Below are 72,089 nucleotides of genomic sequence, written 5' to 3'. Positions count from 1 at the left end.
AGGACTAAAGGTTGCAATAACCCTGCCGGCCTCTGATGTTCAGCCTTAATCTGCTGGCAGGTTAAACACTTGGACACATAGTCCACCACATCTCTTTTCATCCCATACCACCAGAAGTAGGGTTTCAAATCCTGATACATCTTGGTGGTTCCCGGATGCAACGAATAAGGCGTGGTGTGAGCTTCATCCAGTATTTCTTTCTTAAGCTCATCAACACTAGGAACACAAACTCGAGCTTTATATAATAACATTCCACTGCTCGAGACTGAAAAGCCTCTAGACCGACCAGCCACTACTTCATCTCGAATTTTAACTAGCTCGGGATCTTCTAGTTGTGCCTTTCTGATTCTCTCCAACAGATCAGATTGGAGTGTTAAATTATGTAATTTCCCGACCACGAACTCAATTCCTGCACTAACCATTTCCGAGGCTAGTTGAGGAACTATCATAACCGTATTACAAACTTGCCCGGGACCTTTTCTGCTTAAAGCATCGGCCACAACATTGGCCTTCCCGGGGTGATACAGTATTTCACAATCGTAGTCTTTAACTAACTCCAACCACCTTCTGTGCCTCATATTCAAATCTTTTTGGGTGAAAAAGTATTTAAGACTTTTATGATCAGTATAAATTTCACACTTTTCACCGTAAAGATAATGTCGCCATATCTTTAAAGCAAAAACCACAGCAGCGAGCTCTAAATCATGAGTTGGGTAACGCTGCTCATAATCCTTCAGTTGACGAGAGGCATAAGCTATGACTCTGTCAGCTTGCATCAGAACACATCCCAGACCCTGTCTGGATGCATCACAATACACAACAAATTTCTCTTGATCTGATGGCAAAGCTAACACCGGAGCTGTTATCAAACGCTGCTTCAACTCCTGAAAGCTTGACTCACACTTATCTGACCACACAAATCTCTGATTTTTCTTGGTCAATTCGGTTAGGGGCATAGAAAGTTTAGAAAATCCTTCGACGAAACGTCGATAATACCCTGCTAACCCGAGAAAACTTCGAATTTCTGTCACAGACTTGGGCCTCGGCCAATTCTTCACTGATTCTATCTTGTTTGGATCAACCATAATTCCATTTTTCCCAACAATATGACCCAGAAAGGACACCTCGGACAACCAGAATTCGCACTTTTTGAACTTGGCATACAGCTTGTGATCCCTAAGTCGCTGTAACACCATTCGAAGATGATGCTCGTGCTCCTCTTCTGACTGAGAGTATACAAGAATGTCATCGATAAACACTATAACGCAGTTATCGAGGAAATCCTTGAACACCCTATTCATGAGATCCATAAAGGCTGCAGGAGCATTAGTCAATCCGAACGACATTACCAGAAACTCATATTGCCCATATCTGGTTCTAAAAGCAGTCTTCGGTATGTCCTCCTCCCGAATTCTGAGTTGATGATAACCCGACCGTAAATCAATCTTTGAAAACACTGTCTTTCCCTGAAGCTGATCGAACAGATCATCGATCCTGGGCAACGGGTACTTGTTCTTAATCGTCAGCTTGTTTAGTTCCCGATAATCAATACACATTCTGAGGGAACCATCTTTCTTTTTTACAAAAAGAACCGGAGCTCCCCAGGGCGATACACTGGGTCGAATAAACCCAATATCAAGCATCCCCTGAAGTTGCAACTTAAGCTCCTTGAGTTCTGCTGGAGCCATCCTATATGGAGCTTTAGAAACAGGTTCGACTCCAGGTGCCAAATCAATTACAAAGTCAATTTCTCGCTGTGGCGGCAATCCCGGCAATTCCTCGGGAAACACATCAAGAAAATCTTTCACCACCCGGACTACCTCAGGCCCAAATGTTTCAGGTCTGCTGGAGTCAAATACTACCGCTAGAAATCCTACACAACCATTGCATAGCAAATCCCTAGCTCTCAACACAGAAATAACCGGGATCCGAGACCCCTGAACCGATCCAACATAAACAAATGGATCTTCACCTTCCGGCTGAAAAATCACCATTTTACGCCTACAATCTATACTGGCTGAATACTTGGATAAAAAATCCATTCTCAGTATAATATCAAACTCAGTTATTTTCAATTCTATAAGGTCAGTACTCAATTCCCTATCTTCGATCCTAATCGGCATAGACCTAATGCGCCTATTAGAGATAACCAATTCCCCGCTAGGCATTAGGGTTCCAAACCCTCTTTCTAAAATATCACAAGGCCTACCCAAAAGATCAATCACTCTTGTAGCCACATATGAACGTGTAGCTCCCGAGTCAAATAATACTGTAAATAACAAGTTGTTGACGAGAAGCTGACCTGTCACAACAGAAGGACTGGCTGCAGCATCAGCTTGGGTAATGGCAAACACACGAGCAGGAACCGGTTTCACCTCGGCTTTCGGCTCCTCTTTCTTTGCCTGGGGGCAATCTTTCTTGAAATGCCCCACCATGCCACACAGGAAGCATGTCTTCCGGTTACACTCTGCCAGATGATGTTTCTTGCACCTCGGACACTCAGGATAAGAGTAACCCTGGCGTCCTCCTCTGCCTTGGTTCCCACGGAACCGCTTGCTTTGCCCCGAGCCACCAGAAGCTGGAACAACTTTTCTTTTCTGCTCAGTGGTGAAGTCACCACCATCCCTACCATAAACAGGAGTAGGAACAGTGGGGGTTCCACCAACACTCGGAGTCACCCGGGGCTCCTGAAGAAATTTTACTGCACCCTCGGCTCTCAAAGCCTTCTCAACCATATCTGCATACGTGGTTGCTTCAGTAGTGGTAATAACCAGATCATGCCGGATTTTTGCACTCAAACCCGCTAAATATTTTTCTTTCTTACTGAAGTCCGTGGGCACAATTCCTGCTGCCAATTTAGCCAACCGATCAAACTTCGTTGTGTACTCAGTGACTGACATTCCCTCAGTCTGAACTAGATCAGTGAACTCTTTCCGCTTTGCACTGCGGACCGCTTCGTTGTAATACTTGGAGTTAAATAACTCCCTAAATTCTTCCCAGGTCATCAGCGTGACGTCCCGAGTGAGGGTTATCAATTCCCACCACACGAGAGCATCTTCCTGAAACTGGAAAGTGGCGCAGGTCACCCGGTCATTTCCAACCACTCCCATGAAATTAAGGATGCGTTCAATCATTGAAAGCCACTGCTCGGCCTTCATCACATCAGGGCCTCCCAGAAACACTGGAGGTGCCTGTTTTCGAAATCTTTCGTACAACGGTTCCATACGGTTGCCAACAACAGGTTGTTCTGCTGGCACCGCAGGAACTGCAACGGCCTGAAATTCTTGAGGAGGCACGGCAGGAGGACCCTGCTGCCTCAATCTTTAGATCTCTTCATCTTGCTGACGGATTCTCTCTTGCATTTCAGCAAATCTTTGCTCCCAGTCAGGGGGAGCTTGAGGTGGATTTACAGGGCGACCACCCTGAGCTCTGCCACGGCCACGGCCGCGACCACGAGGATTTTGAGGGGCGTCCATTTAATAGGACTTAGCCTGCGAATCCATAAGCCAGGCAGGTTAGACAGCGATCAAAATTAACACCGCTCTTAATAACTTAAAGGCAACACACTTTCTTTTCTTTTTAAGGAAATATATTTAATTTAAATCTAATATGCTTCCTAACATGCTTTCTCATTCACATTTATTTAAAATACTAAACAAGTACGGGCTTACTGAACCGTGAACCGAGCTTTCTCTGATGAAGATTGTACATGTCATAGCAAGCTTCGGTAGACAAACCTGGCGGCTCTGATACCAAAATTGTAACGCCCTAATGCTAAGGCACGCTACAGTGCTTTTTCAATTATTGTGCAATCTTTGCTAATCAAAGAAATTTCTCTAAAAACGTGTCAAATTAAAACTTTTGCTTTAAATATTAAACTTTGTAATATAATATAATATTTACAAATCCCGGGATCCCGATTTCGAACTTTGTAAAATTTACTTTTTAAACTTTACATTTCAAAATACAAAATTCTCAGGTCGCACGACGACTTTCAAAATACAACTCCCAGATGTCCCGAGACCGAACAATCCAGGTCGCGCCGCTTGACATGTACAATCTCATCCGAGCTCAGGTTCATTCCTGTTCAGCCTTCGCCTTTCCTTTACCTACACATGGAAGTAGAAACTTTGAGTCAACAGACTCAGTAAGAAATGCATATAACATACCATATAATTTCCGACCTGTAAATAGGCGCCCATACACCTATTTACAGAGCTTAACAGATGAGTATGAACGTTCATTACCAGGGTATAACAACTATACCACATACACATCGTACCTCACTGTACGAGTGTTGGTAGGGTTTATCCCGATCACTGAGTAACACTGAGTGATGTACCACACACCTTAGCATTTTTCCATGCTTGTGTTGGTATCACTGTATCGTACTCATAATCACAACAATCACTGTACCAATACATTCTATAACTTATTCATACAAGTGTTGGTAGTGTTTAACATAATTCAAGCATGCATATATAAACACATATACATACATTCAGATAATCACATCATACATTATACACAGTTCTTACCTGTTTTCCGAATTCAAGTGTGCTGGCCGACCTAAACGGAATTCACGTGCTAGATGGATGCCCTAATCACAGTAATAGTAATACAGATGAGTGACTCGCAAAATCACTTTCCGCGACTTAAAACTTGAAACTAAAAGTTTGCCTATCGATAAACTTCATGGCAACAACCTAAATATCTCAAAATTGGCCAAAACTAGGGTTCTAGAAATTCCCCCAACAGGTAGACCGGTTCCCAACCGGCATCCCGGTTCTGGGTCACCAACCGGTCGACCGGTTGGTACAGACCACCCAAAACCGGAATTCCGGTTCTACTGCTGGGAACCAAAAAATTATCCCCCTTGATTCAATTCAATCCCAAACTTTACCAAACTCTCCAGTATACCTATACAATGCATAGACATCCATTTCCAACCAACAAATCACAGAACAAACCAATAATTCAATTTATGCCATTAAAGCTCAAACCTTGAGTTTCAAAACTCAAGCTTGCTTAAAACCAATCTCAAGCATCAAAAACAATAGCTAGGGACTCAAATCAGCTCAACCTAACCCCAGAATTCAAACCTTAAGCAATTCAAAACCCAACAGCCACTAAACCTAAAAATTCAAAGTGAAACTAAACTAAAAGTTCAAAAACTTAAGGGGAGAAGAACTAGGGTTACCTTGCCTTGATTCCTCTTGAATCCTTTGCTGAAAACACAAGAATTCAGCTCCCAAAATCCCTTGCCCTTGCTGCCTTCGAAGAGAGAAAGAGAGAAGAAAGAACTTCTCTTGAGTTTTTGGTTTTTCCTTTGATTTTTCCCTCAAATAAAATGATTTTCCTTAATTAATTCATGGCTGAAAAGTCATGCGCTAGGTGTCAACTAGAGGGACAGCCACCTAATCCATCATTAAACCAAAAGTCTAAAATGCCCTTAGACTTAAAACTAGGGTATTTCTAAAGCTAGGGGTAAAATGGTCAATTCCATAACCCCGCTCAATCCCGATAAAATATTTTCTCTAAAATATTTCCCACTATGAAATAAGGTTCTAAACTTACCCATGTGATCAATCTAGCCATCCATCGCATTTTCCGTTGTCGCCGAGCAAAAATTACAAAATTAACATATTTCACATATAAGCTAAATAATACCCCTAGAGTTTAATAAAATCTCCGGAATTGAGAAATTATAACTCTAATATTTATTTCTAAATATTGGGGTCCACATTAAAAATTAATTCACAAATAATAATAAAATAATAAAAATTAGTGCTAATTGCCTTTTCTAATCCACATTACTAGAGCGGTCATTACGATTAGCTTCAACTTCTGCACGAGCATCACCCTCGTCTTCGTTCTAGTCCTCCTTCCTCTAGTGAAGGACATTCTTCTGGCCTTGTACCTAGCAATACGATGATGGCTCGTACAAAGAAACCCACGCGTCTGGCTGACGGAACTGATCCTCAAGTGACTTGGCTCGCCACTTTGCCCAGCCCCGAATAGGATCTGGCCGTCCAGATGGAGGAGGATCATGAAGGGATTGCTGTGTTGGAAATTATTTTACCAGGATCTAGATTTACTACCAAGTATGTTTGATTAACATCCTAATATGAATTCTAAAACAATGAAAATAAACACATATAAAATTTAGAAAAACCTTATAGTGGGTGCAGCGGAATAATATGACTCCTTCCATTCAGATCTCTAGCCCTTAATTCCTTTCTGTAGCAGAGCATAATCAAGATCTGAATTTGAATCTTCTTTTCTCCTTCTTTGATGCAGATTTTCCATTATCTTACATACTATGATTGAGATACCACTTGATGTGTGTAGGCACTACTCATCACTCAAGGAATTTCGAAATTTAGAGAGAAGAAAAGAGAGAAGGTGGCGTGTGGCCTTTTCTGAAGGAAAGAAAGTGCAAAGTTGTGTGTGTTAGTTTCCTCAAGCCAACACTTTCTATTTATAGAAAACCCTCTAGGTTTAGGTTAGAATTTGATGGGTTTTATGCTCTAAATAAAACTCATTTCAATATAATCAGATTTACTTATTAATATAGATCAGAAATAACATTTTATGTTGCATGGTTCACATGATTTATTTCATGATTATATGTACATAATGTATGAATTCATCTGAAACCCTTTTCACATACTTGATCTTGTTTATTGTGTGGTCAACACTTTGGAAAGTAAACATGACTATGTGAATAAAGTTTCCTAGATTTATCAGACACAGGGTTTTACTGATATGATAATCTACCACAGAGTTTACTTACATTTGGAGAAATGCTATGTTCTTTCCAGAGCATTGGTTAAAGTAAAGCTCAGGTTGGATGCATGGAGTATGCATCGGAAGGGACCGATATTGAACTTTGACTTAGATTTATTAAACTTACCGTAATATCTATTATATCGCCTAGTTGATCCTAGATCAAATGATCTTAATCCTGTTATGATTAGGCTCAATCTCAAGAGGCTATTCGTGTTCTTTGATTTGTTAGTTAAGCCTACTTTTTGGTCAGGGTGATACGTACATTTGGGAACACGGTAGTGCAATTGAGTGGGAGCGATTACATAAACATGGAATCTATAGCTTCTATCTGGCGAATAGTAAGTAAAGGATGATCTCCTTTGAGCTTGACCAAATGAAAGTAAATGGTGGAGTACTCATTTCACATAAGCTGAAATATCATTTATACGGGGTTAAGTATTTTAAGGATAAAATACATTGTAGGGTGTAACGGTAATCTAATCCCTTTACAGTGTAGATCATTCATATAGAGGATCATTGATCAAATTAGGATTATAACAATGGATAACTAATGACGTGTCTATATGGTGGAACATATAGAGCATTCTATACACTGAGAGTGCAATTCTAAGTTCTATGCGTGGATTCAACGAAGAATTAATAAGTTAGTGAATTTAAGTAATAAATTCTTGAGCTCCTTATTGAAGCTCGGTTATATAGACCCATGGTCCCCCGACTAGTTGAGATAATATTGCTTGTAAGACTCATGTAATTGGTTTTGATTAATCAATTATAATTCTCAAATTAGACTATGTCTATTTGTGAATTTTTCACTAAGTAAGGGCGAAATTGTAAAGAAAGAGTTTTAGGGGCATATTTGTTAATTATGATACTTTGTATGGTTCAATTAATAAATATGATAAATGAAAATATTATTTAATAATTATTTATAGTTATTAAATAGTTAGAATTGGCATTTAAATTGTTGAATTAGAAAATTCGCATTTTTGAGAAAATCAGATGCAAAAGTGATAAAACTGCAAAATTGCAAAAAGTGAGGCCCAAATCCACTTTTATAGGAATTATCCTCTGATATTTTCATTATTTTAATGCCAAATAATTAAAACCTAACCCTAGTGGAATGCTATAAATAGATAATGAAGGCTTCAGAAAATTTACACTTAACTTTCTACTTTTCATTCAGAGAAAAACCTGAGCCTTCTCTTTTCTAAACCCTAGCCGCCACTTCTCTCTCTCTCTCTTCTTCCTTAAGATTTTGAAATACTTAGTGATTAGAGTAGTGCCCACACACAGCAAGTGATACCTCAATCATAGTGAGGAAGATCGTGTAGAAAGACTTTCAACAAGAACGAGTTTCAACACTAAAGAAGTAGAGAAAGAGATCCAGGTTCAGATCTTGATAATACAAGTGTTAGAGATCTGAACGGAAGGAGTCATATTATTCCGCTGGACCCAATGTATGGTTTCTCATACTTTATATGTGTTTATTTCATAATCGTTTTAGAAAGTTCATATTTAGGGTGTTAATCAACATACTTGTGAGTAGATCTAAGATCCTGGTAAAATAATTTCCAACATAATTGTATGGCATTAAAATAATGGAAACTACAAATGGTAAATCCTAGTGCATGTGGCTGGCCATACAAAGGAATTGGGCCTCACTTTGCAACTTTCTCATTTTGTTATTTTCCATTCTCATTTTCTTAAAAATGCCAATTTTCCAATTTAACCTTTTAAATGCCAATTCTAATTATTTAATAACTTGAAAATAATTATTAAATAATATTTCCATTTAATATATTTATTAATTTAGACATATAAAGTCCCTTAATCAATAAATAAACCTAGAATCTCTTTTCTTTACAATTTCGCCCTTGCTTAGTGAAAATTCATAAAGTAGACATAGTCTAACTTTTAGAATTATAATTGATTAATCAAAATTAATTAACTAAGTCTTACAAGCAGTATGGTCTCAACTAGTATGGGGACCAAGGAGTTTCAACACTAAAGAAGGAGAGAAAGAGATCCAGGTTCAGATCTTGATAATACTCTGCGATAGAAAGGATACAAGGGCTAGAGATCTGAACGGAAGGAGTCATATTATTCCGCTGCACCCAATGTAAGGTTTCTCATACTTTATATGTGTTTATTTCATAATCGTTTTAGGAAGTTCATATTTAGAGTGTTAATCAACATACTTGTGAGTAGATCTAAGATCCTGGTAAACTAATTTCCAACCACTGGCCTCAGAGCCATGGTAATTGATTTGCTTGCAAGAAATTTGGACTTAAAACGATTTGTTTGATGTTTTGGATGGTATCATGTTGTTTTGAGTGTTGTTTGATGATTGATTGATGTTTGTGAATTTTTGTGAAACATAATTGAATATCTGTTGCTGGAATTATTTTTATTGGATAGTATGGAAAAAATTAAGCAATTTACTTTTTTACAGAACTCAATTTCGATTAAATTTGAATTAGTTATGATTTTTTGAAGTTTCGAAAAATATCAGGATGGTGTCACTGCACCACGCGCTCGCGGAAATCATGCAGCACCCTTGCTGCGCCGTGTTTCCTCGGCCAAGCACTCCCATTCGCGCCCATGGACAAGCTTGCAATTTTTTCGTTTTTCTTCGATTTTTCATGCTATTTCATGGATTTAACTTCCGATTTTTTGTGTAGTTTTGTATTTAGACATTTACTATTCCTAATTCAATTCTAAATATCATAATTAAATTAATTAATTTTTTTATAATTAATTCATGATATTAGTGTAATTTGAATTTGAAAATAGTAAATATCTGTTTTTTTGTTTAATTATTTATCTTATTTTTAAATTTGATTATATCTTATCTTATTTTTAAATTTAAGGTCAGATTTTAAATTTTAAATTAAATATTTTTTTTAAATAATTTCACCTTATTTAAATTTAAAATAAGATAACTATAATCATGTAATTTTAAATAGAAGTAAGATATTTTGCTAACTTTTAAATTTTGTTATTTTATTTATTTAAATTAAATCATAAAATCTGAAAAGATATTTATTTATCTTTTTTATTTTTATTGAATATTTAATTTATATAATAACATTAAATTTTAAAAGTAATTAGGAAATTTTGAAATGATATTTAGATTAGTTGAAACCTAATTTTTCAAAATTGTAGGTTTAATTTTAAATATTATTTTATGAATTTCGAAATATACATATTTTATTATTATTTTTTATTTTTTTTTCTTGAAAATAATTTTTTTTATTTTATTTAATTATTTTTTCGAAATTGAATTATTTAAAAATTAAATAAAATCCTACATCCAACTATCCACCTAACCTTGTTGCAGGAGTATATGTTTTAGCTTGTTTGTAAGTTTTTAAAACCTATTATTGCTTGATTGCAAATAGCCATGGTTAACTTGTTGACAGATCCAATGATCTGATTTTAACTCATGGCTCCCTTGGTCAAGTAAATAATTTGTAACAGGTAATTTTCACAATCTTCTTTCATCTGTGTATGACCTAGCAACATGATAGGATCCATCCAAATAGTGTGCCTGTGTGAGCCTATATGATTAATTTTATTGTAGATGCATATAGGTTATTGTTGCTAAATAAAATATCATAGTTTTTGATAGATTTTATTTAGGCCCATTTAGTTTTTGGGCCTACTCAATTAATAACAGTTGTTCATTTTAAGGTTAAATTCCTCTCTTTTGGGTCTTGTGTGAGAGTTGGGAGCCATAGTAGTGGGTACGACATACTGAACCCAGCCCCCCTCACATGAACCACCCCAATTGTGAAGGCCCATTTGCCTGATTTGAATAACTGTACTAGGTTAATTAAATTAGCTTAACCTAATAAAATTGATTAGCAACATAATTAATTTTATTTATTTTGAAATTAATTTAAGAAAACCATAGTTTAAAGAATTTTTTATTCTAAGCTAAACTATATGTATTTTCTTGTATTTAATTAACTATAGAATTATAACCATCTAGATTCTTTCTGAAGCTTAATTTAAATTTTTTCATTAAATATTCCTATTTAAGTTGATATTTAGTTATCTATAACTAATGAGCTTAAATCTGAATATCTTTTGGATTTAAAATTTCAAAGTTAAGTTGAGGAATTTTAGGTATTGGTTATTAAGATTCTTTAGATATTTTTTAAGTTGATATTTTTTCAAATATTAACTTAAAATGGAATATTTTCAAATTAAGTGGTGTTGCCTCTAATTTTTCCCAATATGCGTGGACTAACCGGACAGGGACACGTGGATCAAAACATCTTAATACTTGAATTATTTGCTAAGTCTTTATGAAAGAAGGCAGCATCCGGGACGTGCCTCCCGGAGAAGGCATATGGAGCCCCCTATGCTCCCGGAAGCCTAAGTAACATCAAAGCATCTTCGCGAGGTGTCAGGCTTCCCTTGAGCAGTCATTTCGCATTTAATGCCGCATGGGAGGAAACGTGTTGGGACTGCTACACGCAATAAAGTTTGACGGAACAATCCCCAATTTGCACCTGCGAAGTAATGATCATTTAAGTCTATTGACGGCTACACTGTGAAGAGTCACATCAGTCAAAAGACAATAAGGACACTCCACATAAAAGCCCTACAACACCTAGGGTTTGACCATTCATTACCCATGGTATATTCATTGGGAATATCTAACTTTATGGATATTTACAGAGACACGTGTACAATAATCCTAGGAATCACCCCACCAAAAACACTATAAATACCCCCTCAAAGCTCATTAAATGGGGTCGAGATTTTTGGTTTGCATAAGTGCAAGAAGAGTAAATACTCACCAAGAACATTCTCTGTATTTAATACACTCATAAATACACAGACTCGTGGACTAAGGCTCATTAACGTCCCAACCACGTAAAAATCCTTCTCTTAATTTCTTACAGTTCTTTAATGTTATATTATTTTATTGGTTCCCGAAAACCTTGGTCAACATTTTGGTGCTTTCATTGAGAGCTGAAGAAAGCTTCTGCAAATATACTTTACATCACAACAATGTTGGAGACTAAAACCACTCGTCAACCTCGCCCTCTAGAAGATGCTCAAGATCCAAATGAGGAAGACGTTGCCTCAAGAGCAGCTGAGGGCTCCGAGGAAGAAGAAGGAATTCTTAATGACGACTATGAGGGAAACCTCGATGAGTATGCCTACGATGAAGGTAGCTACTTAGAGTTTGTGCTTCTGAGGCAAAAATCTATCGGTCACGAAGCTGAGATCGAAGCCCAAAAAGCACAAAACCAAAAAATGCAGGAGGCAATGCTAGCCATGCAAAAAGCCATGGAGGCAGCTGGCATCCACGTGCATCCCAAGGCAGTGACGGCTGGACTTGGCAAGGAGCCAGAAGAATCCTCGCCTAGTACCCAACAGCAAAAGTCTAGGGAACCTAGCCCCATAAGATATCCTGCGGAAGGGAACCAAAAGAAAAATTCTACCTCTACCCCTAGGAGAAAGAAAAAGGTGCAGGATCCACGAAAGGTCAACTCACATTTCCCGAAAAGGAAAAGGTCCGTAGAGGGGCAAACTCCAAAAAGGGAGTCTTGGCCCTCAGGATCGAGAGGACCGAAAGAGCGTTTCCGTGCACCAGGAGCCCGGAGGTAGAGGGAGCAGCGGACAGAGATGTCCTCCCTTCGATTTGAGGAATCAAATCAATGGGAATCAAAGTGACCTCCGGGATCACCTTGATCAATAGAAATACGGACCTGCGGTCTCCATGGGAACGATAAATGAAGGGATCATGGCGGAACTCGCCATACTCCGAAAAGATATCGCCCGAGTCTCTCGGAGACAGAAAGGCGACGACTCCGACTCAGACTGTGAGGACGGAGAGCCGTGTGCTAAGCACATCCTGGAAGCAGAGGTCCCCAAGAACTTTAAGATGCCCGAAATGGCAGCTTATACTGGGAACTCCGATCCCAGCGACCACCTGTCACGGTTTAACCGTGTCATGACGGTCATGAGAGTCAGTAATGATGCAAAATGTCTGTGCTTCCCGCTTACTCTAAGTGGGTCCGCCGAGGAATGGTTCAAGAAGTTTGAACCAGGATCCGTGGGCTGTTGGAACAAATTACAGACCAACTTCCGGAGACAGTTTGTCGGCGCAAGAAAGGTCAACCTAGAGGTCAGTGCCTTGACTAACATCAAGCAGGTGCCCACAAAGACCTTGAAAAACTATATAAAGAGGTTCCGAGAGGAAGCCTCGAAGACCAAGAAAGTCGATGACAGACAACAGCTTGCCCTTCTCCAGGCAGGCATCCGTACAGGGACTCCATTCTGGAACGAACTACAACAGGAAGGAGCTGCACGCCTTCAAGACTTCCAGAAAAGAGTCCAAAAGTACATCAACCTTGAAGAGGCCCAAATAGTGGCCTATGGAGGATACTATCCCACCGGGATAGCAGGGTATATGCCCGGAGCCCCGCCGTCGGGTACTGTCCCGACCGCGGCTCCACCAATGAGCGACATACAGTTCTCTGCTACTCCCGGATATAGTCAGGGCCAGGCCTTGGCCCCCGCATCATCCCATTTTGGAAATCCCTCAGGGATTAATGGACAAGCTCCCTCGCACTCCGCTCCAACCGCCAGCCTGCCAGGTCCTTCCCAGGGCTCGAGGAGTAAACGATCCTCTAAAGGCAGCACCCGGACAGAGGAGAAACGCTAAAAAAGGGGGTACACTCCACAGTTAACCCAGTACACGGAGCTGACGGACTCCCAAGAGCGTGTGTACTTTGCTACTAGGCAAAATACGCACTACCGGAGACCACCTCCCTTGTACAAGGATAGCTCTCGGAGGGACCCCAACAAAAGATGCGAGTACCACAACGACATTGGGCACAGCACCAATGAATGCAAAAATCTCAAGGATGAGATCGAAATCCTAATCCGATTGGGGCACCTCTATGAGTGGATCAAAAATCGGCTGCCTCACCTTAATCCGGGTCAGGCGACAGGGGTTGTACCGCAGGGAGCACCAGGGGGTGCAGCAGGAGTATTGGCTCCAGTTGCTCCCGCCGGAGATGCCCAGCACATCCCCGGTCTGCCACCCAGACCCAATGGGAGAGTGGCCATGATCTCAGGAGGACCCCATATTGGAGGAACCACCCGCAAAGAATTAAAGTTGTATGTGGGGGCCGTAAAACACAATGAGGTTTGGGAGGTTACTCAACTCCCAGCTCAAAGGCCCCAGCTGATGGATTAACCCATCACGTTCACGAAAGAAGACGCCAAGACGGTGCGCTTCCCGCACCATGATCCGTTGGTCATCGACACCCCCATCGCAAATAAAGTGGTGGCCAGAGTCTTGATTGACAACGGAAGTTCCATGAATCTACTCTTCAAGGAGGCCTTCACTGCAATAGGCCTGACGGACCGAGACCTCTCACCCAGCGGTTCCCAACTCACAGGGTTTAACGGAACGACGCTTATCCCAATGGGAAAAGTGAGACTTCCCGTCACCTTGTGCCCGGACACCCCCCAAAGCACGTTCAAATACTGCACTTTCGTGGTGGTGGACTGCCCGACCGCTTACAACGCGATCCTCGGCCGACCGGCCCTGGTAGATTTTGGCGCAGTCACATCCATTCGGCACCTGTGCTTAAAGTTCCCTACCCAGGAAGCTGGAATAGGGATGGTGAGAGGAAATCAGGGGGAGGCAAGGCAATGTTACAACGTTGCAACCCACCTGCCCGTACTGATGGTCCGAGAAACCATTGAGCCAGAAATGGCTGAAGAAGATGAGTTGGATCCCCGAGTGGGGTCCGAAAAATTGTAGAACCAATGGAGGATGTCGAGGAAATATCAGTGTGCGACCTCGACTCCACCAAAGTACTCCGGCTGGGAAAGAGCCTAGATTCGGAGGAAAAAGAAAAAATAATAAAAACACTGAAGGGCACCATCGATATTTTTGCATGGCGCCAAGAGGACATGACCGGCATAAGTCCCCATGTCATCACCCACGTCCTCAACGTCAACCCGGACATGTCGCCAGTCCAACAAAAGCGACGCCCCCTCAATTCAGTAAAGGTCGAGGCCCTAGAGAAAGAGGTGGACAAGATTTTGACAAACAGCATGATCCGCGACGTATACTACTCGGAATGGCTAGCCAATCCGGTCCTGGTGCCCAAGCCGAACGAGACTTGGCGAGTTTGTATAGATTTCACTGATCTAAACAAAGCTTGTTCGAAGGACTGCTTCCCGCTACCCAGATCGACCAGATGGTCGATGCCACTTCCAGATTCAAACTACTATCCTTCATGGACGCCTATGTCGGGTACAACCAAATAAAGATGCACACGGCGGACCAAGAGTGCACTAGCTTCAGGACCGATAAGGGGGTATACTGCTACCTGGTCATGCCTTTCGGACTGAAGAACGCTGGAGCGACCTACAAAAGAATGGTAAACTGGATGTTCAAAGGCCTCTTAGGGCGTAACATGGAGGTGTACGTGGACCATATGCTCGTCAAGTCTAAAGCATGCAATAGCCATGCGGACGACTTAGAAGAGTGTTTTGAGGTAGTCCGGAAATACGGCACAACGCTCAACCCAAAGAAATGCACCTTTGGGGTCAAATCAGGAAAGTTCCTGGGCTTCATCGTTAGCCAAAGGGGGATTGAGGCAAACCCAGAAAAAATCCAAGCTCTCCTGAGCATACCATCCCCCAAAAAGCATAAAGACGTGCAGAGCCTAACCGGAAAGGTTGCTGCTCTGAGCCGTTTTATCTCCCGGTCTACAGACAAGTGCAGCCCCTTCCTCAACATATTGAAGAAGTGCCAAAAGTTCGAATGGTTGGACGAGTGCGAGGAGGCATTCAAAAAGTTAAACGAACATATGGCCAAGCCTCCGATCCTATCAAAACCCGTTCTCGGAGAAGACCTATTCCTATATTTGGCCGTCTCCGAGCACGCGGTCAGCGCTGCCCTAGTCCGGGAAGAAGAGAAAACACAGCATCCCGTGTACTATGTCAGCAAGTGCATGATAGGAGCGGAGACACGGTACCCCATCATCGAAAAGCTGGTTTTCTTTCTCCTAATGGCCTCAAGAAAATTAAGGCCATACTTCAAAAGCACACCCGATCAAGGTACTCACTAATCACCCACTCCGGCTAGTCATACAAAACCCAGAAGCGTCCGAAAGGCTCCTCAAATGGGCAATGGAGTTAAGTCAATTTGACTTACACTACATCCCCCGCATCTCCATAAAAGGCCAAGCCTTGGCGGACTTCATAACCGAATGCAATGAAGCCGAGGCAACCGCGAATGCACCGATGCCGTCGATCCCCACATGGAAAGTGTTTGTGGAGGGAGCCTCTAATGAAAATGGATCCGGAGCGAGGGTGGCAATGATATCCCCGACCGGACTTCGACTCCAGGCAGCCCTACGGTTCGACTTCTGAGCTTCAAACAACGAGGCCGAATATGAGGCCTTGATAGCAAGGCTGAGACTACCGAAGGCCGTAGGGGCCAAAAGAGTAGAAGTCTACAGCGACTCCCAACTGGTCGTAAATCAGATATCGGGAGAGTACCAAACACGCGGCGAGCGAATGGCCGCATATGTAACAATAGTCCGGGAGCTGCTCCACGAGTTCACGGACTACAAAGTAGAAAGAATCCCCCGGGAAAAGAATGCTTGCGCGGACTGTTTGGCTAAGTTAGCTTCAGATAGTGAAATCGAAGGACTGGTGTAGTACCAGTGGAACGCTTGGCAGAGCAAAGCATCAAAGTAAAAGAGGCCATAATAACGGTCGGGCAAGAACCCAGCTGGATGGTCCCCATCATAGAATAGATAACGAAAGGTGAGTTACCCCAAGAAAGGGCACTGTCTCGAAAGATTCAGTATAAGGCTCATCGTTATGTAATGATGGATCACATTCTCTACCGAAGAGGACTCAGCATGCCTTATTTACGGTGTGTATCAGACCTTGAAGCTAGACAAATTATGCTAGAGGTCCACGAAGGGTTTTGTGGAGATCATACAGGAGGACCCATTCTCTCAAAGAAAATATTGAGACAGGGATACTTCTGGCCAACAATGAAAAAAGATTGTATAGACTACGTCCAAAAGTGTGACTCGTGCCAAAGGTTCGCGAACATACCGAGAGCTCCTCCCAATGAAATTACCCTGATGACTAGTCACTGACCCTTCGTAGTTTAAGGAATAGAACTTATTGGGTCCCTGCCAACAGGAAAGGGAGGAGTAAAGTATGCAATAGTAGCAGTAGACTACTTCACCAAATGGACGGAGGCTGAGCCTATGAAGACTATAATGTTGGAAATTATTTTCCCAGGATCTTAGATCTACTCACAAGTATGTTGTTTAACACCCTAAATATGAACTTTCTAAAACGATGAAATAAACACATATAAAGTTTAGTAAACCTTACATTGGGTGCAGCAAAATAGTATGACTCCTTCCGTTCAGATATCTAGCCCTTGATTCCTTTCTGTAGCAGAGCATTATCAATATCTGAACCTGGATCTCTTTCTCTGAATCTTTGATGCTGAAACTCCTTCTTGCCGAAAGTCTTTCTTCACGATCTTCCTCACTATGGTTGAGGTATCACTTGCTGTGTGTGGGCACTACTCTTACACTAAGAATTTCGAAATTCAAGAGGGAAGAAATAGAGAGGGACTGGTCGGCCAGATAGGGAGAGAGAAGCCTCAGTTTTTTCTGAATCAGAAGTGTCAGAAGAAAAAGTGTAATTTTCCTGAACCCTTCACTATCTATTTATAGCATTCCACTAGGGATAGGTTTGAATTATTTGGCATTAAAATAATGAAAATATTAGTTTAAATTTCCTACAAAAGTGGCCGGCCCTATACAAGTGGATTTGGGCCTCACTTTTTGCAATTTTGCAGTTTTATCTTTTCTGCATCTGATTTTCTCAAAAACGCCAATTTTCTAATTCAACCATTTAAATGCCAATTCTAACTATTTAATAACTATAAATAATTATTAAATAATATTGTCATTTATCATATTTATTAATTGAACCATACAAAATATCATAATTAACAAATATGCCCCTAAAACTCTTTCTTTACAATTTTGCCCTTACTTAGTGAAAATTTCACAAATAGACATAGTCTAATTTGAGAATTATAATTGATTAATCAAAACCAATTACATGAGTCTTACAAGCAATATTATCTCAACTAGTGCGGGGACCATGGGTACGCTATGTACCGAGCTTCCAATAAGTAGATCAAGAATTTAGCACTAAAATTCACTAACTTATTAATTCTTCGTTGAATCCACGCATAGAACTTAGAATTGCACTCTCAGTATATAGAATGCTCTATATGTTCCACCATATAGACGCATCATTAGTTATCCATTATTATAATCCTAATGTGATCAATGATCCTCTATATGAATGATCTACACTGTAAAGGGATTAGATTACCGTTACACCGTACAATGTATTTTATCCTTAAAACACTTGACCCCGTATAAATGATATTTCAGCTTATGTGAAATGAGTACTCCACAATTTATGTTCGTTTGGTCAAGCTCGAAGGAGATCATCCTTTGCTTACTATTCGCCAGATAGAAGCTATAGATTCCATGTTTATGCTAGCGCTCCCACTCAATTGCACTACCGTGTTCCCAAAATGTACGTATCACCCTGACCTAAAAGTAGGCTTAACTAACAAATCAAAGAACACGAATAGCCTTTCAAGATTGAGCCTAATCATAATATGATTAAGATCATTTGATCTAGGATCAACTAGGCGATATTGACTTGAATAGATATTACGGTAAGTTTAATAAATCTAAGTCAAAGTTCAATATCGGTCCCTTCCAATGCATACTCCATGCACCCAACCTGAGCTTTACTTTAACCAATGCTCTGGAAAGAACATAACATTTCTCCAAATGGAAGTAAACTCTGTTGTAGATTATCATATCAGTAAAACCCTATGTCTGATAAATCTAGGAAACTTTATTCACATAGTCATGTTTACTTTCCAATGTGTTGACGGCATAATAAACAGGATCATGTGAAAAGGGTTTCAGATGAATTTATACATTATGTACATATAATCATGAAATAAATCATGTGAACCATGCAACATTAAATGTTATTTCTGATGTATATTAATAAGTAAATTTGATTATATTGAAATGAGTTTTATTTAGGGCATAAAACCCAACATATAAGTGCTAAAAAAGCACTAGACTTTGTTATCAAAAACATAGTGTGTCGATATGGCTTGCCTCACAAAATAGTCTCTGACAATGGAAAGCAGTTTGATTGCGAAGAATTTACTAACTTCTGCAACCAACACAGAGTAGTAAAAAGCTTCTCCGCGGTGGCAAGGCCCCAAACAAACGGACAAGCAGAAGCAGTCAATAAAATCCTAAAGGTTACCCTAAAGAAAAAGCTGTTGGCCTGTAAAAACAACTGCCCCGAAGAGTTGCCAAGAGTGTTATGGGCCTACCCGACGACCCCAGAACCACGACCGGCCACTCGCCTTTCTGAATGGCGTACGGTTGTGAAGCGATGCACCCGGTAGAAACGTTATTCCCGTCCCACAGGAGAACGACTTACGATCCAGTTACAAATCAAGGTTTACTTCAAGAAGCTCTGGATCAAGTTGAAGAGCTCCGGCACGAGTCACAAATACGGATGGCAGCTTATCAAAAGAAGGTGATTAAATATTTTAACTCCAAAGTTAAAAACAGAAAATTTGCTATTGGGGATATGGTCTTAAGAAGAGTCTTCCTAGCCACCCATGAACCAGGAGTGGGGGTCCTTGGGCCAAATTGGGAAGGACCATATGAAATCGAGGACAAAATCGGTTCAGGCACCTATAAGCTAAAAAGGAAGGACGGAACCATTGTGCCAAGGGCCTGGAATGCCGATCACCTCAAAAAATATTACCAATAGTCCAAAAGTATAACTTAGGCTTTGTTTAAAGGGTTTGTACCGTCTAAGTGTATGCCGCCTCTATATTTTAAATAAAACTGAGTGCCTTAAAAACAAAGTTTCTATGCCACTAAGGGGGGTACTAGGGCATACCACACGGACAGACAAAAGACAGGCCAAAAGTAAAACATCCTGACCCAAAGGGCAGGTCCAAAAAAGTATCCACAAAAAAGAAAAAAGCATATGTATAAACATCCTGACCCAAAGGGCTGGTCCAAAAGAAAGATATGTGCATCAAAAAAAGATCATAAATATATAAATCCTAGCCCTAAGGGTAGGTCAAAAATAATTATAAATATATACAAAGGGCCCGGGGACAGGCCTAAATCATTGTTTCCCCTTAGAAAATAAAACAACTGTAAATAAAAAAAAAAGAGATAAGGAAAATCTGGGTTGAATTCATAACGGCCTAGTCAATTCGAGGAGGAAGACGAGGACCAATGCGCGCCTCTAGCATGGCGTCAAGCTTCTTCTTCTTCTCCCAGAATTTTGCAATCATCTCCGTGGGTTTGGGGTAGAAGTCAAGCTTGATATTCTGGCCATTTGTTGACCAGGCCATGTAAACGCCATCGTCGAAGCGCTTAATGCACCAGCTGCAAGAGACGGAAGAAAGGAGCTAATCTTTCTTAGCCTTCTTCAAGGCTTGGTCTTTAAAGTCCTTGAGCTCCTTCAGCTCCACGGCCAAGTTTGCCCTAGACTCCAAGTCCGCCTGGTGCACTTCCTCTAAGGACTTCACCTTGACGGCCATTTCATCTAAGGCTTCCCTAGCCTCCCAGAGCTCGCGTTTGGCCTTGGCAACAGCCTCGCCCTCCGTTCTAAGCTCCTCCCGGTGCTTGGCCTCCAGCTTGTCCCTCCGAAGGGTCTCCTCCCGGATCATCGCCTCTGCTTGGGCTTCCCTCCGCCTGGCCTCTTCCTCGAACTTGGCCTTGGCAAGGGCCTCCCGCCGCTCAGCATCCTCTTGGAACGTCCGCCTTTCAGCAGACAGATCTTGCAGGGTCTTCATGACTTCGTCTATGCCCCCAAATTCGGACAAGACGAAGCCATGGTTGATTAGGTTCTTGGAAAGGCGGTCGGCCTCTGCAGCAAGCTGGAAAAGGATGCAAGAGTGAGTAAAGTCCTTAAGAAAAATAATGAGGAAAAAAGTAAACTACGAAATACTTACCACAGTCAAGGAGTGGCTGAGATCCTGAACTTGAAAGACGGAGTTCAAGGATGCACAAGCAGCGAACCGCTTGGGCGCGCACCGGGTTAGCTGAGACACAAACTCGCCGGTCATCTCCGCTGCAAAAGGAGCCAAGGTGGGCCCGAGGAAACGATTGAGCCAGTCTGACAGGGGGTCGAAGTTTAGATCCCACGGGTTCTGGTAGTTCTGATCGTTAAGGGTATTTTGCATTTCATCTCGCAAAACCCTCCTCAAGGCCTCCACATCGGCATGCCCCCGGGAGTACTCGTCCATCGCGTAGTTATGTTTGGCTATCCGGAGCTCCTGCCTCGCCTACCAGAAGGGATGCCGAAATCAGGGCCAGGGGCCAGAGTGTCCACTCTCCGCTGCCGTTTAGGCACCTCCTCGGCTACCATCTTGCCCTTACGCTTGCGGATCAGAGTAACCTCTTCCTCTTCTTCACCTTCTTCAACTTCCTCAGGAAGAGCCCATTGCTCTTCTTGACCTTCTTTAGCTTCCTCAGGAAGCGCCTCCTCCTCATCCACTAAGTCAATAGTGTCTGGAGGGGCATTGGAAGAAGCTTTCATGGGAGTGGCCACTTGGGAAGAAGTTAGAGAAAGGGGAGCATCAGGAGTGTGAGCTCCGACAAGGGCGGCAAAGATTGCATCCATGGAGTTAGCTGCTACAACAATAGAAAAGAGGCAAGTGTCAGAATCTGTGAAAACAGTAAACACTCAAAAAAGCAATCAAGCTAGTCCTACCCTGACTCTCTAATTCGGCCCTAGCAAAGTTTCGAATCTTAATGCTGGCTGCATCATCCCCGAGATAGCTCTCCGAGGGCCGAAACCAGCTAGAATAAAGATATGCCGAAGGGTCCAAGGGAACGGGCTCCGGAGGTCCAGAGCCCATCCGGGACCGACCTAGGAAATCTCCTAAGTTGGAAAAATAATAATCCTTGGCATGATCTCCCCACCGCGTCGAGGGCATCCTAAACCTAAGGAGACGTTCATTGAACCCTACAGTCCTAAGGAAAGCATATTCGCTAACAGAAGGGACGTAATGTATTGCTAAAGGTGACTTACCAGAGCCGGAAGTACTGGCGTCAGGAGCCCTTGTGTTCGGCATCTGGACCGTAGGCCTTGGCCTGGGGGCCCTCTTCTCAACCGGGCTCCCAATGCGAAGGGACCTCCCGGCAGCCGTTGGGCTTCTCCTCTCAACTGGGCTCCTAACGCGAAGGGGCCTCCCGGAAGCCGCTTGGGCCTTGGTATAAGCCTTCTCCTGGGCCTTCCGGTAGAGATACTCCTGGTACTTCTTCTCCACGGTGGCAATAATCTCATCCCGGAAGGTCTTCTCCGCAGCTGAAACCCTCACGTTCGGGCAGATAACCTTAGAAAGGTTAGACTCCTCCACTGACTTGTGCGCCAGGATTAGCTTGCCCTTCTGGCAGTTCTCCGTCGTAACCAAGCCCCCGACATCGAGGTCAGTCCTATCATAAGTCGCGAAGACCTGGGCCCGCTGAAGAAAAATCTGAGTAGGCGCGGTCCGTTTGTACGGAGGGATCCTGACCCACTCTGTAAGGAGCTCCGAGTGCTCCACAGCTCGGAACCCGGAGGAGAAGAAAAAGCGATGGCGATATTCCTTGACATGGGTTTGCTGATTGTAAGGGACCACGCCATCATTCGAAGGGTGGCCCTGGAAGCCATAAAAACCGTCTTTAAGTTTGTCCCCCTTTTTCGTGACAGAAACAAGTTCGTAAAAATATAAAATCTCCGCGAGATTGGGAGAGCCCCATCCCCGGGAGCAGTGAAAAATAAATAAGCCTGAAAGCAGGCGGTAAGCTTGGGGAATAAGTTGGTATGGCGCAAGGCCGACAAATACAAGAAAGTTAATAAAATAATCTTGAAGGGGAAGCATGGCCCTGGACATCAGATGCGTCTGGCTCTAAGTCCCGAAGCCTCCGTAATTATGGTTAGGCGTCTTCGCATCTCGGGAAGCCGGTGGTACGTCCCAAACGTTGCGGGCTTAATTCCAGCCACCTCCACAATGTTCTCCAACTGGTGAGGGCAAGTCAGAGTGGAGTGAAGCTCGGCCGCTTCCCATCCCGTAGCACGCGGTCTATACCCCTCCTGGGCAACGGGACCCATCATGACCTCTTCCAAGGTGGCCAGGCCCTTTCCGCTCTTCTTGGAAGATTTTGAACCGGATGCAGACATTTTTGATTTTGAAAAAGAGTTAAAATTAAGGATTTTCTAGATAGAAGTCGGGTGCAATGATCTCACAGATGGTGACATTGCGCGTAAACGAAAAAAGAAAGAGGAAGGGCATAAAATCGAGAGAGACAAAGTCTTCTCTATGCCCTTGAAGGCCATCACACAAAGAGTGTATGGTCCTTTACAAAATATAACAACAATGCGTAACAAGAGTAACCCTAACACCAGAGAAGGGAAATCTAGACCTATTACTTGAAAACTCAAGGGAATACGTTCCCAGAAACTTCAAACACTAACCCAGAAAAACAAGTAAATAGGAAAGCATGCCATGAACACAACAGTAAAGTAATGGGTGCGAGAAACTTACATGAAGTGTTGGAACTGGGGGTTTGCTGTTGATCAAACAAAGAAATGTAGACTGACAGTGATGAGCAAAGGTTAGCAAAGAAATCTGTAAAGTGTTTGAAGGTTTACTGGTCTGAGAATTTCTTTCTCTCTGGAAAACTCAAAGAAAGTTGGCGAAAAAAGGAAAGTAACCAAATGAAGGAAAGGTGGTGGCTTTTATAGGCTAAAGTGCATGAGGAACAGGCGCAATCACCTACCAATCGAACGGCTGGTGTAAAGACCGCTTAGTTTAATTTGGAAATTAGCAGTTAATCATGATTAATTATGAAAATTATTTATAGCTATTTAAATAATTATTATACTGTTATTATTGAATTCAGAGATAAATTTTTATGTCATGTAGTAGTTTTCATAATTTTGCATTCCGGTGCCCGGTATTTTGGAATTCGGTGTTTGGCTCAGTAAAATCACAACTTAGTATGTTAGTAGTTTGGGGCGGTTTATTAGACATTGGGAATGTCGGGAATGGCCAGGAATTTAGAATTTCCCAAAAATACCCCTTTAGTATTATTTACGTGGTTTTAGGGTGGAGGGGCAAAATGGTCTTTTTGCCCCATTAGTATTTTGTCTTCTAGTGATTTTATTAGTGGAAATATATGTTTATTTGGTATTATATGTTGGCTGAAATGATTAAGTAAAACCCTTTATTTTTTATTTTACAAAACTCCATTATTTCAAAGTTAGAAAATATTCAAAGGAAAAAAGCAAATTTTTCTCTCAAGCTCTCTCTCTTTTCGGCCACTTGAAGCAGCAAGCAAAGTGGTGTTTTCTCTTCATTTTCAAGTGATTTTTCAGCAAGTTAAAGTGATTCTAGTAGAGGTATTTCTTTGTTTAGTTTCTTACTTTGTTTTCTTGAAAGTTTTGATGAAAAAGATGAGTAATGCATGATGATTTTTGTGATGCTGCTGTTGTTTCCTTGATTAAAATGTTGAGTTAAGTAGGTTTAATTAGGTTGAATTGCATGCTAGTATTTCTTGCTCTAGTTGGATAGATTTTCTATGTAAAAAGCTTGAGTTTTCAAAGAAAAATTGAGGTTTTGGTGGCTGTAGTGTTTGCATGAGTTAGATTCTAGTTTCTGTAGTTGTTATATGCTTGATTATGAGTTTGAAGCATAGAATGGATGCATGTTAGTTGATTTTAACCAAGTTTGAGTTTAGAACTCAAAGCTTGGGCTTCAATGGTGATTTTCGTTTCTGTACTTTCTGGGCTGTGTTGATGCTTTAGAAATGTTCTAGGGGTTATATAGAACAGGTCTGGAAGTTTTGGTTTGGTTTGGAGTTGATTTGAGCATTGTGTGAATTTTTGAAGTGCTGCCTGCGACGAACCGGAATTCCGGTTGTACATCCGAAATTCCGGATGGGGTTCTGAAATTTCCCAGAACCGGAATTCCGGTTGGGCAACCGGTCTACCGGTTCGGGAAAATTCTAAAACCCTAGTTTTCCTCGTTTTTATGTTTTTGGGGGTATTGCCATGCTTTTTATCGATAGGGAAACTTTTAGTTCCTAGTTTAAGTCCCCGGGAAGTGATTTAGCGTGTCGCTTATAGTGTTGTGATTTTTATGGTTTAGGAGCTTGTAATCCGCCGCGCAGTTAAGTTCCAGTCAGGTTGACCGGCACACCTAAATTCGGAATCCAGGTAAGATTAGTATAACAGTATGCATATGTAGATTACATGTTTAGCGTGCATGTAGGAAGCCTGTTAGATTACATTAGTTATGTATGTTGGCTTCGAACCATCCAACCTTGTCACGTCAGTACAGGCTGGAGTATGACCAGTAGCCGGAGTATGACCGGTTCGACCGATCAGGCTGACACTTAGGTTGGTGGTTCCGTACTATTGACGTATCACGTCGGTACAGGCTGGAGTATGACCGGTTCGACCGATCAGGCTGATACTGTAACACGTCGGTACAGGCTGGAGTATGACCAGCAGCCGGAGTATGACCGGTTCGACCGATCAGGCTGTTACTTGTCAATAGTACCGTCCCTATGAACGTTCAGAACTCAGTACCGTGTTGGACACGGCAGTTAGGGGGACTCAGTACCGTGCTGGACACGGCAGTTAGGGTTATGATCAGGGGTATGGGCGTCTGATCATGACCGGGTTTTATGTATGAATATTATTATGCTTTTCTTACTGAGTCTGTCGACTCACAGAGCAACGTTTATGTGTAGGTAAAGGCAAGGCTAGAGCTGATGGACCGTGAGCGAGCCGGTGAAGATTGTACATGTCGGGGCGGTTAGGCCTGGAGCGTACGATCCTCGGGACAGCAAGGCTATTTTTGTAACTAGTCGCTAGGCGACAATTATTTTGTATAAACAGTTAACTTTTGTAAATGATTTTGTAATCGGGATCCCGAGTCTTTTGTATAATTATTTTACAAGTTTAATTAAAAAGCAAAAATTTTAATTAATCACGTTTTCCATAAAACTCGTTGATTAGCAACGAGCTGCACAGCATTAAAAATCACGTAATACGCCTATGTTAGTTAGGATGTTACAGCTGCGGAGGCGCACAATTCAACGGTTGGATTGATTCGTAATTAAGGGGGTGGAAACATTTGAGTATCCGTCTGACACCATTAATGCGTTGTATCAAACAAAGGCCATGAAACGAATCGACGTCTGCAAAAAGTGAATCACTGCATTAATGGTGATCATTAAATGCACCTTCACGCGCCCAAAGGACGTGCCAGGAAACCGAGGAGTCAACCGGAGGCACTTGAACAAGCCTTGTTTTATTTTTCAAATAAACAAGGCTTGGGGGGTAAGTGTTGCTCCTGATTTTGCCCAATATACGTGGACCAACCGGACAGGGAAACGTGGATCAAAACATCTTAATACTCGAATTATTTGCTAAGTCTTTATGAAAGAAGGCAGCATTCGGGACGTGCCTCCCGGAGAAGGCATACGGAGCCCCCTATGCTCCCAAAAGCCTAAGTAACATCAAAGCATCTCCGCGAGGTGTCAGGCTTCCCCTGACCAGTCATTTCACATTAAATGCCGCATGGGAGGAAATGTGTTGGGACTGCTACACGCAATAAAGTCTGACGGCACAATCCCCAATTTGCACTTGCAAAGTAATGATCATTTAAGTCTATTGACGGCTACACTGTGAAGAGTCACATCAGTCAAAAGACAATAAGGACACTCCACATAAAAGCCCTACAGCACCTAGGGATTTGACCATGCATTACCCATGGTATATTCATTGGGAATACCCAACTTTATGGATATTTACGAGACACATGTACAATAATCCTGGGAATCACCCCACGAAAAACACTATAAATACCCCCTCAAAGCTCATTAAATGGGGTCGAGATTTTTGGTTTGCATAAGTGCAAGAAGAGTAAACACTCACCAAGAACATGCTCTGTATTTAATACACTCATAAATACACTGACTCGTGGACTAAGGCTCATTAACACCCCAACCACGTAAAAATCCTTCTCTTAATTTCTTACAGTTCTCTAATCTTATATTATTCTATTGGTTGCCGAAAACCTTGGTCAACAAGTGGTTACAACTTAATTTTTGATATTTAGTTAAATTTAAATTTTAAAATATTTAAGTTCTAGATTTTTTCTAATACAACTTAAATTAGATATTTTTTCAAATTTTGTGGAAAAGATACTTAGTCAAATAGGATATTTTCTAGATAGTTATTTCTAGACTACTTATTATTTCTAATATTAAATAGGAAAATATTATACATTGTGAAATTAATTATTTAAATAATTAATTTTGGTACAATTTATTTTAAGTATATTTTTTTCCTAGTATTAAACTAGAGATTAATAATTAAGCCTTCTCTACACTTAATTATTTATTTCTTGAATTTAATACATTTAATTAAATTTAAAATTAAATATCTAAGTTGATTTTCATCATGATACTTAAATATTTCTTTTTCATGACACTTAATTAATTAGAAAATTATTTTTAGTTGAAATTTATTTTTTCAACTAAATTTAAATAATTTTCAACATATATATTTTTTCTTTATTTTATTAATCAATTTTCGAAATTGCATTTTATAATGCAAGATATTTTGAATTTATCTTGAAAAATAGATTAAGTTGTAAATTAATTATTTATTTTAATTAATTCTTGGACCAACTTAAATCGATGATTTTTTCATTTATTGATTAATTTAAAATAAATGAATTAAAGTATATTATTAGAAATTGAATTAATTAATCAAAGAAAAATTTAGATAGGTAATATTTTTGCTTGAAGTATTTTTCTAAGTAATTATTATTTAATTATTTCGTAAATATAAAGTTTTTATACTTTCTTTTTCAAAATACAATAAATATATTCTCATGAAAATTTATTTTGAGTTGCAAATTAATTTAAATTAATGCAACTTAAATAATTTTCTTAATATTTATATATCAAAATTACTACTGAGATGGAAATAATTCAATCACCATCTAAGTATAATTTTATAAATATTAAATTAAATTCTAATTTAGAATTTTAATTCTAAATTTGATATTTAATGAATATATTTTATTATAAATAATAATAAAAATACATTTTAAAGAATGAGCTTTATTATTAAGATATTCGATCTCTGTTGTTGGTTTTACATAGCGTTTGTTTTAGTGAGTAATCCTCCCTAATGGAGGAACGTTCATTAGCAAATTCGCACCGTTTAATCTTGAAAGATAAGTAGTTTGTAAGTGTTTTATATGGTATGGATCACCCTAATGGTGGCGACCATATTTGACTTGCAAAATATGAAACAATGGTGGAAGCTCATAAGATAGAATTTCCTTGACTCTGGCCTAAACGGGACAACGCTGAATTCCAATCTTGATCGAATAAAAGGTTGCTAGAATGTTTAACATTTTAGATGAGCTGACAACTCTATTCAATGGATGGTAGCTTTGACTCTCGCCTAAACGGGACACTAATATCAGTTTGTTGAAAACCTTGGAAATTATTTAGGATTGTATGTTTTAGTATTTTCACTTGTCATTCCTACTTGCTATATGTTTAATAATTTCTGAATTGTGTATGAATTTATATTGAACCATGTTATTTTCTATTATTAAGTTGTAGTTTAATTTCGAATCTTCACTGTTGGTCTAACTTGGTTTGTTTATCTAATGAGATAAATCCCTAGTTGATTTTCACCATTAGACATACATATTAGAGTTAGATCTCGAAAGATAAATATTGTATATGCAACATCTAGCTGTTCATCAATTGATGACACCTTAGACTAGTATTTTTACAATATTGAACAAGCAGATTGTATAAATAAGATTACTTTGACTCTCGCTAATCAAAGCATCGTTGGATTCTTATTTACAAACGAAATTATCATAATTCCTCTTAGCTTATTCATTTCGAATTAGCTCAATAACATATCAGTGGATGAATGGTCTATAAATCATTTAATGTCATTCTATTTTCTTTTAAGAAATTGAACGACACTTTTGATTATATTCCCGAAATTCTATTCCACAATGATATAAGTCCTAAATCTTAGAAATCTCCTACTTGTATGGCAAATCTAACTTAGAGTTTAAATTAGTAGTGGTGGTCCAAGAAAGAATTACTCATTATATTTGGTATAAATTTAAGTCTTTGACTTTAAATTTTAGATTCCAAATAATTTTTTTTACCATACAGTTTCACTCTCACAAGTGTTTAATAACTATTTTCTATCAATGGATTCAAACTGTATGGAATATGAGTTCAGTATTCTGTGACCAGGATCCACTTGCACTATTCTAAGAACTTTTTGATGTAACTAAATCTATGTCATCAAAAAGACACAACCACACATTTTTTTTTAATCTATGGCTTTTGTATCTTGTTCATAGTTGTTTTGACAAGATCAATCTCTGCAAAGAGTTAATATGCCTATATCCACTGAAAGTAAGTTCATCTCATTCGCAGATGGATGTACATTCAGGGGTGGATATGAGTTTTTCGTTGTATTCTTAAAACGATCACTCTAGATGATACCTTATGCAAAGAAATTTGAAATGTTTTAAAAATTTCATTAATTTCTAGCAATGGTGAAACACCATTAAGGTAAGTGAATAAAGATCTTGCGAACTGATAGGGGTGGAGAAATAGTTAGTAGATATGCAGTTCAAAGATCATTAAATTGATTTTTGAATTATATCCAAACTTACCTCCCCAGAAATTTCGATTTTCATATTGATGATTAGTTATTAGTCGTTGCCTAAGTCTTTCTATTGTAATACAATTTCAGAATGATGTAATGGTTGTATACTTAATCATTACAAGATTCATGGATGACCTAATCGAATTCTTAAGAAAAGCTAGAACTGTTAACCATGGTTTGTATGTTTGTTAGCTATTCTAAGTGATTAGGGGTGGACCATCCCATAGTCAATAGATAAGAAAGTGTTTGTTTAAACAAATACTACTTTTCTAAGATAATGACTAAGTCTGAAAATAAATTAGAAAATAAAGGAGATATTTTTCTTGATTCCAAAAGTGTTCTATCTTCTTATATGACATATGATGATCCCACTGCCTCTGTTGTCTTGTCGCAACCAAAGAGGTCAATACCATTTAGTTTTCTTAGACAGAATTCACGGTACCTTGTCGTAGTGGGAGAGTTTCTAGGAACTCACCTTCTTATGACTTGGAAGACACTAGTGATTAAAATCCATTGTGAGTTTAAACAAGTAATGGATTGTCAAGATAAGAAACTAAGAAGAAAAGCCAATAGAACTATGGTTTAATCCATTCACATGGAGTAACCTAAACTTTCTATTACAAGGACATAAAAGGAAATTTCGTGTATAAGTCTATTCAATGGACTTAACAAGACTTCCTATTCCTAGTATTATAGGTTTGAGTTTATCTAAACCTATGGCTTGTGGTATACCTGGTAATTACTTACTCTAATCCAAGCAATTTACTTTAGTAAGATGCTGAAGCATTTTCTTTCTAATGGCAATCTATAGAAGGTTCACAACTTCCTAGGCATAGATTTTATTTATCTAAGGAAAAGTCTCAACTATTCCAGAAAAGATAAAGCCATGAAAGAATTTCTTATATCAACAGTTAGAGGTCTCAGATATGCTTTAGTATGCCTTAGACCAGACACCTGTTGTTGAGTGGGAGTAATGAGTAGGTATCAGATTAATCCAGGAGAAGAACATTGGAAGACAATCAAGTAAATCTTAAGATTAAGAAGAGGAACTATATGTTAGTCAATAAGGGTGTATTTAAAACTCTTAGACTACACCACGTTAGATTTCGAGATTTGCCTTTGTGCTAGAAAATCTTTCTGATAAGATGGTGATTACTCTAGGGGGTGGAATAGTGATTTTGGAGAAGTGTAAAAACCTCTAGGTCTACCAGAAAGGGACTGAATGTTAAAGTTGCAGGAAAGGTACTTATTCAGTCTAAGGAAAGTTCTATACATTTTTGGCACCATTCAAAATTGCCTTAACTACTAGTGTTATTTCCTGATTAACCAAAAGTAGTTGCCAAAGATATAGAATCCAGTATCCCAAAAAGAGTAGACATATAGAGAGGAATTTCACATTATCAATGATTTTGTGATTAAGGAAGAGTAATGGTGGAGAAAGGGTTGTGTTTAATTCAACCTTTCAGATCCTATTACGAGGAGTTTACCACTACTACACTTGATTTGTATATCAAGGTGTTGAGATTATTTGAAATGCACTTTTTGTTTTATATTAGTGCAAGTGGGAGTTTGTTCGGTTTTCTGCCCTAAATAAAACTCATTTCAATATAATCAGATTTACTTATTAATATAGATCAGAAATAACATTTAATGTTACATGGTTCACATGATTTATTTCATGATTATATGTACATAATGTATGAATTCATCTGAAACTCTTTTCACATACTTGATCCTGTTTATTGTGTTGTCAACACTTTGAAAAGTAAACATGACTATGTGAATAAAGTTTCCTAGATTTATCAAACACAGGGTTTTACTGATATGATAATCTACAATAGAGTTTACTTGCATTTGGAGAAATGCTATGTTCTTTCCAGAGCATTGGTTAAAGTAAAGCTCAGGTTGGATGCATGGAGTATGCATCGGAAGGGACCGATATTGAACTTTGACTTAGATTTATTAAACTTACCGTAATATCTATTCAAGTCAATATCGCCTAGTTGATGCTAGATCAAATGATCTTAATCCTGTTATGATTAGGCTCAATCTCAAGAGGCTATTCGTGCTCTTTGATTTGTTAGTTAAACCAACTTTTGGGTCAGGGTGATACGTACATTTTGGGAACATGGTAGTGCAATTGAGTGGGAGCGCTAACATAAACATGTAATCTATATCTTCTATCTGGCGAATAGTAAGTAAAGGATGATCTCCTTCGAGCTTGACCAAACAAAAATAAATGGTGGAGTACTCATTTCACATAAGCTGAAATATCATTTATACGGGGTTAAGTGTTTTCAGGATAAAATACATTGTAGGGTGTAACGGTAATCTAATCCCTTTACAGTGTAGATCATTCATATAGAGGATCATTGATCAAATTAGGATTCTAACAATGGATAACTAATGATGTGTCTATATGGTGGAACATATAGAGCATTCTATATACTGAGAGTGCAATTCTATGTTCTATGCGTGGATTCAACGAAGAATTAATAAGTTAGTGAATTTAAGTAATAAATTCTTGATCTGGTTATTGGAAGCTCGGTTATATTGACCCATGGTCCCCCCACTAGTTGAGATAATATTGCTTGTAAGACTCATGTAATTGGTTTTGATTAATCAATTATAATTCTCAAAATTAGACTATGTCTATTTGTGAATTTTTCACTAAGTAAGGGCGAAATTGTAAAGAAAGAGTTTTAGGGGCATATTTGTTAATTATGATACTTTGTATGGTTCAATTAATAAATATGATAAATGACAATATTATTTATAGTTATTAAATAGTTAGAATTGGCATTTAAATGGTTGAATTAGAAAATTGGCGTTTTTGAGAAAATCAGATGCAAAAGTGATAAAACTGCAAATAATTCACTTTTATAGGAATTATCCTCTGATATTTTCATTATTTTAATGCCAAATAATTCAAACCTAACCCTAGTGGAATGCTATAAATAGATAATGAAGGCTTCAGGAAATTTACACTTAACTTTCTACTTTTCATTTAGAGAAAAAACTGAGCCTTCTCTTTTCTAAACCCTAGCCGCCACTTCTCTCTCTCTCTTCTTCCTTAAGATTTCGAAATACTTAGTGACTAGAGTAGTGCCCACACACAGCAAGTGATACCTTAACCATAGTGAGGAAGATCGTGTAGAAAGACATTCAACAAGAAGGAGTTTCAACACTAAAGAAGGAGAGAAAGAGATCCAGGTTCAGATCTTGATAATACTCTGCGATAGAAAGGATACAAGGGTTAGAGATCTGAACGGAAGGAGTCATATTATTTCGCTGCACCCAATGTAAGGTTTCTCATACTTTATATGTGTTTATTTCATAATTGTTTTAGAAAGTTCATATTTAGGGTGTTAATTAACATACTTGTGAGTAGATCTAAGATCCTGGTAAAATAATTTCCATCAGAATTGTATGGCATTAAAATAATAGAAACTAGAATGGTAAATCCTAGTGCATGTGGCCGGCCATACAAAGGAATTGGGCCTCACTTTGCAACTTTCCCATTTTGTTATTTTCCATTCTCATTTTCTCAAAAATGCCAATTTTCCAATTTAACCTTTTAAATGCGAATTCTAACTATTTAATAACTTGAAAATAATTATTAAATAATATTTCCATTTAATATATTTATTAATTTAGACATATAAAGTCCCTTAATAAATAAATAAACCTAGAATCTCTTTTCTTTACAATTTTGCCCTTGCTTAGTGAAAATTCATAAAGTAGACATAATCTAACTTTTAGAATTATAATTGATTAATCAAAATCAATTAACTGAGTCTTACAAGCAGTATGGTCTCAACTAGTATGGGGACCATAGGTCTATATAACCGAGCTTCTAATAAGTCGAACGGAATTTACCAAGTAAATTTCCTAACTTATTAATTCCTCATTTAATCCACAGTTATAACTTGAAATTGCATTGTCAGTCATATAGAACGTTCTATATGTTCCATGATATAGACACGTCATTAGTTATCCATTGTTATAACCCTAATGTGATCAATGATCCTCTATATAGATGATTTACACTGTAAAAGGATTAAATTATCGTAACACCATACAATGTATTTTATCCTTAAAACACTTAACCCTGTATAAATGATATTTCAGCTAAGTGAAATGAGATCTGCACCATTTATTTTCGTTTGGTTAAGCTCAAAGGAAATCATCCTTTACTTTCTATTCGCCAGATAGAAGATATAGATTCCATATTTATGTTAGCGCTCCCAATTAATTGCACTACCGTGTTCCCAAAATGTACGTATCACCCTGACCCAAAAGTAGGCTTAACTAACAAATCAAAGAACACGGATAACACTCTTGAGATTGAACCTAACCATATCAGGATTAAGATCATTTGATCTAGGATCAACATGTGATATTGAATTGAATAGATATTAGGGTAAGTTTTAATATATCTAATCAAAGTTCAATATCGGTCCCTTCTGATGTATACTCCATACATCCGATATTGGTAAACTTTGCCAATGTCCTGGAAAGGACATAACACTTTTCCAAGGTGTAAGAATACCTATCGCTGATTATACCATGTTAGCCTAAATCCAGTGTTCTGACAAATCAGGGAATAAACTTTTGAACATATAATTAAGATTATATTCCACTGTGCCGACAACACTATAATCTTTAACAAACTTATATGTTCTGGACTTAAAAAGAATTCATACATTATATACATATAATCATGAAATAAATGATGTGAACCATGCAACATAAAATGTTATTTTTGATCTTTATTAATAAGTAAATCTGATTATATCGAAATAATTTTTATTTAGGGCACAAAACCCAACAAACTCCCACTTGCACTAATATAAAACAAAATGTGCAAGTGGATTCTATATCTTTGGCAACTACTTTTGGTTAATCAGGAAATAACACTAGTAGTTAAGGCAATTTTGAATGGTGCCAAAAATGTATAGAACTTTCCTTAGACTGAATAAGTACCTTTCCTGCAACTTTAACATTCAGTCCCTTTCTGGTAGACCTAGAGACTTCAGATAGGTTTTTACACTTCTCCAAAATCACTATTCCACCCCCCAGAGTAATCACCATCCTATCAGAAAGATTTTCTAGCACAAAGGCAAATCTCGAAATCTGACGTGGTGTAGTCTAAGAGTTTTAAATACACCCTTATTGACTAACATATAGTTCCTCTTCTTAATCTTAAGATTTACTTGATTGTCTTCCAATGTTCCTCTCCTGGATTTATCTGATACCTACTCATTACTCCCACTCAACAGCAAGTGTCTGGTCTAAGACATACAAAAGCATATCTGAGACCACTCACTGTTGATTTAAGAAATTCTTCCATGGCTTTATGTTCTCTGGAATAGTTGAAACTTTTCCTTAAAATCTATGCTTAGAAATTGTGAAGCTTCCATAGATTGCCATTGGAAAGAAAATGCTTCATCATCTTATGCTTGCATTAGAGTAAGTAATTACCAGGTGTACCACAAGCCATAGGTTTAGAAAAACTCAAACCTATAATACTAGGAACAGGAAGTTTTGTTAAGTCCATTGAATAGACTTATGAACAAAAATTTCCTTTCATGTCCTTGTAATAGAAAACTTTAGGTTACTCCATGTGAATGGATCAAACCATAGTTCTATTTGCTTTCTTCTTAGTTTCTTATCTTGACAATCCATTACTTGTTTAAACTCACAATAAATTTTAATCACTAGTATCTTCCAAGTCATGAGAAGGTAAAGTTCCTAGAAACTCTCCCACTACGACAAGGTACCATGAATTGTGTCTAAGAAAACTACATGGTATTGACCTCTTCGGTTGTGACAAGACAACAGAGGCTGTGGGATCATCTTATGTAGAATAAGATGATGGAACACTTTTGGAATCAAGAAAATATCTCCTTTATTTTCTAATTTATTTTCAGACTTAGTCATTTTCTTAGAAAAGTAGTATTTGTTTAAACAAACACTTTCTTATCTAATGAGTATGGGATGCTCCACCCCTAATCACTTAGAATAGCTAACAAACATGCAAACCAAGGTTAGCAGTTCTAGCTTTTCTTGAGATTTAGATTAGGTCATCCATGAATCTAGTAATGATTTACATTAAGTATACAACCATTGCATCATTCTGAAATTTTACTTCCATAGAAGGATTTAGGCAACGACTAGTAACTAATCATCAATATGCAACTCGAATTTCTGGGGAGGTAAGTTTGGATATAATTCAAAAGCAAATTAATGATCTTTGAACTGCATATCTACTAACTTTTTCTCCACCCCTATCAGTTCGCAAGATCTTTAACCACTTACCATTGCTAGAAATTCATGAAATTTTTCAAACATTAAAAATTTCTTTTGCATAAGGTAAAATCTAGAGTGATCCTTTTAAGAATACAACGAAAACTCATATCCACCCATGAATGTACATCCATCTGCGAATGAGATGAACTTACTTTCAGTGGATATAGGCATATTAACTCTTTGCAGAGAATGATCTTGTCAAAACCACTATGAACAAGATACAAATACCATAGATTTATAAAATATGTGGTTGTATCATTTGATGACTTCAGTTTAGTTACATTAAAGAGTTCTTAGAATAGTGCAAGTGGATTCTGGTCAAAGAATACTAAACTCATACAGTTTGAATCCATTGAAAGAAAATGGTTATGAAACACTGGTGAAAGTGTAACTGTATAATGAGTAATTCTTTCTTGGACCACCACTACTAATCTAACTCTATGATTTGCCTATACAAGTAGGAGATTTCTAAGATTGAGGATTTATATCATTTTGGGATAGAATTTCCGGAATATAATAATATGCGTCATTTAATTTCTTAAGTGAAAATATGGAATTACTTTATATGATTTATAGACCATTCATCCAATGATATGTCATTGAGCTAATTCGAAATGAATAAGCTACGAGGAATTAGGATAATTTCGTTTTAAATAAGAATCCACCGATGCTCCGATTAGCGAGAGTCAAAGTAATCTTATTTACACAATCTTCTTGTTTCATATTGTAAAATACTAGTCTAAGGTGTCATCAATTGATGAACAGCTAGATGTTGCATATATAATATTTATCTTTCGAGATCTAACACTATTATGTTAGTCTAATGGTGAAAATCCATTAGGGATTTATCTCATTAGAAAAACAAACCAAGTTAGACCAACAATGAAGATTCCAAATTAAACTACAATTTTAATAACAGAAAATAAAATAGTTCAATACAAATTCATACACAATTAAGAAATTATTAAAGCATATAGCAAGAAGGAATGACAAGTGAAAATACTAAAACATACAATCCTAAATAATTTCCAAGGTTTTCGACAAACTGATATTAGTGTCCCGTTTAGGTGAGAGTCAAAGCTACCATCCATTGAATAGAGTTGTCAGCTCATCTAAAATGATCACCATTCTAGCAACCATTTTGTAACACCCTAACTAACATAGGCGTATTACGTGATTTTTAAACATGCTGTGCAGCTCGTTGCTAATCAACGAGGTTTATGGAAAAACGTGATTAATTAAAATTTTGCTTTTTAATTAAACTTACAAAACAATATTACAAAAGACTCGGGATCCCGATTATAAAATCATTTACAAAAAGACTTAACTGTTTAACTGATACACAAAATAAATGTCGTCTAACGACCAGTTACAAAAATCAGCCTCGCTGTCCCGATGATCGTACGCTCCAGGCCTAACCGCCCCGACATGTACAATCTCATAAGCTCGCTCACGGTCCATCAGCTATAGCCTTGCCTTTACCTACACATAAACGTAGATCTGTGAGTCGACAGACTCAGTAAGAAAAGCATAATAATACTCATACATAATACTAACTGCCGTGTCCAACACGATACTGAGTCCCGCTACTGCCATGTCCAACATGGTACTGAGCCACTACTGCCATGTCCAACATGGTACTGAGTTCTGAACGTTCATAGGGACGGTACTATTGACACGTAACAGCCTGATCGGTCGAACCGGTCATACTCCGGCTGCTGGTCATACTCCAGCCTGTACCGACGTGTTACTATATCCTCCTGATCGGTCGAACCGGTCATACTCCGGCTGCTGGTCATACTCCAGCCTGTACCGACGGGATACGTCAATAGTACGGAACCACCAACCAAGTGTCAGCCTGATCGGTCGAACCGGTCATACTCCAGCTGCTGGTCATACTCCAGCCTGTACCGACGTGACAGGGTTGGATGGTTCGAAGCCAACATACATATCTAATGTAATCTAATAGGCTTCCTACATGCACGCTAAACATGTAATCTACATATGCATACTGTTATACTAATCTTACCTGGATTCCGAATTCAGGTGTGCCGGTCAACCTGAGTGGAACTTAGCTGAGCGGCGGATTACAGGCTCCTAAACCGTAAAAATCACAACACCGATAAGTGACACGCTAAATCACAACGGGGACAAAGGTTTTAAAACCAAACTTAACTCACTGCAACTTAATACTAAAATACCCGCAAACTAGCAGAGAACAAACTGTCTGAAAACCCGAAACTAGCACAAAACGGAAAGTTGAGAAAAACCGGTTTCTCACCCTACTGCAAAATCCGGGTAACCGGTTTTACACGCAGTGTAAAACCGGTTAGCCGGTTTTACCCAGAAAAACCACAAAAATCATTTCACCAACCAAAACGATTCCAAACTCAACCAAACTTTCCAGACCTGCTAATTAGACCCTAATAAACATTTTCCAAGTGATAAAACAAAGCTTCATGCACAATATCAAAATCCACCATTAAAGCTCCAAGCTTTGAGTTCAAAACTCAAACTTGGTTAAATCTAACAAACAAGCATCCAAACCAACTCAAATCTTCCTAGATATGCATAAAATAATCTCAGAAGACAACAACAAGCAACAACAATAAGAGCAGCAACTGATTAATCAATTTCTTTGAAAAAACATAGTTTTGAGTAAAATTTCATAGCTTGATAAAACCAACAAATCATCAACACAATCATGCTTGAATCAACATTCTAAATCATATTCTAACTTCAGAGATCAACAACAAACAACCACAGCCACAACAGCAACTAAACTCCATTACATGCATGATTTCTTTTCTTACAATTCAAGAAAATAAGAAGGAAAGAGCTAAGGACCTTACCTAGATTAAAGATCACAAAGAATTTGATTGAAATCCAAAGATGAAGCAGCAAATTCACCAACCCTAGCTGGGTTCTTAAGGGAAAAACGAGAGAGAGAGTTTGAAGAGAGAGAGATATGCTTCTTTTTTTCAATTTCTTATTTTTTGAAAAAGTGGATAAAATAATGGTTTTATTAAGTCATTTCAGCCAACACAATAAATAATAAACCCACATAATCACATATTTTCACAACATAAAGTCCACAAAAGGACAAAATAACAATGGGGCAAAATGACCATTTTGCCCCTTCTCACTAAAATAGCATAACTAACACTAAAGGGGGTATTTTGGGAAATTCTAAATTCCCGGCCATTCCCGACATTCCCAATGTCTAATAAACCGTCCCAAACTACTAACATACTAAGTTGTGATTTCTACTGAGCCAAACGCCGAGTTCCAAAATACCGGGCACCGGAAATGCAAAATATGAAAACTACTGAATGACATAGCAATGCATTTCTGAATTCAATAAATAACAGTATAATAAATTATTTAAATAGCTATAAATAATTTCATAAATAATCATAAACAACTGCTAATTTCCAAATTAACTAAGCGGGCTTTACAACTATTTCCCCTCTTAAAAGGATTTCGTCCCCGAAATCTAACCTGAATAACTCTGGATAGTGAGCTCTCATATCTGACTCTAGCTCCCAGGTGGCTTCCTCCACCTTGCTGTTTCTCCAGTGAACCTTGACCAACGCTATGGTCTTATTTCGAAGGACTTTATCCTTTCTATCCAGGATCTGCACTGGCTGTTCCTCATAAGTCATGTCTGGCTGTAGCTCAAGATTCTCATAACTGAGTATATGAGAGGGATCTGAAACGTATTTTCTCAACATCGAGACATGGAATACGTTTTGAACTGCTAATAAGGCTGGAGGCAATGCTAACCGATATGCCACTTGACCTATCTTCTCGAGAATCTCGAAAGGTCCTGTAAATCTAGGGCATAACTTGCCTCTTTTCCCGAAACGTTTAATCCCCTTCATCGGAGATACCCGTAAAAACACATGTTCCCCTACTTGGAACTCAACATCTCTGCGTTTCGGATCTGCATAACTCTTCTGTCTGCTCTGTGAGGCAAGCATTCTAGCTTTTATCTTTTCTATTGCCTCATTGGTCCGCTGCACTGACTCTGGACCTAGGTATTTCCTTTCCCCTGTCTCATCCCAGTGGATAGGGGATCTACACTTCCTACCGTACAACAGTTCATAGGGAGCCATCCCTATTGTACTCTGATAACTGTTGTTGTACGCAAATTCTATCAACGGTAGATATTTATTCCATGAGCCTTCAAAGTCCATAACACAGGCTCTCAACATATCCTCCAATATCTGAATTGTACGTTCGGACTGACCATCTGTCTGAGGATGGAATGCTGTACTAAATTCCAGCTTTGTGCCCATTGCTCGCTGCAAACTCTGCCAAAATTTGGAGGTGAACTTCGGATCCCTGTCCGAAACTATAGACTTCGGTACCCCGTGAAGTCTCACTATTTCTCTGACATACAATTCTGCCAATTGATCCACTGAAAATGTTGTTCTAATCGGCAGAAAATGGGCAGATTTCGTAAATCGATCCACCACTACCCAGATGGAATCAAATAAACCCGTGGTCCTAGGTAACCCGACCACAAAATCCATCGTAATATCCTCCCATTTCCATTCAGGTAGGGTTAGAGGCTGTAATAACCCTGCTGGTCTCTGATGTTCAGCCTTAATCTGCTGACAAGTGAGGCATCTCGATACGAATTCTACCAAATTCTTCTTCATACCGCTCCACCAGAAGTACGGTTTCAAATCTTGGTACATCTTGGTGGTGCCGGGATGTAGAGAATACGGGGTAGAATGTGCCTCCTCAAAGATCTCATTTCTAAGTTCCACACTGTTCGGAACACAAACCCTGGCTTTATACAAAAGCATCCCTCTGTCTGACACTGAAAAGTCCTTGGCTTGACCAGCCAACCCCTCATCTCGGATCTTCACTAACTCCGGATCTGTCATCTGAGCGACTTTTATTCTTTCCAACAGATCAGATTGCAGCGTTAAGTTGTGAAGCTGACCTACTACAAACTCAATGCTGGATCTAATCATATCCTCTGCTAGCTGAGGTGAGATCTGAATCATGCTAGCTACTTGCCCGGGACCCTTCCTGCTCAGGGCATCAGCCACTACATTGGCTTTTCCGGGATGATAGAGGATCTCGCAATCGTAATCCTTCACTAATTCCAACCAACGCCTTTGTCTCATGTTCAAATCTTTCTGAGTAAAGAAATACTTGAGACTTTTATGGTCGGTATAGATCTCACACTTCTCCCCGTAAAGATAATGCCGCCAAATCTTCAGTGCAAAAACCACTGCGGCCAATTCTAAATCATGAGTCGGGTATCGCTGTTCATAATCCTTTAACTGACGGGAGGCATAAGCGATGACCCGATCGGCTTGCATCAATACACACCCCAAACCCTGTTTGGATGCGTCACAATAGACTACGAACTTTTCCTTGTCCGAAGGCAAAGCTAGTACTGGAGCAGTAATTAACCTCTGTTTCAGCTCCTGAAAACTAGCTTCGCATTTATCTGACCAGATAAACCGCTGATTCTTCTTTGTAAGCTCGGTTAGGGGCATTGAAATTTTGGAGAACCCCTCCACGAACCTACGGTAGTACCCAGCTAATCCCAAGAAGCTTCTGATCTCTGTCACTGTCTTCGGTCTCGGCCAATCCCTGACGGATTCAATCTTCCCGGGATCCACCTTAATCCCATCTTTACTCACAATGTGCCCTAGGAAGGACACCTGAGACAACCAGAACTCACATTTCTTGAACTTGGCGTAAAGCTTATGTTCTCGAAGTCGTTGCAGTACCATCTGAAGATGTAACTCATGCTCCTCTTCTGATTGAGAGTACACGAGGATGTCGTCGATAAACACAATCACACAGATATCGAGGAAATCCTTGAATACTCTATTCATCAGGTCCATGAATGCTGCAGGAGCATTGGTTAGTCCGAATGACATAACCAGAAATTCGTAATGTCCATACCTAGTGCGAAAAGCCGTCTTCGGAATGTCCTCCTCTCGGATTCTCAACTGATGATAACCCGAACGGAGATCAATCTTAGAAAAGACCGTCTTCCCCTGAAGCTGATCAAACAAGTCATCGATCCTAGGTAATGGATATTTATTCTTCACCGTCGGCTTGTTCAACTCCCTGTAGTCGATGCACATCCTCATAGATCCATCCTTCTTCTTGACGAACAAAACCGGGGCTCCCCAGGGTGATACACTGGGCCGAATGAACCCTATGTCAAGCAACCCTTGGAGCTGAACCTTTAATTCCTTAAGTTCAGCTGGAGCCATCCTCTACGGGGCTTTGGAAACCGGTTCCACCCCTGGTGCCAAGTCTATCACAAAGTCAATCTCTCGCTGAGGTGGTAACCCTGGAAGTTCTTCGGGAAAAAACATCCAAAAATTCCCGAACCACCTTGATGTCCTCTGGCCGAATGGTATCTGGCCGAGTGGTGTCCACCACCACGGCCAGAGACCCTAAGAAACCGCCGTGCAACCATTCTCTAGCTGACATAGCCGGGATCACCGGGATCCGAGATCCCTGAACTGAACCAACAAACACAAATGGTTCTTCACTTTCCGGTTGGAAGACCACCATCTTCCTTTTACAATCAATGCTCACCGAATATTTAGATAGGAAATCCATTCCTAAAATAATATCGAATTCGACTAAACTCATCTCTATCAGATCAGCACTTAACTCTCTACTATCTATCCTGATCGGCATAGACCTGATCCACCTATTAGAGATAACTAATTCTCCGCCAGGTAATAGGGTTCCAAACCCTGATTCATATCTATCGTACAGTCTTTCCAATTTTCTAAAGACTTTGGCTGCCACATAAGACATTCTTGACCTAAACACTCACCCGGAGGATGCATCTTACTAATGAGACACTCCATTAGGAATAACGGGTCTCAACACTAGCCTGACGACCGTCTTGATTATGGTTCCCTCGGAACCTCTTGTTCTGCCTCGAGCCACCAGATGCAGTGGATGATTTCCTCCTCCAGTCCATGGCCGAACCACTACGTCCCCTGCTGAAACCTGACGCAGGAGGGGTAGGAGCCCCGCCACATTCCGGAGTCCTAACTGATTCCAGCATACATCTAACTGCGCCCTCAGCTTGCACTGCCTCTTCCACCATCACAGCATAGGTGGTCTTGTCGTCGGTAGTAACCATCAAATCATGTTTGATCTTTGCATTTAAACCGTCAAGATACTTCTCTCTCTTGCTGAAGTCGGTCGGCACAAATCCCGAGGCTAACCTCGCCAACCGGTTGAACTGAGTAATATATTCTGTCGTGTTCATATTCTCTCGCTGGGTCAGGTGGGCGAACTCTTTCCTCTTGGCGCTTCTGACCGCCTCGTTATAGCATTTAGCGTTGAAGAGTTCCTAAAACCTTTCCCAGGTCATAGAGATGACGTCATGGATCTGAGACACCATGTCCCACCAGACCCGAGCGTCTACTTGAAACTGGAAAGTGGCACACACCACTCTGTCATTACCAGTGACACCCATGAAGTTCAGGATCTTGGTAATCACCGTCAGCAACTGCTCGGCTTTCATCACGTCCGGACTTCCCAGGAAAACTGGAGGTGCTTCTTCCAGAACCGCTCGTACAAAGGTTCCAATCTATGGGCCGCCACCACTATCTCGGCCTGGGCAGCAGGGGCAGGTGCCACTGGAACTACGGGCACTGGAACTGCAAGAGCACCCTGCTGTCTCAACCTCTGAATCTCGAGATCTTGCTCTTCCATCCGGGCTTGCATTTCAGCAAACCTAACTTCCCAATTCTGGGCTTCCTGATTGACTTGGGCAGCCTGCGGCGAGTTAACATCACTCCAACCGCGAACCCTGCCCCTGGGACCTCTACCTCGGCCCAAAACACTTGAGGGGAACTGAGCTCCTCGACCTTGATCTGACCCGACTGAGATGCCCTGACTCCTAATATTTCGTCTGGCGTCCATCTAGTCTGAACCGCCTCGAAATCCCGAGTTGGCACTTCAGGTCACGATCATCGAGAGCTTACTAATGCCGCTTAATTTGGAAATTAAAAACGAAACATGTGCCTATTCTACTATCAGGCTACTAACATGCTTCCTAACAGGCTTTTCTTTTTTCATAACTGAATAAAATAAACTACTAGAGCAATAAAGGCTTACTGAACCGTGAAACGAGCTAACTGCTGATGATGATTGTACATGTCGTGACGATCTTCGGAAGACAACCTGGCGGCTCTGATACCAAATTGTAACACCCTAACTAACATAGGCGTATTACGTGATTTTTAAACATGCTGTGCAGCTCGTTGCTAATCAACGAGGTTTATGGAAAAACGTGATTAATTAAAATTTTGCTTTTTAATTAAACTTACAAAACAATATTACAAAAGACTCGGGATCCCGATTATAAAATCATTTACAAAAAGACTTAACTGTTTAACTGATACACAAAATAAATGTCGTCTAACGACCAGTTACAAAAATCAGCCTCGCTGTCCCGATGATCGTACGCTCCAGGCCTAACCGCCCCGACATGTACAATCTCATAAGCTCGCTCACGGTCCATCAGCTATAGCCTTGCCTTTACCTACACATAAACGTAGATCTGTGAGTCGACAGACTCAGTAAGAAAAGCATAATAATACTCATACATAATACTAACTGCCGTGTCCAACACGATACTGAGTCCCGCTACTGCCATGTCCAACATGGTACTGAGCCACTACTGCCATGTCCAACATGGTACTGAGTTCTGAACGTTCATAGGGACGGTACTATTGACACGTAACAGCCTGATCGGTCGAACCGGTCATACTCCGGCTGCTGGTCATACTCCAGCCTGTACCGACGTGTTACTATATCCTCCTGATCGGTCGAACCGGTCATACTCCGGCTGCTGGTCATACTCCGGCTGTCATCTTGGCCGGGATACGTCAATAGTACGGAACCACCAACCAAGTGTCAGCCTGATCGGTCGAACCGGTCATACTCCGGCTGCTGGTCATACTCCAGCCTGTACCGACGTGACAGGGTTGGATGGTTCGAAGCCAACATACATATCTAATGTAATCTAATAGGCTTCCTACATGCACGCTAAACATGTAATCTACATATGCATACTGTTATACTAATCTTACCTGGATTCCGAATTCAGGTGTGCCGGTCAACCTGAGTGGAACTTAGCTGAGCGGCGGATTACAGGCTCCTAAACCGTAAAAATCACAACACCGATAAGTGACACGCTAAATCACAACGGGGACAAAGGTTTTAAAACCAAACTTAACTCACTGCAACTTAATACTAAAATACCCCCAAACTAGCAGAGAACAAACTGTCTGAAAACCCGAAACTAGCACAAAACGGAAAGTTGAGAAAAACCGGTTTCTCACCCTACTGCAAAATCCGGGTAACCGGTTTTACACGCAGTGTAAAACCGGTTAGCCGGTTTTACCAAGAAAAACCACAAAAATCATTTCACCAACCAAAACGATTCCAAACTCAACCAAACATTCCAGACCTGCTAATTAGACCCTAATAAACATTTTCCAAGTGATAAAACAAAGCTTCATGCACAATATCAAAATCCACCATTAAAGCTCCAAGCTTTGAGTTCAAAACTCAAACTTGGTTAAATCTAACAAACAAGCATCCAAACCAACTCAAATCTTCCTAGATATGCATAAAATAATCTCAGAAGACAACAACAAGCAACAACAATAAGAGCAGCAACTGATTCATCAATTTCTTTGAAAAAACATAGTTTTGAGTAAAATTTCATAGCTTGATAAAACCAACAAATCATCAACACAATCATGCTTGAATCAACATTCTAAATCATATTCTAACTTCAGAGATCAACAACAAACAACCACAGCCACAACAGCAACTAAACTCCATTACATGCATGATTTCTTTTCTTACAATTCAAGAAAATAAGAAGGAAAGAGCTAAGGACCTTACCTAGATTAAAGATCACAAAGAATTTGATTGAAATCCAAAGATGAAGCAGCAAATTCACCAACCCTAGCTGGGTTCTTAAGGGAAAAACGAGAGAGAGAGTTTGAAGAGAGAGAGATATGCTTCTTTTTTTCAATTTCTTATTTTTTGAAAAAGTGGATAAAATAATGGTTTTATTAACTCATTTCAGCCAACACAATAAATAATAAACCCACATAATCACATATTTTCACAACATAAAGTCCACAAAAGGACAAAATAACAATGGGGCAAAATGACCATTTTGCCCCTTCTCACTAAAATAGCATAACTAACACTAAAGGGGGGTATTTTGGGAAATTCTAAATTCCCGGCCATTCCCGACATTCCCAATGTCTAATAAACCGTCCCAAACTACTAACATACTAAGTTGTGATTTCTACTGAGCCAAACGCCGAGTTCCAAAATACCGGGCACCGGAAATGCAAAATATGAAAACTACTGAATGACATAGCAATGCATTTCTGAATTCAATAAATAACAGTATAATAAATTATTTAAATAGCTATAAATAATTTCATAAATAATCATAAACAACTGCTAATTTCCAAATTAACTAAGCGGGCTTTACACATTTATTCGATCAAGATGTGAATCCGCGTTGTCCCGTTTAGGCGAGAGTCAAGGCGATTCTATCGTATGAGCTTCCACCATTGTTTCATATTCTTGCAAGTCTTATACAGTCGCCACCATTAGGGTGATCAAAACTATATAAAAAACTTACGAGATTACTTATCTTTCGAGATTAAACAGTGCTAATTTGCTAATGAACGTTCCTCCATTAGGGAGGATTACTCACTAAAACAATAGCTATGTAAAACCAACAATGGAGATCGAATATCCTTATAATAATAAAGCTCATTATTTAATGAAGGTTGTATTTTCTCCTAATATTTATTTTAATCAATTTATTTTAAAATATATATTTATTTAATTAAAATTTCCAATTTAGAATGAAAAATTCCAAATATAAATTTTAATTTAATATTTATAAATTATACTTAGATCGATAGGAAAATAACGTTAATTATTTCCATCTTAGTAATAATTTCCGTAAATATTTAAAAAATTATTCAATTTAAGTTGTTTCAAAATTAATTTAAATTAATTTACAACTCAAATTTAATTTTCTATAAATATATATTGCATTTCAAAAAAATGAAGTGTACAAGAATACTACTTTCGAAAATGCTTTAAAATAAATAAAATAATTCATGGAAAGTTACTCTAATTTTATGTTGGCTCAAAATTAATAAAAATTAATTTTCAACAAAAAATATAATTTTCCTATTTAATTAAATATCTAAGAAAAATTTCAAATATTTAAGTATCATGATTAGAAAATCAATTTAAATATTAATTTTTTATTTAATTAAATACACTAGAAAAATACTTCAAGCAAAACAGATAATATCTATCTAGACTTTCATACACTAATTAATTCAATTTCTAATTATAATATATTTTAGTTCATTTATTTTACTTAATCATTAAATGAAAAATCATTGATTTAAGTTGGTCCAAAATTAAATAAATAGTTTTCAACTTTAATCTATTTTTCAAATAAAATTCGAAATTTCTATATTAAAGAAATGTAATTTCGAAATTTTGGGAAATGATTAATAAAATAAAATAAAATATATTTTGAAAATTATTCAAACTTAAGTTATTCTGAATAAAAGTTCCAAACTTAAAATAATTTTCCACTTTAATTAAATTACATGAAAATAACAATATTTAAGTATCATGATGAAAATCAACTTAGATGTTGAAATTTTCAATTTAATTAAATGTATTAAATTCAAGAAATAACTAATTAAGTATAGAGGAAACTTAATTATTAATTCTAGTTTAAAACTAGGAAAATATACTAAACTTAGATTGTGCCAAAATTAATTATTAAACATTTAATTTCAAAATCAATGATATTTTCCTATTTAATATTAGAAATAATAACTAGTATACAAATAACTATCTAGAATATATATCATTAACTAAGTGTTTTTCTAAAATTAACTTTAAAATATTAAAGTGAAAAATAAATTTCATATATTTTAAAAGTTAATTATGTTGCTAATTCAATTTTAATTAGGTTAGACTAATATAATTAACCTAATACAATTATTTAAATAAGGCAAATGGGCCTTCACAATTGGGGTAGTTCATGTGAGGGGGAGCTGGGTTCAGTATGTCGTACCCACTTCTATTGGCCCCCAACTCTCACACAAGGCCCAAAAGAGAGGAATTTAACCTTAAAATAAACAATTGTTATTCATTGAATAAGCCCAAATCTAATTGGGCCTAAATAAATTTACTTATGTCAAAATTTATTTTAGCAACCTAGTCCATTTACTTAGTAAAAACATAAATGAGCTTCCTATATGCATCGAAGCCCAATAGCAAACATATAGGCTCACACAGGTCAAATAATTTGGATGGGCCCTATCATGTTACTAGGTTTACACAGATGAAAGAAGTACAAAATTTATCTGTTACAAATTATTTATAAGATCTATTGACAATTGCACTATGATTAAAATCAGATCATTGGATCTGTCAACAAGTTAATCATAACAATTTAGATCAGATAAATAATAGGTTTGTTAAAAAAATTGAATAAACAATATTAATAAACAAACATTGTCCATGTAACAGATGTGAAATAAGATATTAATATAATTAAATTATTATTCTTAAACTAACCAAATAAAGGAAACTAATTTTAAAATATCTGGGTTTATTTGAATCAAATTAAATTAAATATCTAATAAGATCAATGATTTGAAATGAAAGAATCTTCAACATCACTTTCAGATCTTATAATTTAATAAAATAAACCAATTTTAAAATAGATTTGGTTAGATAATTATTATTTTATGAATAAAATAATAAATGAATAATAATTACCATAATTATATGTCAAAATATCTCAAATTAAGCAATATTCAAATCTCTACAAAAATATCTATGTTATTTAAATATTTAAGATATGATTTATAAATTTCCAATAAAAAAATGATATATATAGGAAAAATATGATTTTTAAACTTATAATTTATAAATAATTAAATATTCAACAAAATAACAAATTTTGAATTTGAAAATATTATGGTAAGTATATTTATAAAAACATCTATGTTAATTTCAAATTTATTAATTATTTAATTTGTCATATAAGATAATTTTAATATAATATTTTAAATAAAAAGACAAAGTTATCTCTAAATTTAAAATATATTAAATATCAAAATATCTAATCTTATAATTAAATAACAAATAAATATTAAAGAAGTTAATAAATTTTTAAATCTGACCATAATAGGAAATATTTAAAATTGGAAATATTCCAAAAAAGAAATATTTAAAATTGGAAAAATTCCAAATTGAAAATATTTTAAAATTGGAAATATTTCAATTTAGAAATATTTAAAAAAGGAAAAATGAATTTTGGGAAAGAATCCCATGAAAAATGGGATTTTTGGGAAAAAATCCCAAAAAATCGCAATTTTAGGACTGCTCGCAGCAAGGCTGCACAAGCAGCCCAAAATAGGCTGCATGTAGGGCCTTACGCGCGCGTATAGGGACGATGCAGGGTGGGATGTGGGGCAAAACTCGGCGAATGCAGGGTCGTCATGGGCGGATCAGCAGGGTGCTGGGCGAGGCTCACGCGCGGGCATCCTGGGTTGTCCGAGTGCCTGGTGCACAACGATGCACCCACTCGACAACCTTTAATCCTGATTTTCCAAAATTCATAACTTTTTCAATTTTTATCGGAATCCAGTTCCGTAAATAACAAAATTGCTTACTTTTTCACAAGGAATCCAAATAAAATATTTTAGAAAATCAAAAAAAATATTTTTCATGGAAAAAGGTACTGTACACCATATACATTCATAAACTAACACATAAACCACATGAAACCATCTAAATCAGCACAAAAATATATAAATCATCGTTTTAATTCATATTACATGAAAGTAAATCATTACCATGGCTCTGGTGCCAGTTGTTGGAAATTATTTTACCAGGATCTAGATTTACTACCAAGTATATTTTATTATCATCCTAATATGAATTCTAAAACAATGAAAATAAACACATATAAAGTTTAGAAAACCTTACAGTGGGTGCAGCGGAATAATATGACTCCTTCCATTCATATCTCTAGCCCTTGATTCTTTTCTGTAGCAGAGCATAATCAAGATCTGAATCTGAATCTTCTTTTCTCCTCCTTTGATGCAGATTTTCCATAGTCTTACATACTATGATTGAGATACCACTTGATGTGTGTGGGCACTACTCATCACTCAAGGAATTTCGAAATTTAGAGAGAAGAAAAGAGAGAAGGTGGCGTGTGGCCTTTTCTGAAGGAAACAATGTGCAAAGTTGTGTGTGTTAGTTTTCTCAAGCCAACACTTTCTATTTATAGAAAACCCTCTAGGTTTAGGTTAGAATTGTATGGCATTAAAATAATAGAAATTACAAATGGTAAATCCTAGTGCATGTGGCCGGCCATACAAAGGAATTGGGCCTCACTTTGCAACTTTCCCATTTTGTTATTTTCCATTCTCCTTTTCTCAAAAATGCCAATTTTCCAATTTAACCTTTTAAATGCCAATTCTAATTATTTAATAACTTGAAAATAATTATTAAATAATATTGTCATTTAATATATTTATTAATTTAGACATATAAAGTCTTAATCAATAAATAAACCTAGAATCTCTTTTCTTTACCATTCGCCCTTGCGTAGTGAAAATTCATAAAGTAGACATAGTCTAACTTTTAGAATTATAATTGATTAATTAAAATCAATTAACTGAGTCTTACAAGCAGTATGGTCTCAACTAGTATGGGGACCATAGGTCTATATAACCGAGCTTCCAATAAGTCGAACCGAATTTACCAAGTAAATTCCTCATTGAATCCACTCTTAGAGCTTGGAATTGCACTCTCAGTCATATAGAACGCTCTATATGTTCCATGATATAGACACGTCATTAGTTATCCATTCTTATAACCCTAATATGATCAATGATCCTTTATATAGATGATTTACATTGTAAAGGGATTAAATTACCGTAACAGCCTACAATGTATTTTATCCTTAAAACACTTAACCCTGTATAAATGATATTTCAGCTAAGTGAAATGAGATGTCCACAATTTATTTTCGTTTGGTTAAGCTCGAAGGAAATCATCCTTTACTTTCTATTCGCCAGATAGAAGCTATAGATTCCATATTTATGTTAGTGCTCCCACTCAATTTGTAAAGCCCGCTTAGTTTAATTTAGAGATTAGCAGTTAATTATGATTGATTATGAAAATTATTTATAGCTATTTAAATAATTTATTATACTGTTATTTGTTGAATTAAGAAATGCATTGCTATGTCATTCAGTAGTTTTCATATTTTGCATTTCCGGTGCCCGGTATTTTGGAACCCGACGTTTGGCTCAGTAGAAATCACAACTTAGTATGCTAGTAGTTTGGGACGGGTTATTAGACATTGGGAATGTCAGGAATTGCCGGGAATTTAGAATTTCCCAAAAATACCCTTTAGTGTTAATTATGTGGTTTTAGTGTGGAGGGGCAAAATGGTCTTTTTGCCCCAATGATGTTTTGTCTTTTAGTGAGTTTATTAAATGGAAAGTAAATGTTTATTTTATTAATGTTGGCTGAATCAAAGAGTAAGGGGTTGCATGTTTTCATTTTCATTTTACAAAGAATCACAAAGTTAGAAAAAAATAGAAAAACTCTCTCTTTTCCCTCTCTCTTTTCGGCTGGTTGCTTGGGGTTCAAGGGCTGGGATTTTCTTTGATTTTCAAGCTAGATTGAACCTAAATTTGTGAGCTCTTGATTGTGGTAGGTGATTTCTAACTTTCTCCCTTTATTTTCTTGAATAAAAATGGTGAATATATGAGTAAATGCATGCTTACTTGAGGTGTTGTTGCTGCTGTGTTTGTGATTTAATTTCTGAGGTTTAATCTTGTTCAATTGAGTAGAATAGAGCTGGTTATGATGCATGCTAGTTGTGTTGTTCAAAGTTTTGATTTTTTAGCTCAAAAATATGGTTTTCAAAGAGAAATGTCTATGTTCTGTTGCTGTGATATTGTTGATGTTTTTAATTGTTTTCAGAGGCTTAGTTAAGCTTGTTTAAGTAAGTTTAGAGTGATTTGATTGCATGCTAGCTAGGTTTGATCAAGTTTGAGTTTAGAACTCAAAGCTTGAGCTCTAATGGTGTTTTTCATTTATGTGCAATCTGGGTAGTTTTGATGCCTTAGAAATGTTCTAGGGGAGGTATAGAACAGGTCTGGAAGGTTTCATGTGATTTGGGGTTGATTTGTGCAAGATATAAAAATTTGAGTTTGCTGCCTGCGAGGAACCGGAATTCCGGTTGTGCATCCGGAATTTCGGATGGGGTTCTGAATTTTCCCAGAACCGGAATTCCGGTTGGGCAACCGGTCTACCGGTTGGGGAAAATGCAGGGACCCTAGTTTTCCTCGTTTTTATGTTTTAGGGGGTATTGCCATGCTTTTTATCGATAAGGAAACTTTTAGTTCCTAGTTTAAGTCCCCGGGAAGTGATTTAGCGTGTCACTTATAGTGTTGTGATTTTTATGGTTTAGGAGCCTGTAATCCGCCGCGCAGTTAAAGTTCCAGTCAGGTTGACCGGCACACCTGAATTCGGAATCCAGGTAAGATTAGTATAAAAGTATGCATATGTAGATTACATGTTTAGCGTGCATGTAGGAAGCCTGTTAGATTACATTAGTTATGTATGTTCGCTTCGAACCATCCAACCCTGTCACGTCGGTACAGGCTGGAGTATGACTAGCAGCCGGAGTATGACCGGTTCGACCGATCAGGCTGACACTTGGTTGGTGGTTCCGTACTATTGACATATCCCGTCGGTACAGGCAGGAGTATGACCAGCAGCCGGAGTATGACCGGTTCGACCGACCAGGTGGATATAGTAACACGTCGGTACAGGCTGGAGTATGACCAGCAGCCGGAGTATGACCGGTTCGACCGATCAGGCTATTACGTGTAAATAGTACCGTCCCTATGAATGTTCAGAACTCAGTACCATAATAGACATGGCAGTAGTGGCTCAGTACCGTGTTGGACACGGCAGTAGCGGGACTCAGTATCGTGTTGGACACGGCAGTTAGGGTTATGATCAGCGGTATGGGCGTCTGATCATGACCGAGATTTATGTATGAGTATTATTATGCTTTTCTTACTGAGTCTGTTGACTCACAGTTCTACGTTTATGTGTAGGTAAAGGCAAGGCTAAAGCTGATGGACCGTGAACGAGCTTGTGAAGATTGTACATGTCGGGGCGGTTAGGCCTGGAGCGTACGATCATCGGGACAGCGAGGCTGATTTTGTAACTAGTCGCTAGGCGACATTATTTTGTATAAACAGTTAAATCTTTTTGTAAATGATTTTGTAATCGGGATCCCGAGTCTTTTGTAATATTATTTTATAAGTTTAATTAAAAAGCAAAAATTTTAATTAATCACGTTTTCCATAAACCTCGTTGTATAGCAACGAGCTGCACAGTATGTTTAAAAATCACGTAATAGGCCTATGTTAGTTAGGGTGTTACAATTTGGTATCAGAGCCGCCAGGTTGTCTTCCGAAGATCGTCACGACATGTACAATCATCATCAGCAGTTAGCTCGTTTCACGGTTCAATAAGCCTTTATTGCTTTAGTAGTTTATTTTATTCAGTTATGAAAAAGAAAAGCCTGTTAGGAAGCATGTTAGTAGCCTGATAGTAGAATAGGCGCATGTTTCGTTTTTAATTTCCAAATTAAGCGGCATTAGTAAGCTCTCCTTGAATACGACCTGATATGCCAACTCTTGGTTTCGCAGGCGGTTCTAACTAGATGGACGCCAGGCGGACCACCAGGAGTCAGGGCAACTCAGTGGGGTCGAATCAAGGTCAGGGAGCTCAGTTTCCCCCACCTGTTAGGGGCCGAGGCAGAGGTCCCTGAGGCAGGGCTCGTGGTCGGGGTGATGAGAACCCGCCACAGGCTGCCCAGGCTCCCCCAGCCGATCAAGGAGCCTAGAACTGGGAGGTTCGATTTGCAGAAATGCAAGCCCGGATAGAAGAACAAGACTTCGAGATTCAGAGGTTGAGACAGTAGGGTGCTCCTGCAGTTCCAGTGCCCGTAGTTCCAGTGGCACTTGCCCTGCTGCCCAGGCCGAGATAGTGGTGGCGGCCAATAGATTGGAACCTCTGTATGAGCGGTTCCGGAAGCAAGCACCTCCGGTTTTCTTGGGAGGTCCAGACGTAATGAAAGCCGAGCAGTGGCTGACGGTGATTACCAAGATCCTGAACTTCATGGGTGTCACCGGTAATGACAGAGTGGTGTGTGCCACTTTTCAGTTCCAGGAAGACGCTCTGGCCTGGTGGGACATGGTGTCTCAGATCCATGACGTCACCACCATGACCTGGGAAAGGTTCCAGGAACTCTTCAACTCGAAGTACTACAATGAGGCGGTCAGAAGCGCCAAGAGGAAAGAGTTCGCTCACCTGACCTAGCGTGAGAATATGAGCGTCACTGAGTATACTACTCAGTTTGATCGGTTGGCGAGGTTAGCCTCGGGAATTGTGCCAACCGACTTCAGCAAGAAAGAGAAGTACCTGGATGGGTTGAATTCCAAGATCAAGCATGATTTGATGATTACCACGGACGACAGCACCACCTATGCTCAGATGGTGGAGAAGGCACTGCGAGCTGAGGGCGCAGTTGGGTGTATGTCGGAGTCAGCTAGTACTCCGGCGAGTGGCGGGGCTCCTACCCCTCCTGCATCAGGCTTTAGCAGGGGGAGTAGTGGTTCGGCCATTGATCAGAGGAAGAGAGCACCCACTGCTTCCGGTGGCTCGAGTCAGAACAAGAGGTTCCGGGGGAACCAGAACAGAGGGAGTCGTCCTGGTGGTACTGAGACCCGCTTCTCCTATCCCGAGTGCCCTAGCTGCAAAAGGCACCATCGGGGTGAGTGCAAAGGTCAGGGATGCTTTCACTGTGGCATGCCCGGACACTTCAAGAGGGACTGTCCCCAGCTTCGTTCAGAGGCATCGAGAGCTCCGGCGATACCCACTCCAGCCAGGGTGTTCGCCATCACTCAGGCTGATGCAGATGCCAGCCCATCAGTGGTCACAGGTCAACTTTCTATCAATAACTCGCTATATTCAGTGCTGTTTGATTCTGGGGCTACACATTCTTATGTGGCGGCCAGAGTCTTTAGTAAATTGGATAGACCGTACGATAGATATGAATCAGGGTTTGGAACCCTATCACCTGGCGGCAGAATTGGTTATCTCCAATAGGTGGATTAGGTCTATGCCGATCAGGATAGATGGTAGAGAGTTAAGTGCTGATCTGATAGAGATGAGTTTAGTAGAGTTCGACATTATTTTAGGAATGGATTTCCTATCTAAATATTCGGCGAGCATCGATTGTAAAAGGAAGATGGTGATCTTCCAACCGGAAAGTGAAGAACCATTAGTATGACCGGTTCGACCGATCAGGCTGACACTTGGTTGGTGGTTCCGTACTATTGACGTATCCCGTCGGTATAGGCTGGAGTATGACCAGCAGTCGGAGTATGACCGATTCGACCGATCAGGTGGATATAGTAACACGTCGGTACAGGCTGGAGTATGACCAGCAGCTGGAGTATGACCGGTTCGACCGATCAGGCTGTTACGTGTCAATAGTACCGTCCCTATGAACGTTCAGAACTCAGTACCATGTTGGACATGGCAGTAGTGGCTCAGTACCATGTTGGACACGGCAGTAGCTTGACTCAGTATCGTGTTGGACACGGTAGTTAGGGTTATGATCAGGGGTATGGGCGTCTGATCATGACCGGGATTTATGTATGAGTATTATTATGCTTTTCTTACTGAGTCTGTTGACTCACAGTTCTACGTTTATGTGTAGGTAAAGGCAAGGCTAAAGCTGATGGACCGTGAATGAGCTTGTGAAGATTGTACATGTCGGGGCGGTTAGGCCTGGAGCGTACAATCATCGGGACAGCGAGGCTGATTTTGTAACTAGTCGCTAGGAGACAATATTTTGTATAAATAGTTAAATCTTTTTGTAAATGATTTTGTAATCGGGATCCCGAGTCTTTTGTAATATTATTTTATAAGTTTAATTAAAAAGCAAAAATTTTAATTAATCACGTTTTCCAGAAACCTCGTTGATTAGCAACGAGCTACACAGTCTGTTTAAAAATCACGTAATACGCCTATGTTAGTTAGGGTGTTACACAATTGCACTACCGTGTTCCCAAAATGTACGTATCACCCTGACATAAAAGTAGGCTTAACTAACAAATCAAAGAACACGGATAACACTCTTGAGATTGAACCTAACCATATAAGGATTAAGATCATTTGATCTAGGATCAACAGGTGATATTGACTTGAATAGATATTACGGTAAATTTTAATATATCTAATCAAAGTTCAATATTGGTCCCTTCCGATGTATATTCCATACATCCGATACTGGTAAACTTTGCCAATGTCCTGGAAAGGACATAACACTTTTCCAAGGTGTAAGAATACCTATCGCTGATTATTCCATGTCAGTCTAAATCCAGTGTTCTGACAAATCAGGGAATAAACTTTTGAACATATAATTAAGATTATATTCCACTGTGCTGACAACACTATAATCTTTAACAAACTTATATGTTTTGGACTTAAAAAGAATTCATACATTATATACATATAATCATGAAATAAATCATGTGAACCATGCAACATAAAATGTTATTTCTGATCTTTATTAATAAGTAAATCTGATTATATTGAAATGAATTTTATTTAGGGCGCAAAAGCCAACACGCTGAGGTCCAAGAGATCGAGGAGCTGGACGATGTGCATCCTGGCAGTCCCTCCGAGGCGGAGGAAGAGGAGGAGGTTGAACCCCCAAATTACTTGGGGTACAACGAGGTTGGGGAGCTAGTCGATGCTGACGGAGACATCCTGGTTGAGGGCGTGGACTACGTTAGTGAGGAGATCGCCGCGGAGGTTCCTCATAAAAGGCAGGGTGCCTTGGGCGCCAGGTTGGTAAGTCCTCCGTCCAAGATACGGAGGCGCGCCTTCGAACTCTTGACTAGGGCAGATACCTCGGTGAGCTGGAGTGCTACATTCCCACCCACAATAATCGTGCCACGAACCCTGACAAGGGGATGTACACCTGGTCGGGAGCCCATGTTCAGCAAGGAACGTTGATGCCCTTGCATAATTACTTCAATGATGTGGCAGACTTCTTCGGTCTCTGCACGGCCCAGTTCACTCCTAAGGGCATTAAGTATTTGTCTGCCCTCTTCGTCCTCTACGCTTCCAAGGGGTGGGGTACTCCTTCTCCTCACGAAGTTGCCTGGTTCTTCGATTTGAAGTCCACCCCAAAACAAGGCAGGTTGGGGTACTTCTATTTCTCTCAACCAGGCTTCAAGTGGTTGACCGGCACGGATGACAAGGCCATCAGCAAATATGGAATTTTGTTGATGAGTACTTCATGGTGAAGGATGCGAGCATTATCCGGACTCGGTTTCAACAGATTCCGACATATCACCGTCCTCCCCTCACTCTTGCTCTTAGGGATAGAGCTGAAAAAATTACTCGGTTGCCGCGGGAAGACTGGAATATTATCTAGTTGACCTCCGATGATAACCCTGTGAGGTACGGGCTGTATCATGAGGACTTTACTCCTAAGTCCGTGGCGGGGAAGAACAGGAAATCTGGTGCTGGCCGGATCGAACCAGCTCATAAGGAGGATGAACTCATTCAATTTAAGCGCGAGGCTAAGTTGAAGGGAGGTGCAAGGGACAAGCAATATGCTCAGGAGCCTTTGAATCCTAAAGATGAAGCTGAGGAAGAGCAGGTGACTCCATTGAAGTGGAAGAAGAAACTCCCAGCCTCGCCCAAGCCTGTTGAACATGCCATTCGCATAAGGGAGCCCATTTCACCTGCTCGGCCATCCCCTCCCGTGTTTGGAAAAAGGAAAGCTGTCATGTCTGAGATAAGATCGATGTCAGGTGATGATGGACTTCTGAGTCTTGTGCGGGCGGTCACCTTGCATTTTACTTTTTCTTGTTCTTGAGCTTCTTGATTTTCATGCCTTGTGTTTGTGATGGCTCTCTTCTAACCATACTATTTTTGTTCTATGCAGACATGTCTCGGCAGATGATCGACGCTCTGAGGAAGAGAATGGGCAGAAGCTCTAGCGCCTCTCCTCCGGCCAAGAAGTCTAAGGGCGGTGAGGGGTCCTCTTCAAAGGAAAAGAGACCTTCTGGGGAGGTTATTGATCTTTCCGAGGAGCTGACTGCTGCGAACCCCTCTACCCCCAAAGCTTCCTAGTCCAAGGAGTCTGGACCACCAGCCGTTTGGTCTGAACTGGTCAGGAATGATCCTCAACGGGTGCAGGCACCAACTCCACCTTTGCCAGTGCTTCCAGAGGCTAAAAAGGGCAAGGAAATGCTGGCGCGTGAACCGGCTGGTTCTTCAGGTCAGTGAGCAACTGGCTGGTCCTGACAATGACTCTTCTTTGGATGTGTTGGTGGGCGGAGTTTTGAAGGAGTTCACCAGGGTAAGTCCTTTTTGATACTTCCCATTAAGTTTTCCACACTTAGCTCAATATGCTAAAGTTTTTTCTCAGTGCAGGCCGGTCTGAAGTTGGCCTACACTTACTCGCGGGCTAAGTCTGCTGCTTCCAAGAACGTGGCTTTGTCCGACACCTTGAAGGCGGAGGCGGACTTGGCCAAGAAGGAAGCTGAAGAAGCCAGAGCGGAAGCCGGAGCTATTCGGTTGGAGTTGGGCGAAGCCAACAAGAAGCTGTTTGCCGCTGAGAAGAAAATCACTGTGCTGACTAAGGATCTTGAGGTTGCCGACCGTTTTGAGGAGACCATCGAGATCTTATCTACTGAGGTAAACAGTCTCCAAGATGAGAGGACTTCTCTGCGAGAAGTTCTTCATCGGATGAAGGAGGAAAAGGATTCCAAGGATGGGGAGCTTTCGACCGAGGTGGACAAGTTGAAGGAGAAGGTCAATGCCTTGGAGACAACCGTTCTCGAGCTCTTCTTTGATTTTTGGAAGGCCAATCCCCAGGCGAACTTCGACTACTTGGGCGATGCTAAGGACATGTACCTTGAGTACTGCGCGGCCCAAGTGGCTTATGGCCGAACCGAGGCGGCTACTTCAACCTCCGATCAGACTGCTGATGCTCCTCCCGTTCAAACAACAGATCCTCCTGCTCCAGTTGGCCAAGAAGAACCGAACCAAGAGCCTGGGACTCCAACTGTTTAAACATTTCTTTTTATCTCCTTTTTTTTTATCTATATATCTTATTCGGCCTCAGGGCCTTTTGTAAGACATCACGACCAGCCAAGCGACTTTTAAACTTGGAATTATTTTTCATTTTTTGGACAACAGGCTGACTGGGCAGCTTTTAATCCCAGTATTACGTGCTTTTGTTATCCTTAATGAATTTCATTCTCTATTTATAATTGTCGTGCAATTGTGATTGTTTTATTTTTACCAAATGCTTTGTACAGGTATAAGTGCCCCCCAAGTAACTGAGCAGACGTATGACTCTTGGTCACTTGTCTTTTACAAATATATTGCTTATCTGTTCGGTGTTTTGGGTTTGACCAAACCTTTTGTACGCATTGTATGGTAAATTATAAACATGCTAATTTTTTTGACTCAATTGAATTTTGAAATACTATCTTTATTCATTTATTGATCAAAAAGTGTATTTGGTACCGTAGTAACTTACATCAGAGCTATTTGATCTAATCGGATCATTTAGCTTAATATGAAATAAAACAAATTGCAGACATAAGAAACTGTACTTTAAAGTGGTCACCCGATCTGAGTACTTTGTTTCTTTTATCGAAACCTTTGGGCGTAGTTCGCCCAGAAGGTCATTCACTTAAAAGCAAATGTTCATTTAGTACTTAAAGTGGTCACCCGACCTGGTACTTTATTGGTAGTATTTTCTTAAATGTTCTCCATTCCAGTACCGTGGTACTAGAATGAGTTGCATTTTTTCATCATACTTACCTAATTTGTATGCTCCGGAGTCGAGTCTTCAACCACTTGATATTGTCCTTCCCAATTAGGTCCTAGTACAGTTTCCGTGCTGTCTTTGGTGTTTAGGAATACCCTTCTCAGGATTATATCTCCCACGAAGAATTTTTGAGCTTTCACTTGTTTGTTGAAATACCGAGCTACTTTTTGTTGACGGGCCATCAACTTTAAGTTTGCAGTTGCTCGTCTTTCTTCGATTTCATCAAGTGATTATGGAAGGAGTATGTGATTGGTACCTTGATCGTACGTCAATCTTCTGTGGGAAGGTGGCTCGAGTTCGACGGGCAGCATGGCTTCATAACCGTACGCCATTGCAAATGGTGTCTGACCGGTTGCTATTTTTTTCGTTGTACAGTATGACCATAGAACTTCGGGAAGTTCTTCTAGTTAGTGTCCTTTGTCATCTTCGAGTTTCTTCTTTAGTGTATCCTTCAAGGTTTTGTTGACTACTTTAACTCGACCATTTTCTTGAGGATGTGCCACTGCGGAGAAACTTTTGATGATACCATGGTTCGCACAGAAATCAGTGAAGGATTGGCTGTCGAACAGTTTGCCATTGTCTGAGATTATTTTGTATGGTAGTCCGAACCGACATATGATGTTCTTCGCAATAAAGTCTTGAACTTTTTTTGATGTAATGGTTGCGAGTGGTTCGACTTCAGTCCACTTAGTAAAGTAGTCAACTACTACCACTGCGTGCTGCACTCACCTTTACCTTTAGGTAATTGTCCGATCAGGTCGATTCCCCAAATGGCAAAGGGCCACGGACTTTGTGTTGGAATTTATTTTACCAGGATCTTAGATCTACTCACAAGTATGTTTATTAACACCCTAAATATTAACTTTCTAAAACGATGAAATAAACACATATAAAGTCTAGGAAACCTTACATTGGGTGCAGCGGAATATAATGACTCCTTCCGTTCAGATATCTAGCCCTTGATTCCTTTCTGTAGCAGAGCATTATCAATATCTGAACCTGGATCTCTTTCTCTGAATCTTTGATGCTGAAACTCCTTCTTGCTGAAAGTCTTTCTTCACGATCTTCCTCACTATGATTGACGTATCACTTGCTGTGTGTGGGCACTACTCATACACTAAGAATTTCGAAATTGAAGGAAGAAAAGAAGAGAGGGAGTGGTCAGCCAGATAGGGAGAGATAAGGCTCAGTTTTTTCTGAATCAGAAGTGTCAGAAGAAAAGTGTATTTTTCCTGAAGCCTTCACTATCTATTTATAGCATTCCACAAGGGTTAGGTTTGAATTATTTGGCATTAAAATAATGAAAATATCATAGGGAAAACCCTGCAAAAGTGGCCGGCCATGCAAGGTGGATTTGGGCCTCACTTTTTGCAATTTTGCAGTCTTATCTTTTCTACATCTGATTTTTTCAAAAACGCCAATTTTCTAATTCAACAATTTAAATGCCAATTCTAACTATTTAATAACTATAAATAATTATTAAATAATATTGTCATTTATCATATTTATTAATTGAACCATACAAAGTATCATAATTAACAAATATGCCCCTAAAACTCTTTCTTTACAATTTTGCCCTTACTTAGTGAAAAATTCACAAATAGACATAGTCTAATTTGAGAATTATAATTGATTAATCAAAACCAATTACATGAGTCTTACAAGCAATATTATCTCAACTAGTGCGGGGACCATGGGTCTATATAACCGAGCTTCCAATAAGTAGATCAAGAATTTATTACTAAAATTCACTAACTTATTAATTCTTCGTTGAATCCACGCATAGAACTTAGAATTGCACTCTCTGTATATAGAATGCTCTATATGTTCCACCATATAGACACATCATTAGTTATCCATTGTTATAATCCTAATGTGATCAATGATCCTCTATATGAATGATCTACACTGTAAAGGGATTAGATTACCGTTACACCCTACAATGTATTTATTCCTTAAAACACTTGACCCTGTATATATGATATTTCAGCTTATGTGAAATGAGTACTCCACCATTTATGTTCGTTTGGTCAAGCTCGAAGGAGATCATCCTTTGTTTACTATTCGCCAGATAGAAGCTATAGATTCCATGTTTATGATAGCGCTCCCACTCAATTGCACTACCGTGTTCCCAAAATGTACATATCACCCTGACCTAAAAGTAGGCTTAACTAACAAATCAAAGAACACGAATAGCCTTTCAAGATTGAGCCTAATCATAACAGGATTAAGATTATTTGATCTAGGATCAACTAGGTGATATTGACTTGAATAGATATTACGGTAAGTTTAATAAATCTAAGTCAAAGTTCAATATCGGTCCCTTCCTATGCATACTCCATGCATCCAACCTGAGCTTTACTTTAACCAATGCTCTGGAAAGAACATAGCACTTCTCCAAATGCAAGTAAACTCTGTTGTAGATTATCATATCAGTAAAACCCTATGTCTGATAAATCTAAGAAACTTTATTCACATAGTCATGTTTACTTTCCAATGTGTTGACGGCACAATAAACAGGATCAAGTATGTGAAAAGGGTTTCAGATGAATTTATACATTATGTACATATAATCATGAAATAAATCATGTGAACCATGCAACATTAAATGTTTTTTCTAATCTATATTAATAAGTAAATCTGATTATATTGAAATGAGTTTTATTTAGGGCATAAAACCCAATAAACTCCCACGTGCACTAATATAAAACAAAAAGTGTGTTTCAAATAATCTCAACACCTTTATATACAAATCAAGTGTAGTAGTAGTAAACTCCTCGTAATAGGACCTGAAAGGTTGAATTAAACACAACCTGTTCTCCACCATTACTCTTCCTTTAATCACAAAATCATTGATAATGTGAAATTCCTCTCTATATGTCTACTCTCTTGGGATACTGGATTCTATATCTTTGGCAACTACTTTTGGTTAATCACGAAATTAACACTAGTAGTTTAAGGCAATTTGGAATGATGCCAAAAATGTATAGAACTTTCCTTAGACTGAATAAGTACCTTTCCTGCAACATTAACATTCAGTCCCTTTCTGGTAGACCTAGAGACTTTAGATAGGTTTTTACACTTCTCCAAAATCACTATTCCACCCCCAGAGTAACCACCATCTTATCAGAAAGATTTACTAGCACAAAGGCAAATTTCGAAATCTGATATGGTGTAGTCTAAGAGTTTTAAGCACACCCTTATAGACTAACATATAGTTCCTCTTCTTTATCTTAAGATTTACTTGATTGTCTTCCAATGTTGTTCTCCTGGATTAATCTGATACCTACACATTACTCCCACTCAACAGCATGTGTCTGGTTTAAGGCATACAAAAGCATATCTAAGACCTCTCACTGTTGATATAAGAAATTCTTTCATGGCTTTATCTTTTCTGGAATAGTTAAGACTTTTCCTTAGATAAATAAAATCTTTGTCTAAGAAGTTGTGAAGCTTCTATAGATCGCCATTAGAAAGAAAATGCTTCAGCATCTTACTAAAGTAAGTTGCTTGCATTAGAGTAAGTAATTACCAGGTATACCACAAGCCATAGGTTTAGATAAACTCAAACCTATAATACTAGGAACAAGAAGTTTTGTTAAGTCCATTGAATAGACTTATTAACTAAAATTTCCTTTTATGTTCTTGTAATAGAAAACTTTAGGTTATTCCATGTGAATGGATTAAACCATAGTTCTATTGGCTTTTCTTCTTAGTTTCTTATCTTGACAATTTATTACTTGTTTAAACTCACAATGGATTTTAATCACTAGTGTGTCCCAAGTCATAAGAAGGTGAGTTTCTAGAAACTCTCCCACTACGACAAGGTACCGTGAATTATGTCGAAGAAAACTAAATGGTATTAACCTCTTTGGTTGTGACACTTTCTTATCTATTGACAATGGGATGGTCCACCCCTAATCACTTAGAATAGCTAACAAACCATGGTTAAGAGTTCTAGCTTTTCTTAAGATTTTGACTAGGTCATCCATGAATCTAGTAATGATTTACATTAAGTAGCCAACTATTACATCATTCTGAAATTGTATTACCATAGAAGGAATTAGGCAACGACTAGTAACTAATCATCAACATGCAACTTGAAATTTCTGGGGAGGTAAGTTTGGCTTTAATTCAAAAATCAATTTAATGATCTTTGAACTGCATATCTACTAACTATTTCTCCACCCCTATCAGTTCGCAAGATCTTTAACCACTTACCTTAATGGTTTTAACCATTGCTAGAAATTAATGAAATTTTTCAAACATTTCAAATTTCTTGCTAAAAGGTATAATCTAGAGTTATCGTTTTAAGAATAAAACGAAAAAACTCATATCCACCCCTGAATGTACATCCATCTGTGAATGAGATGAACTACTTTCAGTGGATATAGGCATATTAACTCTTTGCAGAGATTGATCTTGTCAAATCCACTATGAACAAGATAAAATGCCATAGATTAAAAAAAAATGTGGTAGTGTCTTTTGATGACTTAAATTTATAAAAGAATTCTTAGAATAGTGCAAGTGGATCCTGGTCACAGAATACCTAACTCATATTCCTTACAGTTTGAATCCATTAATAAAAGATGGATATTAAACACTTGAGAAAGTGTAACTGTATTGTATTATGGAAATAGAAATATAAGAAAATTTCTGTTTGGAATCTAAAATTAAAGTCAAAGACTTAAATTTATACCAAATATAATGAGTAATTCTATCTTGGACCACCACTACTAATTTAACTCTAAGTCTGATTTGCCCATACAAGCAGGAGATTTCTAAGATTGAGGATTTATATCAATTGGGAATAGAATTTCGGGATTATAATCATATGCATCATTTAATTTCTTAAGAGAAAATATAATGACTTGAAATGATTTATAGACCATTCATCCAAAGATATATTATAGAGCTAATTCGAAATGAATAAGCTAAGAGGAATTAGGATAATTTCGTTTATAAATAAGAATCCAACGATGCTTCGATTAGCGAAAGACAAAGTAATCTTATTTATGTAATCTTCTTGTTTCATATTGTAAAAATACTAGTCTAAGGTGTCATCAATTGATGAATAGCTAGATGTTGCATATACAATATTTATCTTTCGAGATCTTACACTATTATGTATCTCTAATGGTGAAAATCCATTAGGGATTTATCTCATTAGAAAAACAAACATGTTACACCAACAATGAAGATTCGAAATTAAACTACAACTTAATAACAGAAAATAACATGGTTCAATATAAATTCATACACAATTAAGAAATAATAAACATATAGCAAGTAGGAATGACAAGTGAAAATACTAAAACTTACAATCCTAAATAATTTCCAAGGTTTTTCAACAAACTGATACAGTGTCCCATTTAGGCGAGAGTCAAAGCATCATCCATTGAATAGAGTTGTCAGCTCATCTAAAATGATAACCATTCTAGCAACCTTTTATTCGATCAAGATTGGAATTCAGCGTTGTCCCGTTTAGGCGAGAGTCAAGGCAATTCTATCTTATGAGCTTCCACCATTGTTTCATAATTTGCAAGTCAAGTATGGTCGCCACCATTAGGGTGATCCATACTATACAAAATACTTACAAACTACTTATCATGCGAGGTTAAACGGTGCGAAATTTCTAATGAACGTTCCTCGATTAGGGAGGATTACTCACTAAAACGAACGCGGTGTAAAACCCACAATGGAGATCGAATGTCTTTTGATTAAAAGCTCATTATTTAAAGTGAGTTGTATTTTCTTTGATTCTCTTTATTTAATTTATTTATTTTAAATATATATTTATTTAACATTTCCAATTTAGAATGAAAAATTCTAAATATAAATTTTAATTTAATATTTATAAATTTTACTTAGATGGATATGAAAATAACATGAATTATTTCAATCTTAGTAATAATTTCCAATAAATATTTAGAAAAATATTCAATTTAAGTTGTTGCAAAATTAATTTAAATTAATTTACAACTCAAATTTTATTTTCTATAAATATATATTGCATTTCGAAAAATTAAAGTATTTAAGAATACAATTTTCGAAAAATACATATTAAAATAAAAAATAAATTTTGGAAAAATTATTCTAATTTAATGTTGGCCCAAAATTAATTAATAAAATTAATTTACAACAAAAAATATAATTTTCCTATTTAATGAAATATATATAAGAAAAATTTCAAATATTTAAGTATGATGATGAAACTTAAATATTAATTTTCTATTTAATTAAATACACTAGAAAAATACTTCAAGCAAAAATATCACCTATTTAGATTTTCCTTTGACTAATTAATTCAATTTCTAATAATATATTTTAATACATTTATTTTTAAATTAATCAATTAATGAAAAAATCATTGATTTAAGTTGGTCCAAAATTAAAATAAATAATTTACAATTTTAATCTATTTTTCAAATAAAATTCGAAATTCCAGCATTTAAGAAATGCAATTTCGAAATTTGATTAATAAAATAAAAAAAAAAATATTTTGAAAATTATTTAAATTTAGTTGAAAAATTAAATTTCAACTAAAAATAATTTTCTATTTAATTAAGTGTCATGAAAAAGAAATATTTAAGTATCATGATGAAAATGAACTTAGATATTTAATTTTCAAATTAATTAAATGTATTAAATTCAAGAAATAAATAATTAAGTGTAGAGAAGGCTTAATTATTAATCTCTAGTTTAATGCTAGGAAAAATATACTTAAAATAAATTGTACCAAAATTAATTATATAAATAATTAATTTCACAATGTATAATATTTTCCTATTTAATATTAGAAATAATAAGTAGTCTAGAAATAACTATCTAGAAAATATCTTATTTGACTAAGATTCCCAAACTTTGTTCTTTTTCATGGAATCCATTTTTGAATCCATGCCGGCCGACCATCATTTCCGTTGCGGACTAGCCATTGCCTGTTTATAGGTTAATGGATCGTCATCAATACCGTCACCTACGACCATATTGATTTCACCATCCAAGCCATAACGAGCTGGTTTTGTTGAAACCCTCCTACTACGACGAGGTGCGGTGATCTTCTGAACAGAAACTTTAGTAGTAGATTTCTCAGTTGGTTCAACTGAGGGAGTGGGATTGTCCTCTTCACGTGTGGATGAGGACGGAACATTGGAAGGACTTAAATCTGATAGCAATTCCTCTAGAACAACTTTACTTTACGGTTTGTTGTCTTTAATATAGTTCTCTTCAAGGAAAGTAGCATTTGTAGAAACAAACACTTTGTTATCCTTGTGACTATAAAATAGTCCATCCCTAGTCTCTTTAGAATTTTCGACAAACATGCATACTTCGGTACGTGATTCAAGTTTGCCTTCTTTCTTTCTTAAGACATGAGTAGGGCACCCCCAAATTCTGTAGTGGCGTAAACTAGGTGTACGACCATTCCAAAGTTCGACAGGTGTCTTAGGGACTGTTTTAGATGGAACAACATTTAAAATGTCATTTGCCATCTGTATAGCATATCCCCAGAAGGACGTAAACAGAGTTGAATAACTCAGGATAGACCTAACCATTTCCAAAAGAGTGCGATTTCTTCTTTCTGCAACTCCATTTTGTTGTGGGGTGCCTGGGGCAGTGGATTGGGATTCAATTCCAAGTTAAATGATCTTTGAACTGCATATCCATATATTCTCCACCCCTATCAGTTCGCAAGATCTTTAATGATTTACCTAATTGGTTTTGGGCCAAAGTATGAAACTCCTAAAACTTTTCAAACGTTTCAGATTTCTTTTGCATTAGGTAAAAAAAACTATATCTAGAGAAATTGTCAATGAAAGTGACAAAATACTCATAACCACCTCGGGCTTTGACATTCAAAGGTCCGCAGACATCGGAATCCACTAACCCTAGGGGCATTTTGGCACGCTCTCCCTTTGCAGAGAAAGAACGTTTAGTCATTTTTCCTTCCAGGCAGGACTCGCATACTGGGAGTTCACCTAAGACGACATTTTTCAATGGACCGCCTTTGGTTAGCCTATTGAGTCTATCAAAGCCTATATGACCTAAACGTAAATGCCATAGATAAGTTTGATCATCATTATCAATCTCTTTTCTTTTGAGGTTTCTAGGTCTAGCTACATTGAAAAGTTCACTATTTAGTGAGATTTGAGTATTCGGTCTTAAAACATAAAGCCCTTGTTCCATAGTAGCAACACATATTTGAAATCCATTACGAGAAATTGTACAATTTGTACTCGAAAAATTCAATATATAAGATTGTGTTTGCAAACATGAGACACTAATCAAGTTCCTACTAAAGTTTGGAATAAATAAAACATTTTCTAAAATTAAAAATCTTTGTTGAAACTTGATGCGAGCTTTTCCTCTAGCTTTGACCGACACTAATTCGCCATTGCCAACTTTAAGCTTTAACTCTCCTGGAAGCAGATTTTCCCAAGTTTCAAGCAACTGCAGTGAAGAACATACATGGTTAGTAGACCCAGAATCAACAATCCAGACGGATTTTTCGTTCTCTAAAACACATGATTCAAAGACAAAAGCATTACCTTCGTTTGAATTGTTTAGAAGCCTGGGACATCGTTCTTCATGATGTGCCTTTTCATTACAATTCGAACATAGAAGATTATGTCTGATAATTGTACTTGAAGAAGCAGCTTTGCTAGATCCTTCATACCTAGTCCTTTTCCTCTGATTATGAATTGCAAACCCAGGGGGACCTATTGCAATCAGATTCCGTTCATGGGCTCGTAATTCTGCTTCGAGCTTGTCCATGTCGGAGGAGTTGGAATTGTTGATCATGTAAGAGATAACAAATTCATTATACTCCGGAGGAAGACTATTAAGGATGAGTTGGACCCATTGTTCTCTTGATAAATCAATTCCTAGTAGATTTGCCTTTTGGAACTTCAGATTCATCATTAACAGGTGCGAGTTTATGCAACTACCAGGATGCATTTTCACATTATAGAGTTCTTTTGCTAAGATATTAACTAGGAGAGGATCGGGGTGAGGGTTATTCATAATGACACTACAACACATCAATAAAACAGAAGTAAGGTTTTGGTTCATAAATTCATACACAGTTCAGAAAATAACAAGTAATGACATATGTTATAGAAATACTAAATCTAACATAGTTTATTTTCCAAGGTCTTTCAACAAACTGATACAGTGTCCCGTTTAGGCGAGAGTCAAAGCATCATCCATTGAATAGAGTTGTCAACTCATCTAAAATGATAACCATTCTAGCAACCTTTTATTCGATCAAGATTGGAATTCAGCGTTGTCCCGTTTAGGCGAGAGTCAAGGCAATTCTATCTTATGAGCTTCCACCATTGTTTCATAATTTGCAAGTCAAGTATGGTCGCCACCATTAGGGTGATCCATACCATACAAAACACTTACAAACTACTTATCTTTCGAGATTAAACGGTGCGAAATTGCTAATGAACGTTCCTCCATTAGGGAGGATTACTCACTAAAACAAACGCGATGTAAAACCAACAATGGAGATCGAATGTCTCTTGATTAAAAGCTCATTATTTTAAAAAAAATATATATGTATTTTGTATAATCATTTTATTTGATATTATAATAATGAAAAATTACAAATTAAAGTTGGTTAAAATAAAAAATCAACTTTAATTAATTTTCAATTATTATTTAATTCGAAAAATAAATTCGAATAAATATCGAACAAGTTCCATATTATAATAATGAAAAATTACAAATCAAAGTTGGTTTAAATAAAAGATCAACTTTAATTAAATTTCAATTATTATTTAAATTCGAATAATAAATGGAACAAATTTGAAAATATCTTGTTTAAGTTGTTTTAGAATAATCTAAAAAAAATCAACTTAAATATCTTTCAAATCAGATTTAATTAAATTAAAATTAAGTTGTAACCACTTAATTTGAAGATGTTCCATTTTAAGTTAATATTCGAAAAGATATTAACATAAAAAAATATCTATAATATTCCATTTTAAGTTAATATTCGAAAAGATAATAACTTAAAAAATATCTAAAGAATCTTAATAACCAAAATATCAACTTAATTTTGAAATTTTTTAAATCCAAAAGATATTCAGATTTAAGTTGGTTAGTTGTAAATAACTAAATATCAACTTAAATAGGAATATTTAATGAAAAATTTAAATCAAGCTTCAGAAAGAATCTCGATGGTTATAATTCTATATTTAATTAAATACAAGAAAATACATATAGTTTAGCCTAGAATATAAAATTCTTTAAACTATGGTTTTCTTAAATTAATTTCAAAATAAATGAAATTAATTATGTTGCTAATCAATTTTATTAGGTTAAACTAATTTAATTAACCTAGTACAATTATTCAAATCAGGCAAATGGGCCTTCACAATTGGGGTGGTTCATGTGAGGGGGTGATGGGTTCAGTATGTCGTACCCACTTCTATGGCTCCCAACTCTCACACAAGGCCCAAAAGAGAGGAATTTAACCTTAAAATGAACAACTGTTATTAATTGAATAGGCCCAAAAGCTAAATGGGCCTAAATAAAATCTATCAAGAACTATGACATTTTATTTAGCAACAACAACCTATATGCATCTATAATGAAATTAAACACATAGGCTCACACAGGCACACTTTGGATGGGTCCTATCATGTTGCTAGGTCATACACAGATGAAAGAAGATTGTAAATATACCTGTTACAAATTATTTACTTGACCAAGGGAGCCATCAGATCATTAGATCTGGCAAAAAGTAACCATGGCTATTTGCAATCAAGTAATAATAGGTTTTGAAAACTTACAAACAAGCTAAAACACATACTCCTGCAACATGGTTAGTTGGATAGTTGGATGTAGGATTTATTTAATTTTAAATAAATAATTTCGAAAAATAATTAATTAAATAAATAAAAATTTATTTTCGAAAATTTTAAAAGAAATTTGAAAAATTTCGAAATTTTTTAAAAAAAATTAAAATGAAACCTACAATTTTGAAAAATTAGGTTTCAACCAACCTAAATATCATTTCAAAATTTGCTAACTACTTTTAAAAATTAAATGTTATTTTATAAATAAAAATTAAATAAAAATTAAAAAAGATAAATGAATATCTTTTTCAGATTTTAAATGTAATTTAAATAAATAAAATAACAAAATTTAAAAGTTAGCAAAATATCTTACATCTATTTAAAATTACATGATTATAGTTATCTTATTTTAAATTTAAATAAGGTCAAATTATTTAAAAAAAATTAATTTAAAATTTTAAAATCTGACCTTAAATTTAAAAATAAGATAAGATATAATCAAATTTAAAAATAAGATAGATAATTAAACAAAAAAGATAGATACTAACTATTTTTAAATTCAAATTACACTAATATCATGAATTAAATTTTAAAAAAAAAATTAAATAAATTAATTATGATAATTAGAATTGAATTAGGAATATAAAATGTATAAATATAGAACTACACAAAAAATTGGAAGTTAATTCCATGAAAAAGCATGAAAAAATGAAGAAAAACGAAAAATTTGCGAGCTGTACGAACAATATGCCAAGCATACTGTCCGCGCGCGCATCAGAGGCTGCATGGGCGAGGATGGCCGGCGCAGGAGGCGGCAAGCAGCCTATTCTGCGGGCAAAGCCCAGGATTTCAGACAAAATCCTTGTCTGCACGCGCGCTGTCCGAGGGACAAGCCTCGTGTGCTCGCGCGTGTGTAGTTGCACGACTCCGATACTTTTCAAAAATTCAAAAAATCATAACTAATTCAAATTAAATTGAAATTGAGTTCTATTAAAAAGTAACTTGCTTAATTTTTTCTATACTATCCAATAAAAATAATTCTAGAAACAGATATTCAATTATTTTTCACGAAAAATTCACAAACATCAATCAATCATCAAATAACACTCAATACAACATTATACCATCCAAAACATCAAACAATCGTTTTAAAGTCCAAATTTCTTACAAGCAAATCAATTACCATGGCTCTGAGGCCAGTTGTTAGAAATTATTTTACCAGG

At 37.9% G+C, this 72,089-nt stretch overlaps 1 protein-coding gene across 1 annotated transcript; it reads left to right on the top strand.

The window, feature by feature from the left end:
- The first annotated feature begins 23,488 nt into the window (after positions 1 to 23,488).
- LOC133030091 (uncharacterized) lies at positions 23,489 to 59,549 on the top strand. Its single transcript, XM_061102305.1, has 7 exons — positions 23,489 to 23,558; positions 56,816 to 57,057; positions 57,647 to 58,028; positions 58,163 to 58,290; positions 58,417 to 58,498; positions 58,649 to 59,220; positions 59,544 to 59,549. Exons 1-7 carry the CDS (start codon positions 23,489 to 23,491, stop codon positions 59,547 to 59,549), a joined length of 1,482 nt encoding a protein of 493 aa, XP_060958288.1.
- Positions 59,550 to 72,089: the final 12,540 nt, after the last annotated feature.

The sequence above is a fragment of the Cannabis sativa genome, chromosome 8 (assembly GCF_029168945.1).
Source record: "Cannabis sativa cultivar Pink pepper isolate KNU-18-1 chromosome 8, ASM2916894v1, whole genome shotgun sequence".
NCBI lineage: Eukaryota > Viridiplantae > Streptophyta > Magnoliopsida > Rosales > Cannabaceae > Cannabis > Cannabis sativa.
Note: the sequence above shows the minus strand (reverse complement) of the source record. Positions and strands in the feature narration are given on the sequence as shown.

Excerpts from the sequence above, each read along its gene's own strand:
- LOC133030091 (XM_061102305.1), top strand. The coding sequence starts at position 23,489 with ATGAAGTGTTGGAACTGGGGGTTTGCTGTTGATCAAACAAAGAAATGT. Across the intron at positions 58,029-58,162 it reads TGAGATAAGATCGATGTCAG|ACATGTCTCGGCAGATGATC; the intron begins GTGATGATGGAC and ends TGTTCTATGCAG. Across the intron at positions 58,499-58,648 it reads TGAACCGGCTGGTTCTTCAG|TGCAGGCCGGTCTGAAGTTG; the intron begins GTCAGTGAGCAA and ends GTTTTTTCTCAG.